The sequence below is a fragment of the Dendrobates tinctorius genome, unplaced genomic scaffold (assembly GCF_039654945.1).
Source record: "Dendrobates tinctorius isolate UK_male_01 unplaced genomic scaffold, ASM3965494v1 ptg000060l, whole genome shotgun sequence".
Lineage (NCBI taxonomy): Eukaryota > Metazoa > Chordata > Amphibia > Anura > Dendrobatidae > Dendrobates > Dendrobates tinctorius.
This window is the reverse complement of record NW_027361728.1, coordinates 10,607,616-10,679,704: the sequence shown is the minus strand read 5'-3', so window position 1 is coordinate 10,679,704 and position 72,089 is coordinate 10,607,616. Positions and strand designations below refer to the sequence as shown.

At 43.9% G+C, this 72,089-nt stretch overlaps 1 protein-coding gene across 2 annotated transcripts; it reads left to right on the top strand.

The window, feature by feature from the left end:
* The first annotated feature begins 38,242 nt into the window (after positions 1-38,242).
* LOC141092494 (uncharacterized) lies at positions 38,243-67,835 on the top strand. 2 transcript variants are annotated; one of them, XM_073578680.1, is made up of 5 exons: positions 38,243-38,379; positions 58,433-59,457; positions 66,667-66,691; positions 67,416-67,489; positions 67,709-67,835. In XM_073578680.1, exons 2-4 carry the CDS (start codon positions 58,440-58,442, stop codon positions 67,486-67,488), a joined length of 1,116 nt encoding a protein of 371 aa, XP_073434781.1. In that variant the 5' UTR covers positions 38,243-38,379; positions 58,433-58,439; the 3' UTR covers position 67,489; positions 67,709-67,835. The 2 variants fall into 2 exon arrangements, with proteins under 2 accessions (XP_073434781.1, XP_073434780.1); XM_073578679.1 differs by lacking the exons at positions 66,667-66,691; positions 67,416-67,489; positions 67,709-67,835 and having other exon boundaries at positions 58,433-62,551.
* The last annotated feature ends 4,254 nt before the right edge of the window (positions 67,836-72,089 follow it).

The following is a 72,089-nucleotide window of genomic DNA, read 5'->3' as shown; positions in this document are numbered from 1 at the left end:
GGGCTGCCTTCAAAGGCTTCCTGACAGCTGCATTGCTGTTTACCCACTGCTCTGCAAACTGCTTTTTTAAAAGCAATCCCAATTTTTTTTTTTGTCCTGCTGAGGTACTGAGCTGCAAACTGCTTTTTTAAAAGCAATCCCAATTTTTTTTTTTTGTCCTGCTGAGGTACTGAGCGTGCATTTTTTCACACCATACAGCGGTGTACGCTCCTCACACAGTACCGTGTAACGGCTGTTATCACAGCCACAGTGAAGCTATCTGTGTCACTCTGGGAGAATAAGTCGAGGACATGTTCCGTTCTTACAGACCTGCACTCTAGGGAGATTCCTACTCTGCCCAATTCAACATACACCTTGTAGTTTGTGATACACTAGCCAATTTCTGCCTGTGACATAGTGCTGTGATATTCAGTGGGCCTCACACAATCCAAAAGTGTCCAGTGTCCACAAGTGTCTGCAGAAATTCAAAATCTCCCTTATCCTCTAGTCACTTTGGTCACAGCTGTGCCATCGAGCCTGTGACATAGCGCTCAGATATTCAGTGGGCCTCACACAATCCAAAAGTGTCCAGTGTCTGCAGAAATTCAAAATCTCACTTATCCTCTAGTCACTTTGGTCACAGCTGTGCCATCGAGCCTGTGACATAGCGCTCAGATATTCAGTGGGCCTCACACAATCCAAAAGTGTCCAGTGTCTGCAGAAATTCAAAATCTCCCTTATCCTCTAGTCACTTTGGTCACAGCTGTGCCATCGAGCCTGTGACATAGCGCTCAGATATTCAGTGGGCCTCACACAATCCAAAAGTGTCCAGTGTCTGCAGAAATTCAAAATCTCCCTTATCCTCTAGTCACTTTGGTCACAGCTGTGCCATCGAGCCTGTGACATAGCGCTCAGATATTCAGTGGGCCTCACACAATCCAAAAGTGTCCAGTGTCCACTAGTGTGAGCAGAAATTCAAAATCTCCCCTGTCCTATAGACACCTTGTACCTTGTTTTACATTACTAAATAGTTTGTTGGATTTTATCTACATTTCTACCAAAAATGAGGAAGGCTGGTGGAAGAGGCCGGAATTGGGCGGGGGTTGGCAGCTGGTAATGATGGTGTTGGTGGTGGATCTGATGGTAGTGGCAAGAGCAAAATAGGACCGAATGCAGGAGGTGTTGAGCCTGCGTGATCGTCTGGCTCCATAAGGCTTCGAAGGCTTAGTTTTCTAGGAGTTGGCAAACCGCTTTTAAAGCCAGAGCATCAGGAAAAAGTTTTGTCTTACATTGCTGACTCAGCCTCCAGCTCTATCGCCTCCTCTTCTTCAGTTGTAAAAAGTAAAAGCACTGAGTCGTCACTGGAGGCTCATGTTCATGAACCACACCTTTCCTTGTGTCCTTCACCCCAACCAAGATTGAAGGATGACGCAGGCCATACTACTGATTACTCCATGGAGCTGTTTTCACATACCATGCCTGGATTATCAAGTGAAATGGTGAATTACCCAGGCCAAGATGAATCTGACATGGAGTGCACTGATGCATAGCCGCTGATGGATGATTCTGCTGGTACATTCACTCAGAGCACTACATTGTCCTCGCAGTGTACAGAGCCAGATTCTGACCCTGATGAGACTCAGGTGCCCCTTCCCGCACACTATACCACCATACACGGTGACACAGAGGAAGGTGCACATGACATTGAAGAGGAGGTGATGGATGACCCAGTTGTTGACCCAGATTGGCATCCATTGGGGGAAGAGGGTGCTGCTTACAATAGCTCAGATGAGGAGCATCCACAGCAGACATCGACATCGCAACAGCTGTTATCTGGCAGGCCCGGAGCACTCCAAAGACAGGTTCCAAAAATCAAAAGAGTTGCTGGACAGCTTGTCCAGAGGGTCAAAACATCACAGCGTGCTAGGCCGCAAAATGTCTGCCAAAGTAGGAAGAGTGCAGTGTGGCACTTTTTTGAACAAAATCCTCATGATCAGGCCAAGGTTATCTGTAAGAAGTGCGCAAAGACCTTTAGCCGAGGGAAAAATCTGAAAAATTTGAATACCAGTTGCATGCTTAGACATTTAAACACCATGCACTTGCAAGCGTGGACACAACACCAAACCTCAAGTGCCACATGTGCAACTGATCACAACGAAGGTAGTCAGCAACGCTACATTGTTTCCCCCACTGTAAGCCCACCGGTTAGCACAACAGCAAATGTTGAGGTGTCGTTGCAAGGCCACAGCAGTCAGGGAATCCCACTGTTATATCAACGAAAGACTGATTCTAGGCCATCAGAAAGAACACCAACTCCATCACCATCATCAACCCTCTCTCAGTCCACCCTGTCCACCGCTACTTCCACCATATGCAGCTCTCAAGTCCAGCTCACCCTCCCAGACACTATGAGTAGGTCAAGAAAGTACTCAGTCTCTCATCCGCGTACACTGGGTTTGAACGCCCACATTGCCAAACTAATCTCGTTTGAGATGATGCCCTTTCGGTTGGTGGAAAGCGCAGTTTTCCGCGAACTCATGGCCTATGCAGTACCACGCTATGACCTACCCAGCTGCCACTTCTTCTCTCGCAAAGCCATCCCAGCCCTCCACCATCATGTGAAAGACCGCATTGTCCATGCACTCAAGCAGTCAGTGAGCGGAAAGGTGCACCTCACAACTGATGCATGGTCCAGTCGGCATGGCCAGGGCCGTTACGTGTCCATCACTGCGCACTGGGTTAATGTGGTGGATGCAGGGTCCACAGGGGACAGCGGTGGTGGGACAGTGCTGCCTAGCCCACGGTATAGGAAACAGTTGGCTGTAGGCGTTCGACTCTCCTCCTCCTCCTCCTCCTCCTCCTCCAGAAGCGAAAGCTCGTCCACAGAGCGCAGTCGTACGAGCACTCCATCTGCAGCTGCCACTGTTGCACACGAGGTGTCCCCCTATCGAGCAGCTAGTGGAAAGCGTCTGCAGGCTGTGTTGCAGATGATGTGTTTGGGCGACAGACACACCGCCGAGGTGCTGGCCGAGTACTTGAAGCGACAAACTGAGTCATGGCTGGGCAGTGTACATCTTGAGGCAGGCAAGGTAGTTAGTGATAACGGCCGTAATTTTGTGGCAGCCATAGCCCTTTCAAAACTCAGCCACATACCTTGCTTGGCTCACACCTTGAACCTGGTGGTGCAGTGCTTCCTCAAAAATTATCCGGAGTTAACAGCCCTGCTCCAGAAGGTGCGAAGACTGTGCGCGCACATCCGCCGGTCGCCTGTACACTCCGTTCGTATGCAGAAGCTGCAGCGATTGCTCCACCTTCCCAACCACCGCCTCATTATCGACATTGCAACAAGGTGGAACTCCACCCTGCACATGGTGGAGCGGCTGTGCGAGCAGAGGCAGGCCATAATGCATTTGTGGGAGGATACACGGCCAGGCACTTTGAGAGCAGACATGGAGTTGACAGGTGTGCAGTGGTCGAAGCTGAAAGACCTCTGTAAAGTCCTTCAGTGTTTTGAGGAATGCACACGGCTGGTAAGCGCAGACGACGCCATCCTAAGCATGAGCATCCCACTTATGCGTCTGCTCATGCAAACTTTGACGCACCTTAAGGAGCAGGCTTCTGCAGCCAATGTTGATGAGGAGGAAGAGGAGGAGGGAATCCTTGATGACATTCAGCCATTGTCTGCTCAGGGACCTCTCCTGGACGAGGTGGAGGAAGAAGAGGAGGAGGAGGAGGAGGAGGATGATGGGGATGATTACTTAGGGGAGGAGGATGCATCTCGTGGGGCAAGTGAAAATGTTGGCGTGGCAAGGTCTGGTACAGGGTTTGTGCGTGACTGGAGGGATGTGGATTTGCCAGAAAGTGCTCCTCCAACCAGCACTCGCAGTGCATCATTGACACCGGGAACATTGGCCCACATGTCAGATTATGCCTTGCTGATCCTAAAAAGGGACCTCCGCATTGCCAAAATGATGAACGATGACGACTACTGGTTGGCCAGCATCCTGGATCCACGCTATAAAGGCAAATTACAAAACATCATGCCACAGGAGAACCTTGACCTAATATTGGCTAATAAACAAGCAACTCTGGTAAATCGGTTGCTTGAGGCATTCCCAGCACACAGCAGCGGTGATGGTTCTCACACGAGCCGTACGGGCCGGGGGCAGCTTGCCAGAGGTGTTCGTGGTGCACACAGGTGAAGTGGCATTGGAGACAGGGGTTTCATGACCATGTTGTGGACTGATTTTTCAAGTACCGCTCACACAACTGGTAATACTGCATCGATGGAAAGTGACAGGAGACAGCAGTTGTCAACTATGGTTACAAACTACTTTTCCTCCCATATCGATGTTCTCCCACACAGGTCATTCCCCTTTGACTATTGGGCCGCTAAACTGGACACCTGGCCTGAATTGGCCCAATATGCCTTACAGGAGCTCGCTTGCCCAGCTGCAAGTGTGCTATCGGAAAGAGTCTTCAGTGCAGCTGGATCAATCCTGACAGAAAAAAGGACCCGTCTGTCAACCCAAAATGTGGATGATCTAACCTTCATTAAAATGAACCACGCATGGGTTTCCAAGGATTTTGTCCCACCTTCCCCTGATGACACATAGGGTGACAGAAAAATGGCTTGCTTTGGTCCACCTCTTCCTGGGACTTGACCTATTTCACCTTTTGCATCAGCTGAATGTCCAACATCAACATATGCCACTTTCTAAAACTCCCTAACTGTGCTGCCTCCCCCCCCATGGCCGGGGTCACCACATAGCGCACGACACCGTGCGAGTGCCGTTGCCCTGGACAGGTGGGTAGGCCGATTCTTGGGCGCGGGCACTGGCACAGGGTCCCTCATAGTGCAATCAAGTGTCTCTGACGGTGGTGGTGCACACCCGCCGTCAGACACACCGCCGTACTATGAGGGGCCCAGTGCCAGTACCGACGCCCACAAGTGGGCCCCCCTTGGATTTAACGGCCCAGACTACACAGCGGAGGAGCAGGGAGAGGTAAAGATTGCAAATGCTGGGGCCCTGCCCGGGCCGTTAAATCCATACTGTGCCTGACACCGTTTGAGCCTGCCTCCTGATGTATAGACATATATTTTGAATGTGTACGCTATCCATACATGTTATCCGGGTATACGGTACCCTTTCTAACCTTTGTGCAATCACGTGCAATCCATACTGGGCCTAACACCGTCTGAGCCTGCCTCCTGATGTATAGACATACCGTATATTTTGAATGTAAAAAAAAATAAAAAACAAATCTGAACTGAGAAAAGTAAGTTAATGTGTATGCACAATGTAAGTGCATATTAACACATGACCATTAACCAGAGAAAACAAAAAGCAAAAAACACAAATATCCTGAACTAAAAAGTAAAAAATGTATACTGCAAATAATGCATAAAGGTAATAATAATAAGGGTATTTAGTAAACATAAGTTTGATCAAAATAATGTACAAGCCATCCCGCCACGTCACGGCAACCCTTGTGGGACAGTCCCTACTCTAGTATTTAAAACCTTTTCACTTGCCAAGTGGCGTGAATGTGAACAAGGGTCGAGCGGCTGAACCACTAGTAACAGTTTAGGCCAGACTGGATGGCTTTCCCAGCTCAGAAAGAGGGCGGTCACACCCATATATGCACTGAATGCACAATGAAATGAATAAAAAACAAATCTGAACTGAGAAAAGTAAGTTAATGTGTATGCACAATGTAAGTGCATATTAACACATGACCATTAACCAGAGAAAACAAAAAGCAAAAAACACAAATATCCTGAACTAAAAAGTAAAAAATGTATACTGCAAATAATGCATAAAGGTAATAATAATAAGGGTATTTAGTAAACATAAGTTTGATCAAAATAATGTACAAGCCATCCCGCCACGTCACGGCAACCCTTGTGGGACAGTCCCTACTCTAGTATTTAAAACCTTTTCACTTGCCAAGTGGCGTGAATGTGAACAAGGGTCGAGCGGCTGAACCACTAGTAACAGTTTAGGCCAGACTGGATGGCTTTCCCAGCTCAGAAAGAGGGCGGTCACACCCATATATGCACTGAATGCACAATGAAATGAATAAAAAACAAATCTGAACTGAGAAAAGTAAGTTAATGTGTATGCACAATGTAAGTGCATATTAACACATGACCATTAACCAGAGAAAACAAAAAGCAAAAAACACAAATATCCTGAACTAAAAAGTAAAAAATGGCCTAAACTGTTACTAGTGGTTCAGCCGCTCGACCCTTGTTCACATTCACGCCACTTGGCAAGTTTTAAATACTAGAGTAGGGACTGTCCCACAAGGGTTGCCGTGACGTGGCGGGATGGCTTGTACATTATTTTGATCAAACTTATGTTTACTAAATACCCTTATTATTATTACCTTTATGCATTATTTGCAGTATACATTTTTTACTTTTTAGTTCAGGATATTTGTGTTTTTTGCTTTTTGTTTTCATATATTTTGAATGTGTACGCTATCCATACATGTTATCCGGGGATACGGTACCCTTTCTAACCTTTGTGCAATCACGTGCAATCCATACTGGGCCTGACACCGTTTGAGCCTGCCTCCTGATGTATAGACATATATTTTGAATGTGTACGCTATCCATACATGTTATCTGGGGATACGGTACCCTTTCTCACCTTTGTGCAATCACGTGTAATCCATACTGGGTGTGAGAACGGCTGGCGAGCTGTTAAGCAAGCTACAGCACCTGTGGTTTGCACACGTAAGTTTTTCATTTTTTCAGGAATGACGGTTAGGCCTAATTCCGGAACTGCGGTTGACCTGCACTTACTGGGAAATCATTGTTCGCGGGTATTAATTGTAATCAGTGATCCCCATCACTAACGTTGTTCAGCTGGTTATCTGCACCTGTAAGCGACAAACGCTGGCCTTTTCAGTGTAGTGCACATGCAGCCACGGACATGTAAGGGCATGACACACCAGTTATTGGCCAATCTCATGTGCCAGAGCCTCACGTGTCCCTCTAGTAAGCCGGACTCGGATCGTGGGGCATGACGGAGTCTCGTTCGTTAACGGAATTAAGCTTGCAATGTGTGCATCTGTTCTGTAGCTGGCATGTTTGAGGTTTCCCAGGTGGAGTCGAATTTAACCGTAGGCTCCACTCCTGGTGGTGCCCTTTTGGACATTCCTTTAAGGTTCAGCTTTGCAACCATACTGCCCACGTAAAACAAACACTTTGCCTTCATGAACGCTGTTTGGAGGGTCATGACTCGTGGGAATAACGTCGCCCAATCAGTTAACCTGCTAGAGAGATTGTTCGTTGCTCCCAAGCATGACATCACACTCCCTAGGAGGAAGGTAATGCCACTGTGGCGACCGTACTCCTGGGGGCGACACAAGTGCACTGATGCCCAGCCACTGCTCGATGAATCTGCTGGTACATTGACCCAGACCACTACATTCCCCTCGCACGCTACACGGCCTGAATCTGACCCTGATGAAACTCAGGTTACCCTTCCCATATACAGTTCCATCTTACACGGTGACAAAGAGGAAGCTGCAGATGAAAGTGCAGGTTCAGCCCACCCGCCATCAGACACACCACCGTACTATCAGGGGCCCTGTGCCAGTGCCGTCGCCAATGAGTGGGCCCCCCCCTGCTTGCTCAGGATCACAGCACTTGCAAAGTTGAAATACTGTGCAGTGAGATGGAAGATGGGGACGACGAGGAGTCCAGACAAGTACAGGGATTCCCTAGCGAGGAGACTTATTTGATTGTTTTCAATGTTGGGACAGCAATTTTTGGGGAGCACTATACTCTGGAGAATGATAGATGGGGCCCACCATACACTGGAACATTCCAAAGGTGGACATCAGACACTGGAGCAGCATTTACAGGGCCCATTACACACTAGAGCATTAGAAATGGGGCCCATTATGTTTGGAGCATTATTTGGGCCCATAAGACAGTGGAGCTTCATCCATGGGGACCAACATATACTGTAGCATTATGTGGAGCTCATCATATACTGTTTCAAACATTATATGGGACCAATGATTCTGTATGGAGAAATAGATGGGCCTCGTCATGAGATGTAAAAAGTGAAGTATTTTTCATTGTACTATACCGCTATTTCTCTGCCGTATCGGAGCATGATGAGTTGTGGTATGTGTTAAAGGGGCGCTCTTTCGCCCAGGGCACATGAAAACCTGGAGCCAGCCCTCCCCCCCAACAACTGTAGCCAAATAACCCCCATTTTTCAGTTCGTAACTTGTATTATGAAGTTAATTAAGGTTGACAAGCTTAAGTAAGAAGAATTGATGCTTTTGGCATTCAAATGGGCACTGTAGGTGTGTTTCCTGTCCTCCTCTCACTGCCGACTTTTATTCCCCATTGACTTACATTGGGTTTCGTGTTTCGGGACGACCCTGACTTTTCCCTATAATCGGACGATCTTGCTCGACCCGACTTTTGGAAAAGTCGGGTTTCACGAAACGAAACGCGACCCTAAAAAACCAAAAGTCGCTCAACTCTACTGATCAGTATTGTAGTATTCAGTCACTGTGGTGGTAATATGTGGTCTGGTCATGGTGCGGTGCTGTTCCTTGTATGTGATATTACTCGGTCACTGTTGTGGTAATATGTGGTCTGGTCATGGTCTGGCGGTATTTGTTCCTTGTGTGTGGTATTATAGGTCACTATGTGGTCTGGACATGGTGCGGTGGTATTTTTCCCTTGTATGTGATATTATTGGTTATTTTAAAAATTGAAAAATTGAAAAAAAACTAAATTGTATCACATATTTTAACAAATATTTAATAGGTTACAGTAGAGTAGAGCTCGGCCAAAGAGTCTACCCTGTTATGGTGGCGGCTTAAAAAATCTTTTGGCCAAAACAAAAGCAGCCGGCTATATGTGTGATCTGGTGATGGGAACTGTTAATATGTGATTGGGGAGAAGTGGAGTTTTTCCAAGAGAGAGTGGTGCGACTTTGGACAGTTCGAGTGATGGAGGCGGGGCTGGGGTGGAGCCTGGGCGGAGTCTCAAGGTGGCCCCGAAAATTTTACCAGTATGGGGCCCCGAAATTCCTAGTGGCCGCCCTGCACTGGCATTACCCACGTGACTGAAAGAGTGAGACTACCAGATGGAATAAAATTAATTTCATCCCAGTCCCAGCATCAGAGCTCTCCAAGCAGGTGCCTCACGGTGTCAGATCACTATTAGGCTATGTGCCCACAATGCAGAAATGCAGCGGAGATGTCCGCAGCATTTCCACAACTCCCTGCTTTTTTAGCTTGCAGAATGCTTGCGCTTTCCAAGCGATTTGAAGTAACGCTTGGAAAAGTGATTGACAGGTTGGCCACACTTGTCAGGCATAGCTCTTGACAAGTGTGACCAACTTTGTACTATTGATGCTGCCTATGCAGCATCATTAGTAAAATATAGAATGTTAATAATAAAAAAAAAATAAATATGGTTATTATCACCTTCTGACGGCCCCCGGAGTCCTCAGCGGTGCTGCTGGCAAGTTCTGTTCCCAGGGATGCATTGCGCGAGGGACCTTTGTGACATCACGGTCGCGTGACCGCGATGTCATCTCAGGTTATTCTCGCAAAGCACGCCTGGGAACGGAACTTGCCAGCAGCGCCGCTGAGGACTCCGGGGGCCGTCAGGAGGAGAGTATATTTCTATTTTTTATTTTAATTATATTTTTTTTTTACAGGATTATGGTAACAAGGGCAAGGAGGAGAGTCTCCTCTCCACCAGACGCAGGCTACCATCTGCCCATGAAGCGCTCACTTTACGCATGGTGGGAATAGCCACATGCGTAAAGTGAGCATTTCAATGCAATCCTATGGTGGCGGAATCGCTGTGAGTCCGCAGATTTTACCGCTATGCGATTCCGCAGCGGGAAAATCCGCACCATTGTCACAGCAACTGTGGAATCTCATACAATTGCATGGGAATGCGTTCTTTAAACTTTTTTTAAGCATTTCCGCTGCCGCAGAAACGCTAAAAAAGTAACGTGGGCACATAGGCTTAGGCCGGAGATACACTAGCAAATTTGAAATAGGTCCGATTTTAATACAGGAAATTTGGACGAGTGTAATGAGAGTGTCATGCGTTTATGCAAGTACAATCCGATTTTTCACACCTAACATCCGCTTTACAGCCCAATGCAGTGTGATTGCTATCAGACTGCAATGCGATTTTAACATGAGCTTTTACATACAGCAATTCTGTAATTTACACATCGTTTTAAATCAAAATGTTCTTCAAAAAATATTCATATATATATATTATATATATTTAGAAGAAAATGATAGGATGACGGAAATACATACAGAATAGGTAGATATCTAGATGTGGGATGCAGCCACAGCCTTTCAGGGATTATCTACAGCATTCTATAATGCTGTAGATAAGCCCCTGATCCGACCTGAAAGGTAAGAAAAATTAGTCTCATCCGGTGGTTGGTCTGGTCCTATGGGTGTTGCAGGTTCGGGTCCTCCCATCATCTTAGGATCGCCACCCTCCTGTTTGCTTCATGGTCCTGGGAATCACACTCCTACGCAGGTGTACTAATCTGCCCTGTTGAGGGCAGAGCAAAGTACTGCAGTGCGCAGGCGCTGGGCCTCTCTGACTTTTACCGGCGCCTGCGCACTGCAGTACTTTGCCCTCAACAGGGCAGATAAGTAAACCTGCGTAGGAGCACACACTAACATTAAACACTAACAGAGCCTTTTTTCTATTGAAAAGCATTTATTGTTCCTCAACCATTTTTATGAAATGGGTTGTTGGGTGTACCTCTGTCGCACATGACCTATACTTAAGTGTTACTACAAGAGACCCAAGCCTTAAGATGGTCCGCGTCACAGTGGGCCACTACATTGTGCTTGCCCCCCAGGCTAAAATTTGCCAGCCAGCCCCTGGGGTTAGAGCAGAACCCTTCCCACGTTCACAGCGCAAGGCCGGGGTCCGGTCCCCGAGGTTGTATGGATACTAATGGTCCTGCGACAGACACCGGAGGAATAGAAGTTGTCACCACTTTATGCCCACACAAAACTTGGGGGCACAACAGCAACGTGAGAGAGCCGGGACTTAGTAGCAAGGAGTCCCCGAAGCAGGCTACAGCTGTAGAGTTCTAAGAACATCTGACAGGAGGAACTCCAGTGTTAATCAGTACTGAGAGTACTTCACTATAGGCGCAAAAGGGAGACATTCAGAAAAGGCACATATGTTGGCGGACTGTTGTAACGGAGTACTTCATCTTGCCTGGAGGTTGGCTGAGCCCCTGACCTGGAGGACACGGCACGGATGCGGGCACCTGTATGCTCAACAGACTGTGAGTAAAACTTTGGAACTACATGCCCTGGTGTCCTCCACTTATTCCTACGCCAACCCACTCTGCACTGCTACACCTCTGTGCTTAACACTGCACCATTACGCTCTCCTCACTAGCGCTTCATCTACACTGCCCTGGGACTACAGCCCTACCTGTGGAGGGCCACACCATCATTGCTGCACCACACCATCTGTCCCAGTGGATCTGTCTGCAGCGTCGGCTTAACATCTTCATTGCCGAACACCACAGGTGGCGTCACGAATCATTCACTAATAAACTTTAATCATTATCATCCACACGCTCAACATTCCCCTTTTACAATTGACCCCCAGGGCCACGGACCAGGTCACAGCTACCGTGACATCTCCCATTGAAACCAACGGGCCCGGTACCGAGTATCCCGCCGCCCTGGGTGCGAGGGCGTTCCACGTGCTGCTAGTGGACTACCTTCAAAAGGCTTCCACCATCAATGCAAGGTATTACATTGAACTTTTGGACCAATTGAAGGCATCTCTGAAGGCCAAATGGCGCGGCAAGCTGTCCAAAGGAATCTTGTTCCTGCAAGACAATGCCTCTGCTCACACTGCACAAGTGACCAAAGCAAAACTGGCAGAGCTGGGCTTCCAGCTGGTTGACCACACACACCTTCTTCACCAGATCTAGCTTCCTCCGACTATCATCTGTTTCCAAACCTGAATAAACACCTCAAGGGTACCAAATTTCACACCATTTCTGATGCCATGGCTGTTATGGATGCCTGGTTTGAGGCACAATCAAAAGCCTTATTTTTGCAAGGCTTACAGAACTTGGAATACCAATGTAAGAAGTATGTGGACATTAGTGGAGAATATGTGGAATAAATGTAAAGTTTCATCTTCCTATCTCGTTTCTTTCTGGGTAAAGCCAAAGACTTATCAGCAGCCCCTCGTATTACTTTTACAGTCTGCTTAGGCAACTTATTTTTAGCCTGTCCAATGATGCTTTGACACGTGGCGCCCCTGAGGGTTCAGTCGCCACAGAGGTACTGCACCTCCTCCTGAGGTGTGGTACCCCACTATCCAGTTAAGGTGGAGGCACCTGACCACACTCCAACACCTGCATCCCACACAACATAGTTGTGTAGCAAAGCACCCTTTGGTGGCTCCCTGCTTGGAACATGAAGCGTGCTTGGAGGCAGGTGGAGTTTAGTTTGCACTAAAAGAGCGGGAAGAGGATAGGATTTAGGCAGTTAGTCACAGGAGTCTGACAAGGTCCGTCTGTGAAAGGAGATCCCCTGAGTGGGATGGATGAAGGAAGTGCTGCAGCCGACCTCAGTGATCTGGGTCTGCTGGCACAGGAAAGGAACATTAAGAGAAAGCCTGACTCTCCATAAGAAGGAAAGAATTAGTACGGAACGTGAGGAGAAGAAGGGAACCAAGGATCAGGGTTAGAGAAGAACCCTTGCCATGTTCTAAGTGCAAGGCCGGGGTCTGGTCCCCGAGGTTGTATGGATACTAATGGTCCTGCAGCAGACACCGGAGGAATAGAAGTTGTCACCGCTTTATTCCCACACAAGACTTGGGGGCACAACAGCAACGTGTGTGAGCCGGGACTAGGTAGTTAGGAGTCCCCGAAGTAGGCTACAGCTGTCAAGTAGAGTTCATAGGAACATCTGACAGGAGGAACTCCAGTGTAACTCAGTACTGGGAGTACTTCACTAAAGGCGCTAAGAGGGAGACGTTCAGAAAAGGCACATATGTTGGCGGAATGTTGGAAAGGAGCACTTCATCTTGCCTGGAAGTTGGCTGAGCTCCTGACCCGGAGGACACAGCACGGATGCGGGAATCTGTACCTGCAACAGACAGTAAAGCTTTGGAACTACATGCCCTGGTGTCCTCCACTTATTCCTGCGTCAAACTGCCCAGCACTGCTACATCCCTTGCGCCCGACACTACACCATCTAAGTGTCACTTCACCTACTCTGCCCTGGGACTATAGCCCTGCCTGTGGAGGGCTATAACATCATTGCTGCACCACACCATCTGTCCCAGAGGATCTGTCTGCAGAGTCAGCTCAACATCTTCATTGCTGAACACCATAGGTGGCCTCACGAATCACTTATAAACTTTAACCACCATAAGCACACTGAAACATTCCCCTTTTACACAGGGCACCCAGGGCCACGGGCCGGGTCCCAGCTGCCGTGACATCTCCCATTGAAGCTCACTGGGCCCGGTACCGAGTACCCCACAGCCCTGGGAGGGCGACCCAGATAAGCAGTAAATCTATCCTAAATGCAGGAAATGACTGGTCAGAATTATAATAATTGGCCTAGTCATGAAGATAAAAACAGGCTTGGGGGTTAGGGTTTAAACATTATATTTGTGCCAAAAATGTATGGTTACCCCAAACATGGCATGGGTAACAGTCATTATATGGCAATAGGAAAACAAAATCACAGATAAGAATATGTTGCTAGCAGCAGCAGCAACACCACCAGCACTACTGGCAGCAACAGTATTGGCAGTAGTAGTATCAAATACAGTCACATTCAGCCTCCTTTGCTTCTCTTAAGCATGTTAGTAGGGAGGAAGTGCAGACGTATTGGAGCATATGTCCCATCATTCATCTTAAACACAACAGAATGATGTAGCATCTGGCAGTAACACCATAAACTAGAGTCAGTGTTCTTCTCAGTCCACCTAAACTTGGTAGTAGCTACATTGAGGTAATCATTACTGGAGATTCTGTCTTAATTAAGCCATATTTTTTCAAACCCTGGATAGCCCCTTCAGCTGCTCTTGGGTCCCATGGAGAACTTATTTGTAACTATTTATCCTCATTGACAGCAAAGAATGGTTTACCTGCTCCCTGTAAAATTTAAAGACCTGCAACCAAATGAAAAATTGTGTGGTGCAAAAGTCTGGGTTGCACTGCAGGCTATTCTTCTATTAGTTGTAGTTTCCTTCGGAATAAGAGGTGTAGCTATGTACATATTCAATGGAGAAGACTAATTTTCTTATAAGTGACTTTGGTTGCCATTGATTACTTCCATGCCCCTATACATCATGCTACTGTACCCCTGAGTGTGCATGTGTTTTGTGGGGACTTTATTGAATGCTTACCCCTTTTTGGGCCACAAGTGGAACGATTCAATAGAGACCTTAAATTCATGCCACGAATCAGTGAGGATAACAACTGTTTTAAAAAGTTAAAAACACCTTTACTTGAATTTTTCAATATGGTTCTCAACACTTGGTAACAGACATGCATTCTCTTGAACTTTCCTTCCACACAAGGTAGAGGCACAAATCTTGTTTTCATGGTAAACAACATAACAAGATGTTTAGTTGACAGTCTTTCTTCTTCCACTATTAATATTCTCCATTATGGTGCAGTACCCTGTGCTCCTGCCTAATCAGATTAAGATTCTATGTAGTCCTCCAGGTCCAGTTTGACACGTTGATTCCCAGTTGCTGCACATTTCCCCACTTATGGCCAACTGACTAACAGCAGTTATTATCTCCTTTAAGAGCTATCCATTACTAACAGTAACCAGAAACTAGCTTCATGAAAAATGCCCATATAATTCTTCCCCATCTGGGCTGGTACTAATTGTTAACCCTGCCTTCCATCATTATCTTGCAGTGTGATACTGTAAGAGGGACGACAAGATCGGGCATGTCTCTCCCGCACTGGTTCCGGAACTACTGGGACTGTCACCAATGTTGCAGGGGGCAAGACTTTCAGACAATGACCATTCCTTCCATGTGGCTGCTGTAGGCGGAGCCGGGCTAAAAAGCACTTTGTGCGGGAAAAGGGTCAGAGTCCAGGTGGGAGCATCCATTGGGCACAGGACGACTTGACAGACCCCCGTTGTACCGGACTACTGTGGGTGGATGACGTACTGCCAGCTTCTCGCTTACCTCTGTGTCTGGAAGTGACTCCTATCCTCATCCAGAGACTGTAATGTGCGTGCGGCGCAGTGAGAAACGGATGACTAGGCAGAGCCCTTTAGCCAGAAACCTTCATACACCGCGGAGCGAGGTCTCGTACCAGGGGTCCCACGTACTGGACTGGGAGCATCTTGTGGTGTTCGTGAGCGTGGGATCCTCCCGCAGTCTTCAAGGATCCTTCACCAAGCCCATGGACTGTAACCTCATCTTCTACAGACATCGCTGAGACAACATGTGCCGCTTTTGTCGGTGCCACTGTTGGAGTACCGGGATGCTGCAATCAGGAAGACAACAGACTGATAGGTTTGACCTTCTCCCCTCTATCAAACTCTCATTCGTTCCTGTCCTTTCCCTTCTAAACTCCCTGTCCCGTCATTCGTCCTAACGTACCCCTTTTTCCTCATCCTCCCTGCGTGGAGTATCCTTGTTGTTAATAAAACCCTATTAATCCTTGATGTGTCTCCTGTCCATGATGACATCTCATGTTCCTGTGATTTCTACAATACATGCATGGAGTTGTACAGGGCCTAAACAGAAGAGGCAGCAATGATGCTGACAGGTTTAAAGAGATTAGCAGGACTGGCATCCTCTCAAGCCGGGTCCTGCAGAAACAGAATGTGTGAACAGATTTATGAACAGACAAACACCAACAGAGTAAAGGAATCCGTACCGCCAAGACACTTAAAATGACGACACAATCTCCCCATGCTAAAGCAACAGACAGACTCTACACCCAAGTCCTTCAGGTACTTATCCAGGAAAAGACAATTTTGAAGCCAACAGACATAGAAAGATGAATGGCACTCACCAGTCAGACTTTTGAACCTTATTGAGAAATCTTCAATGGGAGAATGGGAACAAGGGTGCAGGAGTGACCAGAACAGATATATGAACAGAACCTAGCCAATCACCTCTCTATCAGCGTTAAAGGAGTTATCCTGGACTTAGTTTTATTTTTTTGGGGGGGGGGCTAAGAAGCTATGGCATGCTGACTGACAGTCGGTTCCCCCACAGCTTAACTGCAAGAATCATAGAATCGTAGAGTTGGAAGGGACCTGCTGGGCCATCCGGTCCAACCCCCTGCTCAAAGCAGCATTCGCTAAATCATCCCAATCAGATGTCTGTCCAGCCTCTGTTTGAAGACTTCCATTGAAGGAGAACTCACCACTTCTCGTGGCAGCCTGTTCCACTCATTGATCACTCTAACTGTCAAAAAGTTTTTTCTAATATCTAATCTGTGTCTCCTCCCATTCAGTTTCATCCCATTGCTTCTAGTCTTTCCTTGTGCAAATGAGAATGAAGATGATCCTTCTACAATGTGACAGCCCTTTAGATATTTGTAGACAGCTATTAAGTCTCCTCTCAGTCTTCTCTTTTGCAAACTAAACATTCCCAAATCCTGCAACCTTTCCTTATAAGACAGGGTTTGCAGACCGGTCACCATTCTGGTCGCTCTTTTCTGAACTTGCTCCAGTTTGTTGATGTCTTTTTTAAAATGTGGTGCCCAAAACTGGACACAGTAGTCCAGATGAGGTCTGACCAAAGAGGAATAGAGGGCAATAATGACTTCATGTGATCTAGACTGTATGCTTCTGTTAATACATCCTAGAATTGCATTTGCCTTTTTTGCTGCTGCATCACACTGTTGACTCATATTCAGTCTGTGATCTATTAGTATACCCAAGTCTTTTTCACATGTGCTGTTGCTTAGCCCTATTCCTCCCATTCTGTATATGCTTTTTTCATTTTTATTGCCCAGATGTAGTACTTTGCATTTTTCCCTGTTAAAAACCATTTTATTAGTTGCTGCCCACTGCTCCAGTTTATTTATATCTTTTTGAATCCTCTCTCTTCTCTAGTATTAGCTATCCCTCCTAGCTTTGTGTCATCAGCAAATTTAATCAGTTTACCCTCAATTCCTTCATGTAAATCGTTGATAAAGAAGCAGGCTATCATTCAGCATGACATCGGGAATAACACCCCATCGATGAAAGAGACGGGGGAAAAAAATTTAGCCGTGGCTGAGTCATGGACCCAGTGACCCATCACGCATGACTCAGTTATGTAGGGCAAGACAGAGGTTAAAACAGTCAAGTATAGGTGGGAGTTAATTTAGGTAAAAAGTTCAAGGGGAGAAGGTGGATAGGCATTGGTAGAAGAGCTATAAAGAGTTGTGAAAGTATGGTGGCCTCCAAACATGCACATAGGCATCACTGACTTCTACGTTTCTTACAGAATGGACAATCCATACTTTTAATTTAGTATGGAATGAATCCCGGGGAAGGCAGAGTAGACAGTTGTATAGGAAGTCATTTGGAAGCATGACTTTGTGTGTGTTTGATTTAAAATGTATTCAAAAAATTGAGTGTCAATTTTAATTAGATGCTTTGTAAATTTGTAATAGTTACTAACCATAACTTACTTCCATCAAGGCACCTCATGATTATTTGTCTTTTCCATACTATGATTTGGGCTATCAGATCTAACGTGACAAAAATGTTATCTCACTCCTCCAATGAATTAAAATCTTAACATGCTTGTTTTCCTCTTATCTGTATACTTAGCTATTTAAGTTAGAACATCTAGAACCTGATATAAAAGATCTATCGCAGAAGAATGTGTTTAACGTGTGTTGTATTTCTCAGACATGATAGAATAAAAATAAGCAGAGCAATTTGCTTATAAATTGCTGATAGGATTATAGCTCCACCTAGAGGATAACATAAAAAAGTATATATATAGGAGTTAGAACTTGTCATGATGACAAACACTAGCTTGATAGTAAATCAAAACATGTATATACTGTACATACAGTACTGTACATGCAATGGTTAAAGGGTCTTTTAAGATGTTCTGAAGGATCATAGAGGAGAAGTAGGCAAAATTTAATTCAGTTCATTATTAGTTATTTCTTCATGGGAAAACCTGGGTGACAATAAGGGCCAGTGTTATTGGTTATCATCATCTTCATGGTGTGGTGTCGGCTCACTCAGCTGCTCCCTGAGGTAGACACAGGAACACTTGGGTGGCCTCTGGGTGGTTTACTGCTTCATAAACCGCAAAGCAAAATAGTAACACAGAACAGCATTTCTGCAGCCTTCTGGGACACAACACACTTCAGCTCCCATCGCAACTTGAGCCTGGAGACTTCCTGGAGATGGCCTTCCTTCAAACTCACAGCAGAGAAAAAAACCCAGTAGCTGAACATTTAACTTTCCCAACCACACCCTTGAGGTGGAGATATGGTGAGTAGGTGTCCCGCCCATCTCTTACACCTACTCACAAAAAACTCAAACCCTTGTACTTGCTGATTAACCCCTCAGCACATAGCATGCTGGAGAGAAACTTATGGGTTTCACATCACACAGGATAGCAACCATCGCGACACATATCTTTTGCAGTTTACTGCTTATTAAAATTTGCAACTGTTCTTGAGATAGTAACACTTTTATTTACAGCCTGTTGCTTAGGAAACCGACCACCTAATAATAATAATACGTTTTATTTTTATAGCGCCAACATATTCTGCATCACTTTACAATTTTAGAGGGAACTTGTAGAGACAATAAAGACATTACAGAATAAACATAACTGAGATACCAAAAGAAGTGAGGTTCCTGCTCGCACGCTTACAATCTAAGAGTAAATAGGGGAGACACAAAAGGTAAATGATGAACTTAGTTTGTAAGCAGTGCACAAATACTGTCTGGTTTTAGGAGGTAACAGCACACCTAGGTCAACTTCAAAACAGTGTTTACAAGCTCAATAAAAAAAGAGCTTGTAAGCGCTACACATGTTCTGCTAACTAGCAGCAATGCTCAGTCTCCAAGGCAACATACTTTAAATAAAAGAAAAGTGCTAACACCTCAAGCAAATTTTAATTAGCAAAAAATTGCAAAACAGGTTTGTATTTACAAGCACTATCCCCAAATACGTATCAATAGAGATTTGAGTAACCCTTTAAAGGTGCTGTCCAGTCTAAAATGCCAGGTCTGCAGTCAATCTATATGGCTGCAGACTTGTGTATCATCACATGCGAGGATTCTCTGCTTTCAGTGCCAGGAACGGCGATCAGGTGATCAAAAGTATGTAATATGAATTCTTCGGGCCAGAATTTGACTAGACTGTTTTCGGTGCACTCAGTGAAAGTCTACTGCAAACAGTCTAATCAGATTTTGGCATACACATGGCCCCGGGACTGCCATTCCTGGCACTGACTTCGGAGAATCCTCACGGAGCTCAGTGCTCGCAAAGTCAGGGGATTCACAAGTCTGCAGTAACATACAGTGACTGCAGAATTCTCATTTTAGACTGGACAACTTCTTTAAGTGTGTTGGAGTCTGGAGTATAACTTTCTTCTGATGCCACCACTCTTATGGTATATCACACAGTGCCTAAATCTAATCATACAGTGTACAAATAAAACTATTAGGCTATGTGCACACGTTGTGGAGTATCCCGTGGATTTTTCTGCACAAAAAATGCAGTTCTTGGCAGAAAACACATGTGTGGTTTTGCCGTGGTTTTGATGCGTTTTTTCCTGCGGATTTGATGCGGTTTTGTAAGCTGCATAAATAAAGATATGTTATTTAACCAAAAAAAAAGATTTGTGATATCATTTCTGTCCAACCTCCTCATTTACATTGATCCAACCCACACTCCATTACATAGATAGATAGATAGATGGATAGATAGATGGAAGGATAATAATAATAATAAATTTTATTTCTATAGCGCCGACATATTCCGCAGTACTTTACATTTCAGAGGGGACTTGTACAGACAATATACATTACAGCATAACAATAATCACATAGATCATAACAGATACCGAGAGGAATGAGGGCCCTGCTCGCAAGCTTACAATCTATGAGGAAAAAAGGGGAGACACGAAAGGTGGGTAGTAACAGTTGCCCTGATTGTATGGACCAGCCATAATGTTAAGTGTGTAACAGTACAGATGCAGAGGGCTAATGGATGCATAAAGCATGTGGGAACATAATGCGGGGAACCTGGTTATGGTAAAAAACTTTTGGCTGTGCCACATAGGGATAGATTAGGTTAATGTGTTGAGGCGGTAGGCCAGTCTGAATAAATGAGTTTTCAGGGCACGCTTAAAATTGTGGGGATTGGGGACTAATCGTATTGACCTGGGAAGTGCATTCCAAAGAATTGGCGCAGCACGTGTATAGTCTTGAAGACGGGAGTGGGAGGTTCTGATTATTGAGGATGCTAACCTCAGGTCATCAGCAGAACGGAGGGCGTGGGTAGGATGGTATACTGAAACAAGGGAGGAGATGTAGGGTGGTGCTGAGCCATGAAGAGCTTTGTGGGTGAGGGTAATAAGTTTGTACTGGATTCTGGAGTGGATGGGTAGCCAGTGTAATGACTGGCACAAGGTAGAGGCATCGGTGTAACGATTGGCGAGGAATATGATCCTGGCAGCAGCATTCAAGACAGATTGGAGGGGGGAGAGTTTGGTAAGAGGTAGACCGATTAGAAGGGAGTTACAATAGTCGAGACGAGAATGAATAAGAGAAACAGTAAGGCTAAGTTCACATGTACCGGAACTCTCGCGGAAATTACCGCGAGAATTCCGGAATTCCATTCCGCGGGAAAATCGCATTTTAAATTCCTGAGATTTTCCCGCGGAAAAGCTAGCATTTTGCAAGTGTAATTAGCTTGCAAAATGCTAGCGTTTTCCAAGCGATCTGTAGCATCGCTTGGAGAACTGATTGACCGGTTGGTCACACTCGTCAAACACAGTGTTTGACAAGTGTGACCAACTTTTTACTATTGAGGCCGCCTATGCAGCATCAGTAGTAAAAGATAAAATGTAAAAAAAAAAAAAAAAAAATTGTAGTATTCTTACCTTCCGACGTCCCGAGCAGCCTTCCCACCTCTCTCCACGCTCTCGTTCCCAGTAATCCTTTGCGAAAATGCCCGCGATGACGTACGTTCTCGCGGGATCGCGACGTCTCACGGTAATTCACAATGACATCGCACGAATGACCACGAGACTTCGCGATCCCGCGAGAACGGACGCCATCGCGGGCATTTTCGCAAAGGATTACTGGGAACGAGAGCGTGGAGAGAGGTGGGAAGGCTGCTCGGGACGTCGGAAGGTAAGAATAACAATATTTTTTATTTTAAATTCTATTTTTTACAGGGATATGGTACCCAAAGCCCGGAGGACAGTCTCCTCTCCTCCGGACCGTGGGTACCATCCGCAATTGTTCTGCTTACTTTTCGCATGGTGTGCACAGCCACATGCGGAAAGTAAGCGGAACATTGCATTCCTATGGGTGCGGGATCGCCGCGATTCCGCAAAATTAATGAGCATGCTGCGGTTTTTACCGCGAAGCGATTGCGCCGCGGTGAAAACCGCAGCATTAGCACAGCATTGCGGAATCCCATAGGAATGCATGGAATGCTTATTTTTCGCGGCAAAATCGCGTGGTTAAACCCGCCGCGGAAACGCGAAAAAAATGCAACGTGTGAACTCAGCCTAAGAGTTTTTGCGAAGTCAAAAGTAAGAAAAGGTCGAATTCTAGAAATGTTTTTGAGGTGCAGATAACAAGAGCGAGCCAGTGATCGTATGTGGGGGACAAAGGAAAGCTCAGAGTCAAGTATGACCCCAAGACAGCGGGCATGTTGCTGGGGAGTAATAGTAGAACCACACACGGAAATGGGAATGTCGGGTATAGGTACATTAGTAGCGGGAGGAAACACAAGGAGTTCAGTCTTTGACAGGTTCAGTTTCAGATATAGTGAGGACATGAAGTTAGACAAAGCATTTAGACAATTGCTGGTGTTTTCTAGAAAGGCTGGCATGATGTCAGGAGAAGTGTATAATTGGGTGTCGTCAGCATAGAGATGGTACTGGAAACCAAATCTACTGATTGTTTGACCAATATGGGCAGTATACAAAGAGAAGAGGAGGGGGCCTAGGACTGATCCTTGAGGAACCCCAACAGTAAGGGGAAGATGAGAGGAGGAGGAGCCAGCAAAAGATACAGTAAAGGAGCGGTCAGAGAGATAGGAGGAGAACCAGGAGAGAATGGTGTCCTTGAGGCCAATGGAACATAGTGAGAAGGAGCTGATGATCCACAGTGTCAAATGCTGCAGAGAGATCCAAGAGAATTAGCATGGAGTAATGACCATTTGATTTAGCTGTTAGTAGATCATTAGAGACTTTAGTGAGGGCAGTTTCAGTAGAGTGTAAAGAGCGGAAACCGGATTGGAGAGGGTCGAGAAGAGAGTTTTCTGAGAGATAGCGGATAAGACGGGAGTGGACCAGGCATTCCAGGAGTTTAGAGATGAAGGGAAGATTAGAGACAGGTCTATAGTTAGCGGCACAGTTTTGGTCGAGGGATGGTTTTTTTAAGTAGTGGATGTATGATGGCATGCTTAAATGAGGAGGGAAAGATACCAGAAGAGAGAGAGGTTAAATATTTTAGTTAGGTGAGGGGTGACAGCAGGGGAAAGGGACTGGTGGAGATGTGACGGAAATGGGTCACTGGTGCAAGTGGTTGGGCGAGAAGATGCAAGGATGCAAGGAGCCTGTTTACTTCTTCTTCTGTGACTGGCTCAAAATCAGAGAGTGAGCTAGATGCAGTGGGGGAGGGAGGACAGTGCATGGTATGAGGTGATTGGGAGATAGTTTCCTGTCGGATCTGGTCAATTTTTTCTTTGAAGTAATTGGCCAGATCGTCAGCTCGAAGCTCCGTGGTTAGGGCCTGTACTCTTGGGTTGAGTAGAGAATGAAAAGTGTCAAAGAGACGTTTAGGGTTATTGGACAGTGAAGTGCTGACGGTGTTGAAATAGGTTTGTTTTGAGAGGTGAAGGGCAGTGTTGTATGCTCAAAGCATAAACTTATAATGGATGAAATCTTCAGGTAGGTTGGATTTTCTCCACAGACGTTCGGCACACCTGGAGCACCGCTGCAGGAAACGTGTTTGCAGGGTGTGCCAGGGTTGTCGCCGTCTGTGTTGTGGTGTTCTATGTATAGGAGGAGCAAATTCATCCAGGGCACTTTGAAGTTTTTCATTGTAATGCTTCAATGCAGAATCAGGACATGAAAGGGAGGAGATAGGGGCCAATGAAGACTGCAAGTTCTTCATAAGTTTCTGGGTGTTAATGGCCTGTATGTTTCTATAAATATGGACAGTGGGGGTGACCTGAGCAGTCTGGCAGTTCTTGATAGAGAATGAAAGAAGATTGTGGTCAGAAAGCGGGAGAGGGGAGTTTGCGAAATCATCCACTGCACAAAGCCGAGAGAAGACCAAGTCGAGGGAGTTTCCGTCTTCATGCATTGGAGAATTAGTAAGCTGCATAAGGCCAAATGAGGAGGTTAGAGATAAAAGGTGAGTAGCTGATGGGGAGAGGGGAAGAGCAATGGGGATGTAGAAATCGCCCATGATGAGGGTAGGGATGTCACAGGAGAGAAAATGTGGAAGCCAAGTGGCAAAATGATCCAGGAACTGATGGGAGGGGCCGGGAGGACGATATACCACCGCCACTCGCATGGAGAAGGGGGTGTAGAGTCAGACGGCATGGACCTCAAAAGAAGAGAAGACAAGTGAGGGTACTTGAGGGATAACCTGAAAGGTACATTTTGATGATAGGAGCACACCAACGCCTCCACCTGCTCTATTGTCTGATCTTGGGGTATAAGAGAAGTGTAGTCCCCCCGTATGAAAGAGCAGCAGCAGCGGTAGTGTCTGACTGCTTGATCCAGGTTTCAGTAAGAGCCAGGAGGTTAATTAGAAAGGAAAAAGTCATGAATGAAGGAGAGTTTGCTACACACTGAGCGAGAATTCCAAAGTGCACAATTAAGAGAGACAGATGGCATGCAGGGAATATTAATAAGATTAGAGGGGTTTCTGAGTGTAGCAGTTGGGTGGTTTGACTTTCTATAACATGGGGGACCAGGGTTGGGAGCAATGTCTCCTGCGACTAGGAGAAGGAGGATAGAAAGAGTGAGCAGATGGTTAAGTGATTTGTGAGAGCGTCTCTGATGTTGAATGGTAGGACTGAATGGATCTGTGCTGTGTAGCAATGTGAAATGAGCGTGAGTGCTATACATAGGAGAGGAAAGGAGTGAGGGGACAATATGGACGGAGTGTAGAGAGTTAATACCAGGGCGGTGGATGTGTGTAAATGCTGCGGCCAGGATATAAATTAGACAAATGCATATGGTAAATATTTTGGGCTGCCCAAATGTACAGGGAATAAATTTATTTATTTGTCTTACCTATCTAACTGCCATGTTATAACTGCCAGCGTACTTTGATACATGTACATAAATGCCATCCCTGCATAAATGCCTTCCCCAGGCTAGCTCTGAATTTATAGAAGGCCACTTCTAAGATCTTCCTTTTTTTTTTTTCTCTCTCTCTCCTTACTCATTAGCAATCAAACTAAGTTAGGACTAGAGTTGAGCGATACCGTCCGATACTTCAAAATATCGGAATGGATCGGCCGATCTTTAAAAAAAGTATCGGTATCGCCGATGCTGATACCGGAAGTCCCATTCAAGTCTATGAGACTTCCGGTATCGGAATTGGAAAAACCCTTTCCTGCCCTTGTACAGCCTCTCGGGGGTCTGTACGGGCCTTCCGGGGGTCTCTGCCGGCCTGCCGGGGGTCTGTGCCGGCCTGGCGGTGGGCTGTGCGGACTGCCCGGGGTCTGTGCACCCTGTGGGGGGTCTGTACCGGCCTGCCGGGGGGCTGTGCTGATGTCCGGGGGTCTGTGCAGGCATCGTCCGATGGGACTACAAGTCCCATCGGGCGATGCCTGCTACCATGACAGTGATTGACACATTAGCCAATGATGGGACAGTAGTAGTCCCATCATCCGGCTAATGTGTTAAATGTAAAAAAAAATAAAAATAAATAAAAAAAATAAAATACTACATACATACATACTACATGCATGCTACATACATACTACATGCTACATACATAGTACATATATACTACATATATACTACATGCATGCTACATACATGCTACATGCTACATACATACTACATACATACTACATATATACTACATGCATGCTACATACATGCTACATACATACTACATACATACTACATGCTACATACATACTACATACATACTACATATATGCATCATACATACTACATGCTACATACATACTACATACATACTACATATATACTACATGCATGCTACATACATACTACATGCATGCTACATACATACTACATGCTACATACATACCACATATATACTACATACATACTACATACATGCTACATACATACTACATGCATGCTACATACATACATGCTACATACATACCACATATATACTACATACATACTACACGCATGCTACATACATACGACATGCTACATACATACCACATATATACTACATACATACTACATGCATGCTACATACATACTACATGCTACATACATACTACATACATACTACATGCATGCTACATACTACATGCATGCTACATACTACATACATGCTACATACATACCACATATATACTACATACATACTACATACATACTACATGCATGCTACATACATACTACATGCTACATACATACCACATATATACTACATATATACTACATGCATGCTACATACATACTACATGCTACATACATACCACATATATACTACATACATACTACATGCATGCTACATACATACTACATGCTACATACATACTACATATATACTACATGCATGCTACATACATACTACATGCTACATGCATGCTACATACATACTACATGCTACATACATACTACATACATACTACATGCTACATACATACCACATATATACTACATGCATGCTACATACATACTACATGCTACATACATACTACATACTGTGGCAGGGCTAAGGGTCGTGTAATCGATGGGAGATATGTGTCTCATAAATGGCTTGTCTCTATAATGTAAGGCAGAAGTAAAGCATAACAGATATTGTTATTGTTTTTGTTTGAAGGACCTGTGGTGAGGTCACAGTCAGGTGACCAGTCAGCTGCTGGGAACGTGGGTGTGGCTACAGCCTTATAATGTGGCCTGCTCCTGAACCAAGGAGTTGTGTGTGGGGAGGACTAAGCCTCCCATGTGTGCTGAGACTCCTGCTCTGAGTCTACAACTACGGACATTGTGTTATTTTGCCTGAGCTAAAAGGCTATTTGTTTGCTGTTACGTTGCCTTGTGCGTTTATGCTGTGAATAAACTACAAGCACTGTGGAAGAACCTGTCTCATTTGTCTCCCGCTGCACCTAAGCGAGCCACATCCCCACAATTGGTGGTACACGTGCGGGCAGCGGTCCCAGCTGAGACTTGAGACAGTTGCTGCATGTCCTGGGTGAAGTTTGCAGCGGGGCAACAAGCATTGCCTGGAATCATGGAGGACCTCATGAAACACCTGGTCCAGTCCCAGGCACTGCAGCAGGAAACCAACAAGCTGTTGTTACAGCAGATCCAGCAAAGCCAGCAGGAGCAGCGGCAGCAGTTCCAGCAAAGCCAGCAGGAACAACGGCAGCAGATGCAGCTTCTGGCAACCGCCATCCAGGAGGGCAGGACGAGCGCCCCAACCCCAGGTCGGGCTGATGCCACCGACGTCGAGAAGGCGGTAAGACGCGCATTACAAAAAATGACCCCTGAGGATGATGTGGAGGCCTTCCTGACGGTGTTTGAGAGGGTGGCTGAGAGGGAAAAACTTCAGCCAGAGCGGTGGGCGGAGGTACTGGCCCCTTACCTAACGGGGGAGCCCCAGAAGGCGTACTTTGACCTGACGGTACAAGATGCCAGAGAGTATCCCAAATTAAAAGCGGAAATTCTCGCCCGCTTGGGGGTAACAATGACTACCAGGGCACAGAGAGTGCATCGTTGGGCCTATCACCGGGACAAACCCCCGCGCTCCCAAATGTTTGACCTGTTGCACCTGGTCCAGAAATGGCTGCAGCCAGAGTCGGCTTCCCCTGCACAGATGGTAGAGCGAGTTGTGATGGATCGGTTTGTGCATTCTCTGCCGAGACCTCTACAGACTTGGGTTGCCCAGGGTGATCCCCAAAATGCTGATGAACTGGTTGGGCTGGTCGAGAGATACCAGGGGATGGAAGGTTCCTTGGGGAAGCAGCCCATTCCATATTGGGGGTCCCAGCAGGGGGCGGAGTCACAAAAAGGGGTGGTGCGTCCAAGGTCAAAAGGGGCGGGGGAGGCGGTGCCCAAGGTCCCCTCGGGTGTTATTTGCTGGAAGTGTCATGGGCCAGGACATATAGCGGCCCGTTGTCCCCAGACCACCGAGCAGATGGACTGCAGCATGGGACGCCGTAGTTCATACTACGCATATCCAGCTTGCAGTGTGAACTCGCTACCTAACAAGGGGCCACAAGCGTGTCCCGTGAAGGTGAACGGTCGAGCAGTAATGGCGCTTCTGGACTCCGGGAGCTTGGTGACCCTTGTGAGGGCCAGTTTTCCTCTAAACATACTCCCGGGTAAAAAGATTGGTGTTCGGTGCATACATGGCGATGCAAAGGACTACCCTATGGCTAGGGTGAAGATTGAAACGGTGCATGGCACCGAGTCGCATGAAGTTGGCGTTGTTCGAGACTTGTTGCATCCCATAATTATTGGCCGGGATTTCTGTCTGTTTTGGGATCTGTGGGGGATGGGTTCTGAGTGTGCTAGCAAGAGCAGGGAACCAATCCACCCCACTGAGGTATCGCCACCACCAGAGGCAGACGAGTTCCCTTTATGTGTCCTTGTTGGGGATGAAGAGGAAGGGTCCCCTGTACCTGACATCCCGGAGTTAGGGGTGGCCGGGGAGAATTTTGGGACTGCCCAACATAGGGACCCCACACTAAGGGAAGCCTTTAACAATGTCACCGTCATTAATGGGGTTGCACAAGAGCCGGGAGCAGACACAAGGTTTCCCCATTTTATGTTGAGTGGGGAATTGTTGTACCGGGTCACGAAAATAAGGGAGGAGGTGGCAGAGCAGTTAATAGTACCAGGCCCCTATAGACGAAAAGTGTTGGACATGGCCCATTCACACATCTTGGGGGGACACCTGGGGGTGGAAAAAACCCAGGAACGGATTGTACAGAGGTTCTATTGGCCTGGGTGTCACCGGGAAATAGTAAACTATTGCAGGTCCTGCCCGACATGTCAGTTAACTGCCCCCACATCTCATTTTCGGAACCCTCTTGTGCCACTGCCCATTATTGAGGTGCCATTTGAGAGAATTGCCATGGACTTGGTCGGTCCCTTAGTTAAATCAGCTCGGGGCCATCAGTATATATTAGTCATCCTGGACTATGCCACACGCTATCCTGAGGCCATTCCCCTGAGAAACTCCTCTGCGAAGAGTATAGCCCGTGAGCTGGTCCATGTGTTTTCCCGGACGGGTTTGCCGAAGGAGATCCTGACCGACCAGGGGACACCTTTTATGAGCAAGGTGATGAGAGAATTGTGCAGAGTCTTGCAAATTTCCCAGCTGAGGACTTCAGTGTACCATCCACAGTCAGATGGCCTTGTTGAGAGGTTTAACAAGACCCTGAAGAGCATGCTGAGAAAAGTCATAGAGGAAGATGGTAGAGACTGGGATTGTCTCTTACCGTATTTACTGTTTTCTATCCGTGAAGTTCCCCAGGCCTCCACGGGGTTCTCCCCCTTCGAGCTTCTGTACGGCCGGCATCCGCGAGGTCTCCTAGATATAGCCAAGGAAACCTGGGAAGCCGAAGTCACGCCCCACAGAAGCGTCATTGAGCATGTGGCACTGATGCAGCAGAGGGTTGCAAAGGTGATGCCCATTGTTAAAGAACATCTCCGCCAGGCACAAGAGGCTCAGGCCAGGGTCTACAACCGGTCAGCCAGAGTGAGGCAGTTCAATCCGGGAGACCGAGTTCTCGTGCTAATCCCGACAGTGGAAAGTAAGTTCTTGGCCAAGTGGCAAGGGCCATATGAGGTGGTGGAGAAACTGGGAGACGTAAACTACAAGATCCACCAACCCGGAAGACGGAAGCCATACCAGGTTTACCATGTTAACCTTATCAAGCCGTGGCAAGATAGAGAGCCAGCGGTAACTCCGTGCTTGCTGGGCAACCTAGAAGGGGAGGTTGGAGCCGTTACCATAGCGGAGACTCTATCGAAGGCCCAGAAGCAGCAGTGCCAGGAGTTACTCCAGAAAAACCGGGACCTGTTCTCAGAGTTGCCGGGGTGCACGAAGGTGGTGGAGCACGAAATTCTGACCGAGCCACATGTGCGGGTGAACGTGAAACCATATCGTATTCCTGAGGCCCGGCGAGAGGTAATCTCCAAGGAGGTGCAGCGTATGTTGAAGCTCGGGGTCATTGAGGAATCCAAGAGCGGCTGGTCGAGCCCGATTGTCCTGGTCCCAAAACCTGATGGTGAATGGAGGTTCTGCAACGATTACCGGAAGCTGAATGAGGTCTCCAAGTTCGACGCTTATCCCATGCCACGCGTTGATGAGCTCATCGAGAGACTTGGACCTGCCAGGTACATAACCACTTTGGATCTGACCAAGGGATATTGGCAGATCCCCATGGCACAGGAAGCCAAGGAGAAGATGGCATTCTCCACACCAGACGGGTGCTTCCAGTATGTCCGGATGCCGTTTGGCCTACAGGGAGCTCCAGCAACCTTCCAGAGGGCGATGGATAGAATCCTTGCACCTCATAAGCTATATGCTGCTGCATACCTGGATGATATCGTCATCTTTTCCCCGGACTTGGAGACTCACCTGAAAAAGGTCCAAGCAGTGTATGACGTTCTAAGAGAGGCAGGGTTTACAATAAACCCGAAGAAGTGTGCCTTGGGGAGAGAAGAAGCCAAGTACCTCGGATATGTAGTGGGGCGTGGCGAGATCAAACCCCAAATCAATAAAGTGGAGGCAATTCAAACATGGCCGAGACCTCTGTCAAAGAAGCAAGTTAAAGCCTTCCTGGGGATTGTGGGATATTACAGGAGGTTTATCCCAAACTTCGCCACAATGGCTGCACCTCTAACTGATCTGCTTAAAGGGACAAAGTCAGTGATGGTCAGCTGGTCCGAAGAAGCAGAGTCAGCCTTCCAAGAAATGAAGGGAGCGCTTTGTAAGCAACCCGTTTTGGTGGCCCCAGACTTTAAACGTGAATTTGTCCTCCAGACAGATGCCTCAGATGTCGGGGTAGGAGCTGTCCTTTCCCAAGAGATACGTGGGGAAGAGCATCCTGTTCTCTACTTGAGTAGGAAGTTGACTTCTTGTGAGAGAAATTACTCAGTTGTAGAGAAGGAGTGTTTGGCCATAAAATGGGCAGTGGACACATTACGGTACTACCTGGTGGGACGGAAGTTTAGGTTAATATCCGACCATGCCCCACTCAGGTGGATGAGGGAAACCAAGGGCAAGAATGCTAGGGTCACCCGCTGGTTCTTAGCCCTACAAGACTTCAGCTTCCATGTAGAACATAGGGCCGGGAAGCTACATGGGAATGCCGATGCCCTCTCCAGAATCCCTTGCCTGGTAGGTGAAAGTGCCAAGCCCCACGGCTTTAGGCAGAGGGGGGAGGTATGTGGCAGGGCTAAGGGTCGTGTAATCGATGGGAGATATGTGTCTCATAAATGGCTTGTCTCTATAATGTAAGGCAGAAGTAAAGCATAACAGATATTGTTATTGTTTTTGTTTGAAGGACCTGTGGTGAGGTCACAGTCAGGTGACCAGTCAGCTGCTGGGAACGTGGGTGTGGCTACAGCCTTATAATGTGGCCTGCTCCTGAACCAAGGAGTTGTGTGTGGGGAGGACTAAGCCTCCCATGTGTGCTGAGACTCCTGCTCTGAGTCTACAACTACGGACATTGTGTTATTTTGCCTGAGCTAAAAGGCTATTTGTTTGCTGTTACGTTGCCTTGTGCGTTTATGCTGTGAATAAACTACAAGCACTGTGGAAGAACCTGTCTCACATTTGTCTCCCGCTGCACCTAAGCGAGCCACATCCCCACAATACATACTACATACATACTACATACTACATGCATGCTACATACATACTACATGCTACATACATACCACATACATACTACATACATACTACATGCATGCTACATACAATACATTCATACAATACATACATAGACATACAGTACATATAACATAGAGTAACATACTTACCAATACTTGTCACATTATTCCCTGAAGCCATTGTCGTCTACGGAATAAATATTAACATAACAAAGTGAGACTAGGGATTTTTTTTTTTTAAGTGGCGGAGGAATACAGTGCGGAAGGATACCTACCTTCCGTCATTGGATTCCATTTCCCACACAGCTTTTACCATAAAGTGAGACTAGGGATTTTTTTTTTTTAAGTGGCGGAGGAATACAGTGCGGAAGGATACCTACCTTCCGTCATTGGATTCCTGCAGCCCGTAGAGAGCGGCAGCATCAGCTGATGCTGCAGTTTTCTACCCAAGATCGTCGTGGGACACACTCGTGGACTGCTTCGGATCATGGGTGAGTATTTTTGTGGTTTGTTATGTTAATATTTATTCCGTAGACGACAATGGCTTCGGGGAACAATGTGACAAGTATTGGTAAGTATGTTACTCTATGTTATATGTACTGTATGTCTATGTATGTATTGTATGAATGTATTGTATGTAGCATGCATGTAGTATGTATGTAGCATGTATGTAGTATGTATGTAGTATATATGTGGTATGTATGTAGCATGTAGTATGTATGTAGCATGCATGTAGTATGTATGTAGTATGTATGTAGCATGTAGCATGTATGTAGCATGCATGTAGTATATATGTGGTATGCATGTAGTATGTACGTAGTATGTATGTAGTATGTATGTAGCATGTAGTATGTATGTAGCATGCATGTAGCATGCATGTAGTATATATGTAGTATGTATGTAGCATGTAGTATGTATGTAGCATGCATGTAGTATGTATGTAGTATATATGTGGTATGTATGTAGCATGTAGTATGTATGTAGTATATATGTGGTATGTATGTAGCATGTAGTATGTATGTAGTATGTATTTAGTATGTATGTAGTATGTATGTAGCATGCATGTAGCATGTAGTATGTATGTAGCATGCATGTAGTATATATGTGGTATGTATGTAGCATGTAGTATGTATGTAGCATGTAGTATGTATGTAGCATGCATGTAGCATGTAGCATGCATGTAGCATGCATGTAGTATGTATGTAGTATGTATGTAGTATGTATGTAGCATGTAGTATGTATGTAGCATGCATGTAGTATATATGTAGTATGTATGTAGCATGTAGTATGTATGTAGCATGCATGTAGTATATATGTAGTATGTATGTAGCATGTAGTATGTATGTAGCATGCATGTAGTATGTATGTAGTATGTATGTATGTAGCATGCATGTAGCATGTAGTATGTATGTAGCATGCATGTAGTATGTATGTAGTATGTATGTAGCATATAGTATGTATGTAGCATGCATGTAGTATATATGTGGTATGTATGTAGCATGTAGTATGTATGTAGCATGCATGTAGTATGTACGTAGTATGTATGTAGCATGTAGTATGTATGTAGCATGCATGTAGTATGTATGTAGCATGCATGTAGTATGTAGTATGTATGTAGCATGCATGTAGTATGTATGTAGTATATATGTGGTATGTATGTAGCATGTAGTATGTATGTAGTATATATGTGGAATGTATGTAACATGTAGTATGCATGTAGCATGCATGTAGTATGTATGTAGTATGTATGTAGTATGTATGTAGCATGCATGTAGTATGTATGTAGTATGTATGTAGTATGTATGTAGCATGTAGTATGTATGTAGCATGCATGTAGCATGTAGTATGTATGTAGCATGCATGTAGTATATATGTGGTATGTATGTAGCATGTAGTATGTATGTAGCATGTAGTATGTAGTATGTATGTAGCATGCATGTAGCATGTAGTATGTATGTAGCATGCATGTAGTATGTATGTAGTATGTATGTAGTATGTATGTAGTATGTATGTAGCATGTAGTATGTATGTAGCATACATGTAGTATATATGTAGTATGTATGTAGCATGTAGTATGTATGTAGCATGCATGTAGTATATATGTAGTATGTATGTAGCATGTAGTATGTATGTAGTATATATGTAGTATGTAGCATGCATGTAGTATGTATGTAGTATGTATGTAGCATGCATGTAGCATGTAGTATGTATGTAGCATGCATGTAGTATGTATGTAGTATGTATGTAGTATGTATGTAGCATATAGTATGTATGTAGCATGCATGTAGTATATATGTAGTATGTATGTAGCATGCATGTAGTATATATGTGGTATGTATGTAGCATGTAGTATGTATGTAGTATGTATGTAGCATGCATGTAGCATGTAGTATGTATGTAGCATGCATGTAGTATGTATGTAGTATGTATGTAGTATGTATGTAGCATGTAGTATGTATGTAGCATGCATGTAGCATATATGTAGTATGTATGTAGCATGTAGTATGTATGTAGCATGCATGTAGTATATATGTAGTATGTATGTAGCATGTTGTATGTATGTAGCATGCATGTAGTATATATGTAGTATGTATGTAGCATGTAGTATGTATGTAGCATGCATGTAGTATATATGTGGTATGTATGTAGCATGTAGTATGTATGTAGCATGCATGTAGTATGTATGTAGCATGTATGTAGCATGTAGTATGTATGTAGCATGCATGTAGTATGTATGTAGTATGTATGTAGCATGTAGTATGTATGTAGCATGCATGTAGTATATATGTGGTATGTATGTAGCATGTAGTATGTATGTAGCATGCATGTAGTATGTATGTAGTATGTATGTAGTATTTTTTTTTTTTTTTAAACATTTAACACATTAGCCGGATGATGGGACTACTACTGTCCCATCATTGGCTAATGTGTCAATCACTGTCATGGTAGCAGGCATCGCCCGATGGGACTTGTAGTCCCATCGGACGTTGCCTGCACAGACCCCCGGACATCAGCACAGCCCCCCGGCAGGCCGGTACAGACCCCCACAGGGTGCACAGACCACCGGCAGGCCGGCACAGCCCCCCGGCAGGCCGGTACAAACCCCGGGCAGTCCACACAGCCCCCCGGCAGGCCGGCACAGCCCCCCGGCAGGCCGGCAGAGACCCCCGGAAGGCCCGAAATGACGGCGCATCATGATGCGCACACACCGCGCATCATGATGACGTCATTTCGGCTGTCAATCAACTTTGAACTTCCGATTCCGATGCCCGATATTGAAAAAATATCGGATGTCAGTATCGGAATTCCGATACAGCAAGTATCGGCCGATACCCGATACTTGCGGTATCGGAATGCTCAACACTAGTTAGGACAGCAGGACACAATAAGTGTATTTAGCAAATAAACAAGTGTCCAGGCCTACATGGATCATAAAGCACTTTGAAAAGTTACTTGACCTCAATAGCATAAGGGCACAAGCAGGGTGAGTTGAAATAGCTATATACCATTATATATGCTGCAAAGATGAATGATAGAGGGTGGACACATGCAGGATTCAGTGAAGTTGCTGGAAATAGTTAAATACCATTATATATGCTGCAAAGATGAATGATAGAGGGTGGACACATGCAGGATTCAGTGAAGTTGCTGGAAATAACAATAAATACCTAATATCAGTTAGTGCCAGGTTCCCCGTACACGTCCGACCCCCTGATGAAGGCAGACGCCGAAATGCGCGTCGGGGTCGGACGTGTACTGGGAACCTGGCACTAACTGATATTAGGTATTTATTGTTATTTTTCTAAACATGTGTCCCTTATAATTGTATACAATATGGCACGGCCATTTAGTTTGCAGCACATTGGTGCATATAGAGTGGCACTAGTTTACAGTATATAAATGTGTATTGTGGAATTGTATACTTATTCCTATTATATTGGCACCAGTCTGCAGTGAAATATGTATGCTTATACTATTTAGTATCGGTATCTACTGCCCATTATTTGTTACTATACTATTTAGGCTAATCATGTTATGTTGTATACATTTTGGTAAAACCTCAGTATACATTTTGGTAAAAATTTCATCATGACATATGTTATTTTATAACAATTTTTTTACATTAGCACTTTATTGAGGACACTTAATTACAATTATACTTATTATTTTTTGTGCAAATTTATTGATGCCTTATTGGTTTCCAGTATTCCCTTTTTGGTATTGGGATCTCATCCTTCTTTGTATATGTATATGTATATATATATATATATATATATATATATATATATATATATATATATATATATATATATTTTTTTTTTTTTTGTATATGTTTTAATCATTAAAAATTTTGGATACTAGGTCGGTTTTTCGTAGTTTTATTTGGTCAGTTTTCCGAATTGTCCTTTTATTTGTCCATTTGTGCGCAGAAATTGGTTTATTACAACTAATATATTGAGTTAGGATAAGCACTTTTGTCTTGGAATTTCTATTGTACCCTTAAGGAACTTATCTAGATGTGTGGTGAGCACTTTGAACCCCCATGTGCTTCACAGAAGTTTATAACATAGAGCCATGAAAATAAAAAATCATTTTTTTCCACAAAAACGATCTTTTAGCCCCCAATTTTTTATTTTCACAAGGGTAACAGGAGAAATTGGACCCCAAAAGTCGTTTTCCAATTTGTCCTGAGTATGCTGGTACCCCACATGTGGGAGAAAAGTACTGTTTGGGCACACGGTGGGGCTCGGAAGGGAAGTAGCGATGTTCTGGAATGGAGACTTTGAAGGAATGGTCTTCGAGCGTCATGTTGCATTTGCAGAGCCCCTGATGTGCCTAAACAGTAGAACCCCCCCCACAAGTGACCCCATTTTGGAAACTAGACCCCCCAAGGAACTTATTTAGATGTGTGTTGAGCACTTTGAACCCCCAAGTGTTTCACAAAAGTTTATAATGCAGAGCTGTGAAAATAAAAATTCATTTTTTTTCCACAAAAATGATCTTTCAGCCCCCAATTTTTATTTTAACAAGGGTAACAGGAGAAATTTGACCCTTAGAGTTGTTGTCCAATTTGCCCTGAGTACGCAGGTACCCCACATGTGGGAGAAAACTACTGTTTGGGCACACGGTGGGGCTTGGAATGGAAGTAGTGATGTTCTGGAATGCAGACTTTGATGGAATGGTCTGCGGGCGTCATGTTGCATTTGTAGAGCCCCTAATTTGCCTAAACAGTGGAAACCCCCAATTCTAATTCCAACCCTAACCCCAACACACCGCTAACCTTAATCCCAACCCTAATCATAACCCTAACCACAAACCTAACACCAACACACCAATAACCCTAATCCCAACCATAACCCTAACATCAACCCTAACCTCAACACACCCCTAACCCTAATCCCAACCATAACCCTAGCCCTAACCCTAGCCCTAACCGTAACCATAGCCCTAGCCCTAACCTGCGTACCTGCTTTTTTTTCTTTACTTTTTTTTGTGACAAGACTGCTGCCCTGCGATCTGACTCATAGTAACACCACTTCTCCTCTGATCTCGCACTGACAGGAGATCAGAGGAGAAGCAGCGTTAGTATGTGACAAGATTGCTGCCTGGCACATAGTAACGCCACTTCTCCTCTGATGTCGCACTGACAGATGATCAGAGGAGAAGCAGCATTACTGTGTGACAAGATCGCTGCCTGGCACAGCTGTACCAGGCAGCGATCAGCTGTGCCAGGCAGCAATCTTGTCACACAGTAACGCTGCTTCTCCTCTGATCATCTGTCAGTGCGAGATCAGAGGAGAAGTCGCGTTACAATGAGTCAGATCACTGGGAAACAAGCAGCTTTCCCAGCGAGCTCTCTCATTGACTGCTGTGACGCTGACACCATCAGGACCTGAACCAATCAGGTCTCGATGAGATCGGGGGTCGCAGCAAGCATTGTGCATCGGGATCCCAGCATTATAAGGTATGTGGGGGTCCCGGGGGGCACAAAACCACCGACAGTAGATAAACGTTGGCGCTGCACAAAGCCCAGCAAGCACCAACGTTTATCTACCGTTGGCGGTCGGGAAGCAGTTAATGACAGCTCAGAAAACAATTCTTAGCAGTTTAATAACAGCTCCTACAGGTAGATTTTTTCATTTTCAAGGTTAATTGTTGCCAAAATTTATAGTTACACAGAGATTTTGGAATTAAAGGCTTAAAATGTCATATATTACGTAACAGATGCTATACTGGGTCCACATGATTTTTTTTTTATTGTATGGTAACATAAAGGCTTCGTGATGATCTGGCCCTGCAGCCAATCATTGGTCTCAGTGGTCATGTGCGTGAACGGCAGGTTATCACTTCTCGTCCTAGTGAGGATTGGAGTGGTGAGTAATACTATTTCTCTATTTTATTACAATCCTTTCATTTGAACAGTTTTAAAACATATTGCAGGAAGCCTCTTCAGATAGAAAATATTTGTACAATTCTGTTGATCCGGCACACAAGACAATTGTAATGCTGAATTAGTGGAATTTAAATCGGATTGGCATTAGAAAACTTAGGTCAATCATAACTGAGGGGATGAGGGCTTTTAAGAGACCCTTGCAAATTTTCTCACATATGGCATTTTTTTGGGATTGTTGGGCGAATCTGGATTAAAAATGTATTTTGGTGTCACTGAAGCAGCTAATCTGTAATGTCTGTCCATTTGGTGTCCGAGTAAAGGAAATTCCTCGATTTTTGTTATGCAGTCAGATGTTTATAAATTCAGCTAGAGCAAGCATGTAAGATGGGCATCCAAAAGCCACATAGTTATCACACTGCATGTGCAGAATAACACCAAAAATACAGAAGGTTCTCTCTGTAAAGTGTGGACTAGACATAATGGGATTGGCTATCTGAACGTCCAAGTTACGCGCAAAAAGATTATCGGACAAGACGATGTCTTATCTCTTCCCCACAGATGTTTTGCTAGCAGAAGGTGCGTATACAGAAGAGTGAGGCTGTCAGCAGATCCGGAGTGTCAACTGCACCAGGCTGTCAGTCCTATCACAGGATAATGTGTTATTCTCTACCAGGAGCAGAATAGACCCTACAGGGCTTTCCCATAAAGGTAAGTTCATCCTATAAATCTCAATAGTAAAAGAACTAATAAAACTGATTGCTCACCAGAAATATGTTATAGAAAGCGGCTCTCCTCGTGTATATTCCCTGTCTTTTTCACCTACTTCTCCTTCATTTATTATCTCAGTGCTCCTTATGGAATTAAACTGAATGCTAAATTTTTGGTCATACATCTCAACAAAATAAGATTATAGGTGTGATGACCATCAACAGACCAGGGGAGATGGAATAGGATTATTTGGCATTTAAGGGGTATCATCCATGCTTAAAAGGCAAATTTTCATCTTAAAGAGTGAGAAACTATTTTTTTTTATTATATTTTTTTCCCATATTTAGCAGGCACTTTAATAATGTGAAGATCAGTGAGGTCCGGGTCCTGAGACACCCACTAATCGCTCAACAGACCTTAGAACAGTGCGCAGCTCAGAAGACAGGAGAGCATAGCTCTTGTCTGAGTGCACACACAGAGCGGGATATGGCTTTAGTAGAAACCGCTTCCTTTATAACCTATGCTTTCTATGGATTCCATATTTCACTCTGGACTTCTACCAATCTGCTGACAATGAAAGTCACTGCTAAATATATTAAATATGCTTTACTTATTGCACAACCTCATGATACAGAATAAATCATACCTCACACATCCAGGTCCTACTGTGCCAACCGTATTCTAATTCCCAGCCTGGGCTCTCTCTGTACAGATCAGATAAGAAAATAGTCATACCTGGACAGCATTTCCCTGAGCTCCACCAGATTGTAATGTAGAGCCAAGGCCTAAGTGGAAACAAGGACAGCGCTCAACAGAACTGTATAGATAAGGCGGTGGTTGGAAATCAGAGAATGGGGGACAAGGACATGCTTTAAATGCTTAATGTTAGACTACACTTGTTACCTTACCAATCTGTTTGGCCACCATTTGCCTAATTCCACACGTTATAATGTCCGATATTGTATATATTGTGAGAGCCAGTATTGCTTCTGATTTCGATATCTATTGTAAGCCTGTTTGTTTGTGACAACTCACCGCTCAACTCCAACATCATAGTAGTCTATTTACATGGACAGTCTGTAAAAAGAGACAAGTCTTGATCAGCGTTCCTAAAAATAATGAAACCTGTGATTATTTTATACCTGATCAAACTTGTGCAAATTATTGTGGCTCGAATCAGAATTTTAAGCTATAAAAATAAATGCATTTTTTGCTAATTTCTTGAAAGCACGTATGATTACCCCCCTTCCTCCACAACCCATTTTCATTTTTTTTTATTTTTTTCCTACCCTTAATCTAATAAGCCATAACTTTTTCACTCTTCCATTGATATAGGCATATGATAGACATAGGAGGACTTGTTTTTGTGGGACAAGTTGTACTTTTGATTGAAACCATTCAATTTACCATACAATGCACTGCAAAACAAGAAAAATAATTCCACGTGCTGTGAGATCGTGAAAAAAAATACAATAGGTTTTGTGGCAAAAATTGCTACCAATCATGATTGTCAACGTCAGTATGATTATGGCTATACCAAACTTGCATTCCTTTTTTGTTTTGTACTGCCATTTTCCGATACGTTTTTATTTTTCCTGTTGATTGAGTTGTGTGAGGGCTGACAGTTTTGATACTAATTTGGGATTAATAAGATGCTTTAATTAATTTTTATTGCAATTTTTGAGACTAGTGGTGACCAAAACAATTCTGCCATTGTAATTTCTTTTCTCGTTACGGCGTATACCAATCATGTAAATTTTATATGTTATATTTTGATAGATCGGACTTTTACAAATGTGGTGGTAGAAAATATGTTTATTTTTTTTACTGGGGAGAAAAGGGGTGAGATGAACTTTATTTATATATACATTTTTCAATTTTTTTTTACTTTATTTTTAGTACTTTTCAGTACCCCTTCAGCCTCCAAGCCTGTTTTCACTTTAATGACCAGGCCAAATTTTACAATTCTGACCACCGTCACATTATGAGGTAATAACTTGGGAATGCATCAAAGGATCCCACTGATTTTGAGATTGGTTTCTTGTGACATATTGTGCTGGCAAAATTTCTTCAATATGACTTACATTTATTTGTGAAAAAAATGAGAATTTGGCAAAAATGTGGAAAATTTTACAATTTTCAAATTTTTATTTTTATGTCTTTAAGTCAAAGAGTTATGTCACACAAAATAGTTAATAAATAACATTTCCCACATGTGAACTTTACATCTGCACCATTTTTGAGAACGTTATACTGGTTAAAAGTTGACCAGTAATTTCTCATTTTTTCAACAAAATTTACAAAAGCATTTGAAGTGACTTTGAGGGTCTATATGACAGAAAATACCCCAAAAGTGACACCATTCTAAAAACTGCACCCCTCAAGGTGCTCAAAACTACATCCATGAAGTTTATTAAGCTTTCAGGTGCTGCACTGGAATTTTAAGAATATGGAAAGAAAAAATGAATATTTTTGCAAAAATTTTACTTTAGACCCAAAGTTTTTTTTACTTTCACAAGGCTAACTGGAAAAATGGACCACAAAATTTGTTGTCCAATTTCTCCTGAGCATGCCAATATGCTTTATGTGGGGAAAACCACTGTTTGGCTGCATGGCAGGGCTCGGAAGTGACAATTTGAATGCAAAATTTTAGGATTGGAGTGTTGGAGACATGGGGGCAGGATTGGAGACATGGGAGCAGGATGAAAGACATGGGGGCAGGACTGGAGACACGGGGGCAGGATGAAAGACTTGGGGACATAATTGGGGACACGGGGGCAGGATTAGAGACACAGGGCAGGTTTGGAGACATGGGGCAGAATTAAAAACACGGGGGCAGAATTGAAAATACTGGGGCAGAATTGGAGACACAAGGGGCAGGATTGGAGACACAAGGGGCAGGTTTGGAGACACAGGGGGCAGGATTGGAGACACAGGGGGCAGGATTGGAGACACAGAGGGCAGGATGGAGACATGTTGTGGGATGGAGACCTATGGGGCAGGGTGGAGACAGTTGGGCAGGATGGATACAGATGTGCAGGATCATGGGGCAGGATGGAGACAGATGAGGCAGGATCATGGGGCAGGATGGAGACAGATGGTGCAGAATCATGGGGCAGGATGGAGACAGATGGTGCAGAATCATGGGGCAGGATGGAGACAGATGGTGCAGGATCATGGGGCAGGATGGAGACAGATGGTGCAGGATCATGGGGCACGATGGAGACAGATCGTGCAGGATCATGGGGCAGGATGGAGACGATGGAGACAGATGGGGCAAGATGGGGAGATCATATGGGGCAGAATGGATACTCATGAGGGTAAGATGGGAGAACATATGGGGCCAGGATGGGAGAACATATAGCTGGAGCCAGGAATGAGACACGACTGCCAGGATGGGGGATCATATTATCATAGGGGCTAATTAAGGGATATTATTACTGCAGTGATGTATTTATTTTATTTTTTGAGGATACTGTTTTCAATGGTGGTTCTGTTACTGTGCAGAGTGACACTATGTTGCCTTTTTTTCTTCATGTGGTGTAGTGTAGAAGTTGGGAAACAAATAAGTAATGTGTTCTGCAAGGAGTGCTCTAGATAACTGTGTTATTTCCTGCAGAGATGAGCCCTGGCTGAAAAAAGTGACTGTGGTCTGTGCTGGATGAAGATGAAAGACTTCACCTAGAGACATCACTAGTTAGTCAGTGTGTTACCTATACACTGACATTATACACTGTATACTTTATACAGCGGCCCTGTGTACAATGTCACCAGTGATCACTGTATTACCTTTACACAGACACTGCATACTAAGTACAGATCTCCTGTGTACAATGGCTTATGGTGATATTAGTGTATTTTTATTACTGATCAGTATTGTAGAATTCAGTCACTATGTGGTGGTAATATGTGGTCTGGTCATGGTGTGGTGGTATTTGTCCCTTGTATGTGATATTATTTGGTCACTGTGGTGGTAATATGTGGTCTGGACAAGGTGTGGCGGTATTTGTTCCTTGTATGTGGTATTATAGGTCACTATGTGGTGGTAATATAGTGTCTGGTCATGGTGCAGTGGCATTTGTCCCCTGTACGTGATATTATTGGTCATTTTAAAAATTGAAAAATAAATAAAAATATACCAAATTGTATTGGATATTTTAACAAATGTTTAATAGGTAGAGTAGAGCTTGGCCAAAAGAGTCTACCTTGTCGTGTGGCAGCTTAAAAAATCTTTTGGCCAAATCAAAAGCTGCTGGTTATATGTGTGATATGGTGAAGGGAACTGTTAATGTGTGATTGGTGAGACATGGAGTTTTTCCAAGAGAGAGTGGTTGGACTGTGGACAGTTCAAGGGGTGGAGCCTGGGCAGAGTCTCAAGGGGGACCCGAAAATTTTGCCAGTATGGGCCCCCCAAATTCCTAGTGGCAGCTCTGAGTGAAGGCAGTGGATCCTGAGTGTTGGACGGAAACATTTGAGGGCTGCCAGAACCAGCAAACGTAGAGATAGTCTAGGAAGAACATATAGTAATGTTGAAAATGCATTGCATTAAGGAAGCAAGAAACAACAAATGTTGTGCCCGATACTGCGTGTTGCAATCTTATGAACTTGAACTATCCAGTAAACTGTGTATTGAAATGAACTAGGTTTCTTCTGAGTTATGTGAGGCGGTTCCAGAAGGTGGAGGCCTTGAGACTGTGAAGCCCTACAAGTAAATGTCATACACCCCACACCTTATGGCAAATTGTGACTGGGACATAATATTCCTATAAAGTGCCAGGGCGTTAAGGAGCAGCAGCTTATCCACGACTACCAACCACTGGCACTTTACACTGGCAATATAGTTCCCTTGAGGTGAAAGAAGGTGGGTTGAGAATAGGTCTCTTGCTAACTGGACTGTAGTACTGAGCTGGGCTGTGGAGAATCAGAAAGGAACGTTGAAGGTAAAGGCCAAACAAGAGAAAGGAACTGAAACTATGTGTGGAAAATGCTTTGTATTGTAAAGGAAACGTTCATCAAGTCATGTGTCGGCTATCTCCTGTATATAATCTACCCCCAAGTTATCGTAGAGTAAAACATTTTATTTTTGACTTGTGGTCTCCCTCATTGAACTGTCAAACACTTGGTCATGGCCAACCCAAGTCATTGTTTATATGCGGCCTGGAGGACATACCGCCCCCACAGCACAAGTCTACACACCCAGCCTCATGTAACGTGCCAGGGCATAAGAGATGAGTACCTTGCCCTCAGCTACTGCCCTGCACCTCATTATACCTGTTGGCCTCAAAAAGTGAATCTTTTTCATAAGAATGTTCTTTTCATAATGTGTCATAAGTCAAACATCTATCTGATAGCTAGAGCTTTACAATAACCTTTCTTGTCGCATGTGCAAATAGGATGATCCCGAGTTATGTATCAAGAGTCCCTGTTGACCCATACAGTGACATGTAAATGTTTGAGCACCCCTGGTCAAAATTACTGTTATTGTGAACAGTTAAGCACGTTGAATATGAAATGATCTCTAAAGGTCTAAAGTGAAAGATGACATATTTTGTTTGTATTTTAGGAAAAAAAATATTTTCATCTTTTACATTTTAAAAAGGAAATGGGCTGATGCAAAGTTTGGGCACCCTTGGAGATTTCATATAACTTTGAACAAGGTTTCAGACCTTAATTAGCCTGATAGGGTAATGGCTTGTTCATTATCCTTGTTAGGAAATGCCAGGTGATGCAAATTTCCCAGCTTTATAAAAAACAAGCTTCCTCTAACTTTGTGCCAGGAGAAGGCTATAAGAAGATAGGAAACCATTTTCAAGTTGCAATTTCCTCAGTTTGACATGTAATTAAGAAATGGCAGTTAACAGGAACAGTGGCGGTCAAGCTAAGGTCTGGAAGACCAAGCAAAATTTCAGTGAGAGCTGCTCGTAAGATTGCTAGAGGGGCAAATCAGAAACCCTACTTGACTGCAAAAGACCTTCAGAAAGATTTAGCAGACTCTGGAGTTGTGGTATATTGTTCTACTGAGTCAGAAGTATGCATGCAAAAGAACATCTAAACAAGCCTGATGCATTTTGGAAACAAGTCCTGTGGACTAATGAGGTTAAAAAAGAACTCTTTGACCACAATGATCAAAGGTATGTGTGGAGAAAAAAGGTCACAGAATTCAGAAAAAAACATATCACCATCCATTAATCATGGGGGTGGATTAATCATGCTTTGCGGTTGTCAATGGCACGAGGATGATTTCACGGATAGAGGGAAGAATGGATTCAATGGAATTTTAACAAATTCTTGATGCAAACATAACACTATCTATAAAAAAGCTGATTTTTTTAAGAGAATGGCCTCTACAAATGGATAATGATCCTAAGCACATGTCAAAATGCACAATAGACTGCCTAAAGAGGTGAAAGCTGAAGGTTAAACAATGGCCCTCACAGTCGCCTGATCTGAACATCATTGAAAATCTGTGGCTAGACCTCAAAAGAGCATTGCATGGAAGACCACCCAGGAATCTCAAAGAACTGGAAAAATTTTCCATGGAAGAATGGAGGAAAATCCCTCAAATAAGAATTGAAAGGCTCTTATCTCGCTATGAAAAGCATTTACAAGATGTGATACTTTGAAAAGGGGGTGATACTAGGTACTGATCATGCAGAGTGCCCAAACTTTTGCATCGGCCATTTTTCTTTTTATAATTTTAAAAATGTAAAGTATGAAAATATATATATTTTTGCCTAAAACACAAAGGAAATGTGTCATCTTTAACTTTAGGCCTTTTAGAGATCATTTAATCTTTAACTTGCTTAACTGTTCACAATAACAGCAATTTTGACCATGGGTGCCTAAATGTTTGCATGCCACTGTATATAAATAAGCATTTCTTCACATCTTTTTCTACTTCAGTGTCACATACTACATTAGACTTTTCTATAACACTTTGCCAATGGGTTCCTTATTTGGACATTTGCATGTTAGATTAATTAATAAACCTGCATTATTAAAAACTCTTAGGCAAATGGGCGATGAAACAATTTGCACAGCATCACTAGTGGAAAACAATGCTCTAAATATTTAAAGACATATTTTACAAGTATTAAGATTTACCTTAAAGGGGGTTTTGCCATGAAAAAAGTACATTTTAATCAATAGATCTTGGAATAAAAATAAGTTCCACAATTGGATATGCTTAAATAAAATGTTCCTGTGTTGAGATAATCTTATAAATGTTCCCTTGCTGTATACTGTGTAATGGCTGTGTCTGTACTGCTGCAACATGGTCCGATCAAACCACATCTCCTGGGCAGGGGAGGAAGCAAAAGAGGATACAGACATTACTGCATGGGATCACAGCTGCTTCTTTATGTGAGGCAAAATATTTCCCTGTCTGTTTTTAAGCAATGTTTTACCTCAAATACAGAATTAGCTGTGATCCCATGCTGTATTGTCTGTATACTCTTTTTCTTACTCCCCTGCCCAGGAGATGTGGTATGCTTACACCAGATCCCTGTACGGTCAGACACGGCCATTACACAGTACACAGCAGGGGCACATTTATAAGATTATCTCAGCACAGGAACATTTTATTTAAACACATTCAATAGTGGAACTTATTATTATTTAGAGATCTATTGATTAAATCATTGATAAAATGAACTTTGCTCATGGTAAAACCCCTTTATGTTAGAAAACCCCACTTTCTTCTCTATGGACTTCAGATGCGGAGTATGTGTCCAGTAGCTGAGTACCGTATTTTGCGGTTTATAAGACGCACAGGATTATAAGACGCACCACCAAATTTTGTGGAGAAAAATAGGAAAAAAAAACTTTTTTTTTATAAAATAGTGGTGCTTCTTACAATCCAGGTATCTTATTGCTTACCGGGGTGGTGGCTATGGTTTCAGGGTCGCTGTTGATGGAGGCAGGAGTGGGGCAATGCTGTGTACCCCAGACTGGGAGAAAGAGGTGTTCGGCGGTGCAGACCGCAGTGGATCAGGGTCTCAGCTGGAGGAGGCAAGAGTGGTGCTGCGGGTGTTCGGTGGTGCAGGCCGCAGTGGAGCAGGGTCCCATGGTCGCAGCTGGAGGGGTCAAGAGTGGCGCTGCGGATGTTCGGTGGTGTGGGAGCTCCACCTACATTTTGTGAAAGCCCAGAGCCCCCGCACTGTTTACTATGCAGTGGACTCTCGAAAAATGGCTTCCTGGATGGCGCATGCGCAGATGGAGATCTTGGCGCTGAGATCTCATCTCCCAAGTTCTCCATCTGCGCCTGCTCCTCATCCTCTGCCATTTTCCTGGAGACAACGCGTATAGGCAGGCGCGGATGGAGATCTCGGCTTTCCTCCATCTGCGCCTGCGCTGAGTGAGAAGCCGGAGCCCGGAAGAAGAATGGCGGCCACCATATGCCGCAGCAGGGCTACCGCTCGCCGCTGTACCACCACCGCTTGCCGCCGTACCACCACCACCACCGCAATACCCCGAGCTCCGGGCCCGCAGAATTGACCCCTTGGTAAGAACCGTGTTTGGTTTATAAGACGCACCCCCATTTTCCCCCTAATTTTGGGGATCATAAAGTGCGTCTTATAATCTGAAAAATACGGTATATATAGTTTTTACTTTAGTATCACTCATTTTCACAAAATAGTTTTTAAGTAGTGCCCATTCCTTTTAAATTTTGCAACCTTCTAGTAGTTTCAGATTTTTCATAAGTAGACGTGTATATGTGAGTAATACATGCTATATATGAGTTTTGTGTAATGGGGATGATGCTGTCTTTTTTCTAGATGTTATGCATCAGCATAGCTTTATTCTTGGACTGCTTTCTCCTTCTACAGCCCACAATGGGTCTTATGTGAGAATAGACCTTTCTTTCAACATCTTTTTTTATTTTTGTCCTTTGCTTAGTCTTCAATTCTCAAAATGGCTGCAGAAATACATGTGGAGTGGATGGGCTGTTATCTACATCTGGTGAGAATTTCATATCAGTAGGAACTTTAGAAATATATTTACTCGTTCACATGACAGCATTTTCAGTCTGGGTGCTATCTGTGAAAAAAACGGACCACACCAGTGTTGTTAAATGAGGCAGTATAGTTGACTGCATCTGTGTGTTAAAAAAATTGCAGCATGCACTAGTGTCTTCCGTAAATCAGATGAGATGCGCCCATTCAAGTGTATGGATGCGCAAAAAAAATCAGATTTCATATGGAGCCACAGTATAACGTGATTTTTAGAGTTGAGCGAAACGGGTCGGTCAATTTCAAAAGTCGCCGACTTTCGCAAAAGTCTGGTTTCATGAAATGAAACCCCACCATAGCGTGAGGTCGGCCATAAGGTCGGCGACCAGAGCGCCAAAGTCGCGTTTCAAAAGATGCTTCCAGCGCCCTTTTTCAGCCAATGATGGAGGACGCACACTGTGGGCAATGCGATGACATAGGCAGCGGTCACCACAATCTTTGAGAAGGGCATGCAAGTGATTGGCTTGCTTTGTGTGGCATCACAGGGGCTATAAAAGGGCGTGCACGCCGACCGCCATCTTACCTCTGCTGATCTCAGAATAGGGAGAGCTGCTGCTGCTGCTGATTCTGTAGGGAGAGCGTTAGGCAGGGAAGAAGATACATAAAACTGCTTCTGCTGCTAACGATTTTGCCTGTACAACACCAGTTAGTGTGCAGTGCAAGGGGAGGCTATATTTTGGTGCATCAGCTCTGTTGGATATTAGACTGCCTTATAAGGCTCCCTGATAGCTGCATTGCTGTTTTCACACTGCTGTGCAAACTGCTTTTTTAAAAGCAAAAATACTTTTCATCCTCTTTTTTGCCCAGTTACCAAGCGTTCATTTTCCCACACTTTTGTGTGCAGCAGTCCTGCTTATTAGGCTGCCTGCTGCCATACTTGGGACTGAGAGCATCATTGTCAGCTTGCTAAAATCTCTACGGAGATTCAAATTCTCCCCAGTCCTATATAGACATTTTTTTACACCATCCAATTTCAGCCTGTTATATTGAGGTGTAATCTACACTGGGCCTGAGATAATAGTTCCGTGTCCTCAAGTCTGTAGGGAGATTCAAATTCTCCCCACTCCTATATAGTCATTTTATACACCATCCAATTTCAGCCTGTTATATTGAGGTGTAATCTACACTGGGCCTGAGATATTAGTTCTGTGTCCTCAAGTCTGTAGGGAGATTCAAATTCTCCCCAGTCCTATATAGACATTTTATACACCATCCAATTTCAGCCTGTTTTATTGAGGTGTAATCTACACTGGGCCTGAGATATTAGTTCAGTGTCCTCAAGTCTGTAGGGAGATTCAAATTCTCCCCAATACTACAGTTGTGGCCAAAAGTATTGACACCCCTGCAATTTTGTCAGATAATACTCAGTTTCTTCCTGAAAATTATTGCAAACACAAATTATTTGTTATTATTATCTTCATTTAATTTGTCTTAAATGAAAAAACACAAAAATAATTGTCCTAAAGCCAAATTGGATATAATTCCACACTAAACATAAAAAAGAGGGTGGACAAAAGTATTGGCACTGTTCGAAAAATCATGTGATGCTTCTCTAATTTGTGTAATTAACAGCACCTGTAACTTACCTGTGGCACCTAACAGGTGTTGGCAATAACTAAATCACACTTGCAGCCAGTTGACATGGATTAAAGTTGACTCAACCTCTGTCCTGTGTCCTTGTGTTTACCACATTGAGCATGGAGAAAAGAAAGAAGACCAAAGAACTGTCTGAGGACTTGAGAAACCAAATTGTGAGGAAGCATGAGCAATCTCAAGGCTACAATTCCATCTCCAAAGACCTGAATGTTCCTGTGTCTACCATGCGCAGTGTCATCAAGAAGTTTAAAGCCCATGGCACTGTGGCTAACCTCCCTAGATTTGGATGGAAAAGAAAAATTGACAAGAGATTTCAACGCAAGATTGTGCGGATGTTGGATAAAGAACCTCGACTAACATCCAAACAAGTTCAAGCTGCCCTGCAGTCTGAGGGTACAACAGTGTCAACCCGTACTATCCGTCGGCATCTGAATGAAAAGGGACTGTATGGTAGGAGACCCAGGAAGACCCCACTTCTTACCCCGAGACATAAAAAAGCCAGGCTGGAGTTTGCCAAAACTTACCTGAAAAAGCCTAAAAGGTTTTGGAAGAATGTTCTCTGGTCAGATGAGACAAAAGTAGAGCTTTTTGGGCAAAGGCATCAACATAGACTTTACAGGAGAAATAAAGAGGCATTCAAAGAAAAAAACACGGTCCCTACAGTTAAACATGGCGGAGGTTCCCTGATGTTTTGGGGTTGCTTTGCTGCCTCAGGCACTGGACTGCTTGACCGTGTGCATGGCATTATGAAGTCTGAAGACTATCAAATTTTGCAGCATAATGTAGGGCCCAGTGTGAGAAAGCTGGGTCTCCCTCAGAGGTCATGGGTCTTCCAGCAGGACAATGACCCAAAACACACTTCAAAAAGCACTAGAAAATGGTTTGAGAGAAAGCACTGGAGACTTCTAAGGTGGCCAGCAATGAGTCCAGACCTGAATCCCATAGAACACCTGTGGAGAGATCTAAAAATGGCAGTTTGGAGAAGGCACCCTTCTAATATCAGGGACCTGGAGCAGTTTGCCAAAGAAGAATGGTCTAAAATTCCAGCAGAGCATTGTAAGAAACTCATTGATGGTTACCAGAAGCGGTTGGTCGCAGTTATTTTGGCTAAAGGTTGTGCAACCAAGTATTAGGCTGAGGGTGCCAATACTTTTGTCTGGCCCATTTTTGGAGTTTTGTGTGAAATGATCAATGTTTTGCTTTTTGCTTCATTCTTTTTTGTGTTTTTTCATTTAAGACAAATTAAATGAAGATAATACCAAAGAAATTGTGATTGCAATCATTTTCAGGAAGAAACTGAGTATTATCTGACAAAATTGCAGGGGTGTCAATACTTTTGGCCACAACTGTATATACACCTTGTACCTTGTTTTACAGTACCATATTGCTGGTGGTATTTTGGGTACATTTTCCAAAAAAATGAGGAAGTGTGTTGGAAGAGGTCGTGGAAGTGGGCGGGGGTTACCAGCTGGTAATGATGGTGTTGGTGGTGGTGGTGGATCTGCTGGTAGTGGCAAAGCACAATAGCACCTAATGCAGGAGGTGTTGAGCATGCGTCATCGTCTGGCTCCACAAGGCCTCGAAGGCTCCTTTTTCTGGGAGTAGGTAATCCACTTTTAAAGCCGGAGCTTCAGGAACAAGTTTTGGCTTACATTGCTGACAGCCTCCAGCTCTATCGCCTCCTCTTCTGAACTTTCAAAAAATAAAAGCACTGAGTCGTCATTAGAGGCTCATGGTCAGGAACCACACCTTTCCTTGTGTCCTTCACCCCTACCAAAAGTAAAGGATGCGGCAGGCCACACTACAGAATACTCCATGGAGCTCTTTTCACATACCATGCCTGGGTTATCAAGTCAAATCGTGAATTACCCAGTCCAAGAAGAATCTGACATGGAGTGCACTGATGCACAGCCACTGCTAGATTTATCTGCTGGTACATTCACTCAGAGCACTACATTGTCCTCGCAGTGTACTGAGCCAGAATCTGGTGCACATGACATTGAAGAGGAGGTGATGAATGACCCAGTTGTTGACCCAGATTGGCATCCATTGGGGGAAGAGGGTGCTGCTGCCAATAGCTCAGAAGAGGAGGAGGAGCATCCGCAGCAGGCATCGACATCGCAACAGCTGTTATCTGGCAGGCCTGGAGCAGTCCAAAAACGGGTTACAAAAACCAAAAGAGTTGCAGGACAGCTAGGCCAGACGGTCAAATTAGCACAGCATGCAAGGTCTCAAAATGTCTTCCATAGTAGGAAGAGTGCAGTGTGGCACTTTTTTGAACAAAATGCTAATGGTCAGGCAAAGGTTATCTGTAAGAAGTGCGCAAAGACCTTTAGCTGAAAAAATCTGAGAAATTTGAATACCAGTTGCATGCTTAGACATTTAACCACCATGCACTTGCAAGCATGGACGGACTACCAAACCTCATGTACCACATGTGCAACTGCTCCCAATGAAGGTAGTCAGCAACGCTACATCGTTTCCCCCACTGTAAGCCCACCGGTTAGCACACCACCAGCAGCAAATGTTGAGGTGTCGTCGCAAGGCCAAAGCAGTCAGGGAATTACAATGTTATTCCTACGAAAGACTGAATCTAGGCCATCAGAAAGAACACCAACTTCATCACCATCATCAACCCTCTCTCAGTCCGTCATGTCCACCGCTAGTTCCACCATATGCAGCTCTCAAGTCCAGCTCACCCTACCAGAGACTATGAGTAGGACAAGAAAGCACTCATCCTCTCATCCGCGTACACTGGGTTTGAATGCCCACATTGCCAAACTAATCTCGTTAGAGATGATGCCCTACCGGTTGGTTGAAAGCGAAACTTTCCGCGAACTCATGGCCTACGCAGTACGACACTATGACCTACCCAGTCGGCCCTTCTTTTCTCGCAAAGCCATCCCAGACCTCCACCTTCATGTGAAAGACCACATTGTCCATGCACTCAAGCAATCTGAGTGGAAAGGTGCACCTCACAACAGATGCATGGTCCAGTAGGCATGGCCAGGGCCGTTACGTGTCCATCACTGCGCACTGGGTCAATGTGGTGGATGCAGGGTCCACAGGGGACAGCGGCTGTGGGACAGTGCTGCCTAGGCCATGTTATAGGAAACAGTTGGATGTAGGCGTTCGACCCTCCTCCTCCTCCAGAAGCGAAAGCTCGTCCACAGAGCGCAGTCGCACGAGCACTCCATCCGCAACTGCCAGTGTTGCACACTCGGTGTCCCACTATCGAACAGCTAGTGGTAAGCGTCAGCAGGCTGTTTTGAAGATGATGTGTTTGGGCGACAGACACACCGCGGAGGTACTGGCCGACTACTTGCAGCGACAAACATGGCTAGGCAGTCTACATCTTGAGGCAGGCAAGTTAGTTAGTGATAATGGCAGGAATTTTGTGGCAGCCATAGCCCTTTCAAAACTCCGACACATACCTTGTCTGGCTCACACCTTGAACCTGGTGGTGCAGTGTTTCCTCAATAATTATGCGGAGTTAACAGGCCTGCTCCAGAAGGTCCAAAGACTGTGCTCACACTCCAGTAGTATGCAGAAGCTGCAGCGATTGCTTCAACTTCCCAAGCACTGCCTAATTTTCGACATTGCAACAAGGTGGAACTCCACCCTGCACATGGTAGAGAGGCTGTGCGAACAGAGGCAGGCTGTAATGCATTTGTGGGAGGATACACGGCCAGGCACTTTGAGGGCAGACATGGAGTTGTTGGGTGTGCAGTGGTTGAAGCTGAAAGACCTCTGTAAAGTCCTGCAGTGTTTTGAGGACTGGTAAGCGCAGCAGATGCCATCATAAGCATGAGCATCCCACTTATGTGTCTGCTCATGCATACTTTGATGCACATTGAGGAGCAGGCGTCTGCACCCGAGGAGGATGAGGACGAGGAGGAGGGAAGCCTTGATGACAGTCAGCCATTTTCTGCTCCGGGACCTCTCCTAGACGAGGTGGAGGAAGAAGAGGAGGAGGAGGATGGGGATGATTATTTAGGGGAGTAGGATGCTTCTCGTGGGGCAAGAGAAAATGCTGGCGTGGCAAGGTCTGGTACAGGGTTTGTGCATGACTGGAGGGATGTGGATTTGCCAGAAAGTGCTCCTCCACCCAGCACTCACAGTGCATCACTGACACCTGGAAAATTGGCCCACATGTCAGATTATGCCTTGCGGATCCTAAAAAGGGACCCCCACATTGCCAAAATGATGAACGATGATGACTACTGGTTGGCCAGCATCCTGGATCCACGCTATAAAGGCAAATTCCAAAACATCATGCCACAGGAGAATCTTGACCTAATATTGGCTAACAAACAAGCAACTCTGGTAAACCGTTTATTTGAGGCATTCCCAGCACACAGCAGCAGTGATGGTTCTCCAACAAGCTGTAGGGGGCAACATGGAAGAGGTGTTCGTGGTGCACACATCAGAAGTGGCATTGGAGACAGGGGTTTCATGACCATGTTGTGGACTGATTTTTCAAGTCCCGCTTACACGACTGGTAATACTGCATTGATTGAAAGTGACAGGAGACAGCAGTTGTCAACTATGGTTACAAACTACTTCTCGTCCCATATCGATGTTCTCCCTCACAGGTCATTCTCCTTTGACTATTGGGCCTCTAAACCTGACGCCTGGCCTGAATTGGCACAATATGCCTTACAGAAGCTTGCTTGCCCTGCTGCTAGTGTGCTATCGGAAAGTCTTCAGTGCTGCTGGATCAATCCTGACAGAAAAAAGGACCCATCTGTCGACCCAAAATGTTGATGATCTAACCTTCATTAAAATGAACCATGCATGGGTTTCAAAGGATTTTGTCCCACCTTCCCCTGATGACACATAGGTTGCCAGAAAAATGGCTCGCTTTTGTCCTCCTCTTCCTCGGACTTCTCCAATTCCTCCATTTGCAGCTGCTGAATGTCCAACATCAACATATGCCATTTTTTAAACCTCCTTAACTGGGCTGCCCCCCCCATGGCCGGGGTCACCACCTAGCGCACGTAACCGTGCAAGTGCCATTGCCCTGGACAGGTGGGTGGGCCGACTGACTGTGGGGGTGCACACCCGCCGTCAGACACACTGGCGTACTATGAGGGGCCCAGTGCCAGTACCGACGCCCACGAGTGGACCCCCTTGCTTGGACAGGGCCCCAGCATTTGCAATATTTACCTCTCCCTTCTCCTCTGCTGTGTAGTCTGGGCTGTCAAATCTTTCCCTGGGACTGCCACTACAAATTTGGTGAACTGATAGATGATGGTTAAGACGTAGCTATGCCCTGTCCTGCTGGCCGGACTCTAGCTCCAGATGATCAGTGGCTTCCATTTATTATGGACGTCGACTCACAATGAGATGCAGTGGTGGTTTATCATCAGATTTCACAGTTTTCCTACTCACAGATGTGTGACATTCCTGCCCACATTTTTAAATGTGCCCTCTCATGCCAATCCAATAAAATCGCTTACAGCCTGTGGCTTCTGTCTTTTGCACTCCAAAGTTACCTGACAGATAATGATAGGCAGTGAGGACCATGTCTACATCTCTCCCTGTGATCAAAATTTGATGGAGATGAGTAACGGTGATGGGATCAACGGTACTGCGATACAGCAACCCTTTCTTCACAAAGAACTGTTTTCGCTGTCTCCACACACAAAGTAATTGAGGGTCAGCATCGCCTCTGAGAATTCTCCCGTGAGTTTTTCCCCTGATTAGTAATTCCTAAATTTCTGCAATCACTCGACTTTGTGTCTGTACTTTTATCCATCTCGTTTCCTCTTGCGGAGAGTCTGGACTGTCTTACTGAGACAGAAATATATATGAAGATTTAAAAATACCCCAACAGTGTATACTGGTGTACGCTTCAAAAGCATTTCCTTTTTTCTACTTTTTAGATTGTTGTCTAATCCATACTGAGGCTGTGAGTGTCTTTGTCGGACTCCGGAAATAAACACGGAGATTTTAAATGTTTAAACTATGCTATATATACCTGTTATCCGGTGATGCTGTACCCTTTCACAACTTTCTGAAATCTTGTCGAATCCATACTGTGCCTGAGACCGTCTGAGTCTGCCTCCTGATTACAGATGAGTGGTGTTTGAGTGGAACTGTTGGCCAAGTTCAAATTCTAGCTGTTTTCGGCGGTGTTAGATCCGTTCGTCGAACTACAATACTTTGATTAAAATTCAGCTGTTCGAGTTTCCGTTCGAGAACGTTTCGTTAAACAAAAGCATATCTTTTTTTTCACATTAATAATGGTTTTCAATGATAATAGACAGTTTTAGGGCATAGTAGAGGTGTCTGGTAGCCAGCGGTGTAGTACACCTGTGAAGGAGCTAAACCGTGTGTGTTTCTAATAATTTTTTACCACATATTGTCCTGAAAATCCTTTTGGGCTTAGCAACTGTGTCTACTACTCAGAAGAGGAGCCCACCCGTGAACCGAGCTATGCCACCTGTTTGACAGAACCAGTTTTTGACTGCATTTACACCACTTAATACTTTGGGCCTAGTAACTGTGTATGCTACTCAGCAGAGTTGGCCACCCATGAACCAAGCTATGCCACCTGTTTAAGTAAGAACTGTGTGCTACTCAGCAGAGGAGTCCAGCTGTTAAGCAAGCTACAACACCTGTGGTTTGGACACTTAATTTTTTCACATTCTTTCTGGGAATGCCGTTTAGGCCTAATTCCGGAATTATGGTTGACCTGCACTTACTGGGAAATGCTTGTTCGCGGGGAAGAATTGTAATCCCAGATCCCCATCACTAACGGGGTTCAGCATGTTATCTGCATCTGTAAGCGATAAACGCTGGTCCTTTCATTGTTGCACGCGTGCAGCCCCGGACATGTACTGTAAGGGCATGACAGACCTGTTATTGGCCGATCTCGCGTGCCAGAGCCTCGCGTGTCCCTCTAGTAAGCTGGACGCGGACTGCGGGGGCATGCCTGATTCTCGTTCGTTAATGGAATTAAGCTTGCAATCTGTGCAACTTTTTTGTGGATGGCATGGTTGAGGTTGCCCATGTTGAGTCCAATTAAGCCGCAGGCTTCACTCCTGGTGGTGCCCTTCTGGACATTCCTTTAAGGTTCAGCTTTGCAACCATACTGCCCCCGGAAACCAAACACTTTTCCTCACAGTGATATTCTGGTCAAAGAGCACGATGACATCACGTCTGTACGCCCTCTGCCTAAACAGTCCAAGTGCAGAGAGATGGAAGATGGGGACGACGAGGAGTCCAGAGTACAGGGATTCCCTAGCGAGGAGACTTATTTAATTGTTTTAAAGGTTGGGAGCAATTTTTGGGGAGCACGATACTCTGGAGAATGATATCTGGGGCCCACCATACACTGGAGCATTCCAAAGGTGGGCATCACTCACTGGAGCAGCATTTACAGGCCCATTATACACTGGAGCATTAGAAATGGGGCCCATTATATATGGAGCATTATTTGGGCCCATAAGACACTGGAGCTTCATCTATGGTGAGCAACATATACTGTAGCATTATGTGGAGCTCATCATATACTGTATCGAACATTATATGGGACCAGTGATTCTGTATGGAGAAATATATGGGCCTCATTACTCTGTATGGTGCACTATGCGGTGGCCATAATACTGTATGGAGGAATATACTATCTGTTTTCGGAGCTATTGGAGAATTTAAAATGGATATCAGTCATGTGATGTAAGAATTGAAGTATTTTTCATTGTACTGTACCGCTATTTCTCTGCCGTATCAAAGGATCTTGAATTGTGCCATGTTTTAAAGGAGCCCAGTGACACTCTTTGGCCCTGGGCCCACGAAAATCTGGAGCCAGCACTACCCCCCCACAACTTTAGCCAAATAACCCCCAGTTTTCAATGCCTAACTATTATTATAAAGTAAATTAAGGTTGACAAGCTTAAGGAATAAGAATTTATGTTTTTGGCATTAAAATGGGCACTCTAGGTGTGTTTCCTGTCCTCTACTCACTGCTGACTTTTCTTCCCCATTGACTTACATTGGGTTTCGTGTTTCAGTCGGCCTTCGACTTTTCACGATAATCGGCCAATTTCGTTCGACCCGACTTTTGCGAAAGTCGGGTTTCGTGAAACCTGACTCGACCTGAAAAAAGGCAAAGTCGCTCATCTCTAGTGATTTTTACAGATTCATTGCATTTCTGTAACATAGGAAGGAAACTGTAAATGATTCATAGCTGCTGCTGATGACAAGTGAGAAAAAACTCATCCAAGTTTTCTGGATTAAACTCTGAATGATTTTTTATACACTCACGTGAACCTAATGGTTTTTGATGGCAGAGCTGGAAAGCAATTTTTCATTAATGTTGTTAACAAAACCAATTCACATAGTGCATAGATAGAAATCCACGGTATGCCCCGTCTACTCAGAAATGTCATTAGTGACATCCACCCCCCAAAACGGAGCAAAATGTGGATTTTCCTTAGATTTGGTGCAGATTTATGATTCAACAGTGTAAAATGTATGTGTTGTTCAAAAGGGTTGCCAACCTAAATTTTTGTGTATTCTGGAAAAAATCATGGAGCATTATTTATGAATACTATGGAAAACAAAAATAAACCATTAAGAATAAAATTAGTATTCCTCTGTAGCTCAAAATACTGATATAAGGACTTTTGCAGTAATTAAAGAAATCTGTAAAATGATGATAATTTATTTCAACTTTTAAAAAAAATCATTAAAGGGAATCTGTCACCCTTTTTTTTGACTATCAGCTGCCGGCATTGACATCAGGGGCTTATCTACAGCATTCTGTAATGTTGTAGATAAGCCCCCGATGAAACCTGAAAGATAAGAAAAAAAGAGTTATATTACACTCACCGGAGGGGGCGGTCCGGTCCGATGGGTGTCGCGGTCCGGTCCGACGCCTCCCATCTTCATACGATGCCGTCCTCTTCTTCCCTTTCTGTAGTGGCTCCGGTGCAGGCGCACTGCTCTGCCCTGTCGAGGGCAGAGCATAGTCCTGCAGTGCGCAGGTGTCGGGAGCGGTCTGGCGCCTGCGCACTGCAGTATTCTGCTCTGCCCTCAACAGGACTGAGCAGTGCGCCTGCGCCAGAGCTACTAGAGGAAGGGAAGAAGAGGACAGCATCGTATGAAGATGGGAGGCGCTGGACCGGACCGCGACATCCATTGGACCGGATCGCCCCCTCTGGTAAGTATATTCTAACATGTTTTTCTTATCTTTCAGGTTACATCGGGGGCTTATCTACAGCATTACAGAATGCTGTAGATAAGCCCCTGATGTCAATGCCGGCAGCTGATAGTCCAATAAAAGGGTGACAGATTCCCTTTAACATTGCAATTTTTTTTAATGAAGAAAATGTACAAGTTTTACAGACCATCCAGAAATTTATGGACGGTTGTCAACTCTACAGTATGTTTAAAGCAAACCTAAGACTAACACCCAATTTTTTTTTTTTTTTTTACAGACATAAAATGCATTTGATTTTACACCTTCTGGCATTACTTGGAGCAATTAATGTGACATTTTCTTCAACTACAAACTGTCAAGTTGTGTATGATTGCCCCAAAGATTACCAGGAAGTCTTCATGAAGGAAACCATCACTGACGTACCTAAATCTATTAGCTCAAAAACAACGGAAATCTTCTTAGTGCAAACAGGAATTTCGACTATCAGAAAAGATGCATTCAAATACATGGCTCACTTGGAAAAAATATACTTCATGAATAATAAAATTAGCGAAATAGAAGTCGGTGCCTTTGATAACTTACAAAACCTTACTGAATTGGAGATATCTGCAAATGCAGATTTGCATGCAATAAAGACTGGAGTCTTCAGCAATCTTAGTAATCTCAGGAAGCTGGTTCTTAAATACAACAACATTAGTTCTTTGGGCCAAGGAGTTTTTGATGACCTGCAAAATTTGGAAGAACTCTACTTAAATCTCAATAAATTATCTTCTTTTCCTCCAGGCATTTTTGATGCACTTGGTAAACTCAGAATATTGCATCTAGCAAAAAATAAACTGACTCAGTTACCTGTGGACATATTCAATAAATTACCTAACCTAAAAGTCCTTCGTCTCTATGAAAATGAGCTCACAGAACTTCCTCAAGGATTGCTGGACAATAATAAAAATCTGACTGAATTCAATATGAATAACAACAGAATAAAATTGTGGCCCTCAAATTTTTTAGCTAATTTAGCAAATCTTGAAAAATTGCTTTTGGATGGAAATCTATTAGAGGAGCTTCCAAATAAAATGTTATTTGGGTTAAATAAAATAAAGCAACTCAAAATGAATGCAAATAAACTGAAGACGCTTCCAGATGAGATAACTGATGGTATAAATATTATAGAACTTGATCTGAGCCAGAATGAATTAACTGATATTCCAGCTACTGCATTCAATAACTTTAAATCTTTGAAAAAGTTAGTGCTTTCCTCAAACCAAATCACTATGCTAAACAAGGAAATGTTCTCGGATCTTGGTAAGATAACAGAACTCAATGTGGAACATAATTATCTCAGCAGCTTACAAGATGATGTGTTCTCATCCCTACCAGTGTTAAAGACTTTAAGATTGAATAACAACAAGTTCACCATCATGCCTAAACCAATTGATTCAGTGCTTAAACTTGCTATTATATATCTAAGGAATAATTCTTGGAATTGTGACTGTAACCTTAAAGATTTTCACAACTGGATTAATGATAACAAACAAAAAGTGAAAGACATTAAGGACATATTGTGTGAATCGCCAGATAACTTCAAAGGAAGAGTAATCATCTCTCTAAAGTTTCATGAACTCATTTGTTTAACAACTCCTAGGACATCACTAGCCACCACTAAAGCAGCCATTATCACAACTCATCCAACAACTATTCACACAACTCCGCAGGTCACTACTGTAAGGCCTCAAACAACTGTATTGCCTACAACACTTAAAACAACAATTCTTTACACTACTCTTCTGCCAACTACTACTCGAAAAACTACTCTTAAACCAACCACCACCATTACAACAACAGAGCTTACACCAGGTTTTACAACTTTGAGAATTTCAACACCTCAAGAAACAACTTTTATCAAAACAACAACCATCAAAGTCACAACATCACAGATGACAACAACTAGGGCAACCACAGAACAGACAACCTCACAACCTACAACAACTTTAAAATCTACAACACCTCAAAAAACAACCCTAATGCAAACTACTATAAGAGAACTAACAACTCCACAAGCTACAACACTCATGGCAACCTCAAAACTTGCATCCACCCAACCTACAACAGTAAAATTAACAACAATTCAAGGGACAACATCTCAGCCAACTACAATCATGGACACAACAAGCAATCATCAAACTACATCAACCGTCTATACTACACACCCTGAAGCAGCCACACCGTCTACACCATCTACATTTGCAAGCACTTCATGGGAACTAACTAGTTTATTTACTACACAGAAGACAACTACAAGTGTCTCTTCTACATGTATTCCAACAACACAGACTTCAACACAAAGTGCCACATTACCCACAACAGCAATCTTCTTGATCAATGCCATTTCTACAGAAAGCAACTTAAGTTCATCAAGTGCTATGGCAACCACCGAGATGATTAATGATGGTGAAAAATACGTACTACCTTCATCAGAAATGTTACAGTTAAAAGACAATCTTCTCTTTGGATCTAGAATTCATCACTGTCAGTTCCTTTTTGTCTCCTACCTAACTTTATTGTGCATTGAAATCTGTACTACAATTTTTTTAATAACATTTACTTACACTCTTCATAAATCTATACGTAGTGTAAAGATACCAGTGCTCCCTGTAAGGCTAGTGCATATGTATAGTAAAAAAGAGAAGTCTTAGGCACATTTACTAAGCAATGTGATTATAGAGACCATGAAAGGAACCATAAAGCTCTCTATGAAAATAATTTATAGTGACATTAATGTAGGTGTGTAGCCTAAAGCTGGTGAATGCTAGTTGGAATATATATAACTACAGTATATGGAAAATATGTATTGGGACACCTACAGGAGCTTTCATGACATGCCATTCCAAATGCATAGGCATTAATATGGAGGTGGTCTCCCCTCTAGAACTATAAAACACCTTCCATTCTTTTGGGAAGGCTTTTTACAAAAGTGTGACTGAAAATTTTTGCCTATTCATACTAAGTGTAGTTGGCCAGAGGGGCCTGGCTCACAATTGCTATCTAATTCATCCCAAAGGCGTGATAGGGTTCAGGTAAGGGCTCTGTGCAGGTCAGTAAAGTTTTTCCACATCAATCTCACAAAACTATGCTTTTATGGACCTTGCTTTGTGCACTGGGGCACAATCGTGCTAGAAAAAAATGTCCTTCCTCAGAATGTTCTCATGAAGTCGGAAGCAAATAATGGCACAAAATATCTTGGTGTGCTGAAGCGTTAAGATTTTGTTTCACAGGAGCTATGTCCAATGCTGAAAAAAATATAATATATACCTCCTTCAGGAAACTGTACAGTTGGCACAATATAGTCGATGGTCAACTTTATCCTGGCATTTACGAAACTCAGACTTGTTTATCATAGTGTCAAATAGAGAAGAGTGATGCATCACTACAAAGCACACAGTTTCACTGCCCCAGAATCCGGTGGCGGTGTTCTTTATATCACCCATCCAATGCTTGTCACTGTACTTGGTGAAATAAGACTTGAATGCAGCTACTCAGCCATTTAAATCCATGCCGTTAAAGCTTCTAGCATACAGATTTTGTGAGTCAGCAACAAAGTGATCACTTTCATGCCCTATGTGCCTCAGCAATCCTGCTCTGTAACTTTACATGGTCACCACGTCGTGGCTGAGTTGTTGTGGTTCCCCAACTTTTCTACTTTTCACTAATAGCATTTTTATTTGATCGTGTAATATTTAGAAAGGAAAATTTTTCATGATCTGACTTGTTGCAATGGTGGCATGCTATTCTACTGACATGGCTGAAGTCCGTGAGCTCTTTAGAAAATCCCATTCTTTCACAAATGATTGTAAAGGCAGACTGATGGATGTTACACATCTTTGACAGTAGGACTATAAACCTTATTAAGACTTAGTGTCCAACAATTTTGTCATAAAGTGTATGAGCTGCTTCAGTGCTATACAGTAAAAACTCAAAGTGCACAATAAGTCACAAAGGAAAAAAAAGAATCACTGACAATTGCACGGCTTTAACCTCTATCCCTAAAGCTGTCCATACACATATTATATCTGTTAGCAAGGTATTGGTTTGATTGCTATTTCCTCGCCTTCAATATATGCCAAAAGTGAAAGGGAGACAAGCCTCTGCTTCATATTTCTTACAGCACGCAATCTATCAGTGGAAGCTTTGCACAATGGGATTGGCGTTGAACATGTGCCATCCTCATCGTAACACAATTCAGGAAGCAACTTTGGCCATTCTATTGATCGCAGATCCTTTCAACATCTCCAAGATCTGCCTTACTTAATCTAATGTACATAGCTTAAAAAGAGTAATAAATGCCTGGTTTGTGGGATTTCTGATTTAAAAAGGTCATAATACACACTAGTAGAGATGAGTGAGTTTGCCTTTTTTAGGGTCGAGTCTGGTTTCAAGAAACCCAACTTTCTCAAAAGTCGAGTCGAACGAAATCGGCCGACTATCGGGAAAAGTCGGAGGTCCAACTGAAACTCGAAACCCAATGCAAGTCAATGGGGAAGCAAAGTCGTCAGGGAGTGGAGGACAATAAACACACCTACAGTGCCCATTTCAATGCCAACGACATCAATTCTTATTACTTAAGCTTGGCAACCTTAATTTACTTTACAATAATAGTTACGCATTGAAAACTGGGGGTTATTTGGCTAAAGTTGTGGGGGGGTAGGGCTGGCTCCAGGTTTTCATGTGTCCCGGTGAAAGAGTGTCAGTGGGCCCCTTTAACACATACCACAATTCATGATGCTCCGATACGGCAGAGAAATATTGATATAGTGCAATGACAAATACTTCACTTCTTACATTACATGACTGATATCTATTTTAAATTCTACAATAGCTCAAAAACCGGACAGTATATTCCTCCGTAAAGTAGTATGGCCACCACATAGTGCGCCATACAGAATAATGAGCCCCATATATTGCTCCATACAGAATAATTGGTCCCATATAATGTTCCATACAGTATATGATGAGCTGCACATAATGCTACAGTATGTGATGGTCCCCAAATAATGTGTCATACAGTATAGGACGGTCCCCATAGAGTAGAATGAGCCCCACATATTGCTCCATACAGTATAATGAGTCGCATATAAAGCTCCATACAATATATGATGGGCCCCATTTATTGCTCCATACAGAATGGGCTCCATATAATGCTCCTTACAGAATAGGCTCCATATGTGCTCCATATAATGCTCCATACCCTATATGATGCCCCATAAATAATTAACCCCATATGATGCTCCAGTATATGATGGGCACCATGGATGATGCTCCATTGTATGATGGGCCTATATAATGCTCCATATATAATGGGCCCCATATGATGCTCTAGTATATGATGGGCCCCATATGATGCTCCAGTATATGATGGGCCCCATGGATGATGCTCCATTGAATGATGGGCCTATATAATGCTCCATATATAATGGGCCCCATAGGATGCTGCAGTATATGATGGGCCCCATGGATGATGCTCCAGTGTATGATGGGCCTATACACTGTGTGCAGAATTATAAGGCAAATGAGTATTTTGATCACATCATCCTTTTCATACATGTTGTCTTACTCCAAGCTGTATAGGCTAGAAAGCCAACTGACAATTATGTAAATCAGGAGATTTGCATCTCTGTAATGAGGAGGGGTGTAGTCTAATGACATCAACACCCTATATAAGGTGTGCTTAATTATTTGGTAACTTCCTTTCCTTTGGCAAAATGGGTCAGAAGAGAGATTTGACTGACTCTGAAAAGTCAAAAATTGTGAGATGTCTTGAAGAGGGATGCGAAAATGAGAATGAGTGACCTCATGGAGATCAACATCCCACACTGCGGAGACACCATCACATGTTTCTCAACGCAGTGATGCTAGAGCAATGCCCCCATCCCTTATGGGAAATATGCAAAAACATGTAAATCAACAGCCACAGAGACACCATCACATGTTTCTCAACGCAAGCAATGACTAGCCAGGTCTTTCACCGGGAAGGAACAACCACGGGAAGGCCAGTCTCCAATGAAGGAAACCACCAATGCCAAAACATGGTATCCATCCACAGACAGCAGTTTCGGGGTATTGCCCCTCATCAGTGTGGAGTAGGAAACTGGCTAGTAGGAGCAATGCCTAGTAAAAGACTGTGAAAATGAGGATGAGTGACCTCATGGAGATCAACATCCAACACTGCGGAGACACCATCACATGTTTCTCAATGCAGTGATGCTAGAGCAATGCCCCCATCCCTTATGGGAAATATGCAAAAACATGTAAATCAACAGCCGCGGATACACCATCACCTGTTTCTCAACGCAAGCAATGACTAGCCAGGTCTTTCACCGGGAAGGAACAACCACCGGAAGGGCAGTCTCCACACTGATGAGGGGCAATACCCCGAAACAGCTGTCTGTGGATGGATACCATGTTTTGGCATAGGTGGTTTCCTTCATTGGAGACTGCCCTTCCCGTGGTTGTAGAGGGAAGATGGAATTAAGATATGAATGAAAATCATGTAAGGAGTTGGTCGTTCCTGTCCAAATAAAGAAGACCTCATCGATGTAACGATGATATCCTAGAGCAAATTGAGAAAATAGATCATTAGAAAATACATGGTTAATCTCAAAAAAGTTCATAAACGCATTTGCATAGGCTGCCGCTATGTTCGCACCCATTGCAGTGCCACACTTCTGAATATAGTAGGTGTCCTCATATAGAAAATAATTCTCGTGTAATACTAGTTTGAGAAGATCTAAACAAAATTGAATGGAATCAGCGGACAAGACATTATCCATCAAGGTTGCTTGGGGATGAAAAGAAACATTCCCTTGTTTAAATTGTGCAGCCTGTTCTAATGTGATTAGATTGAGTGTCATCATAAAGAAAGGTGGCTATGTTGGTCCCTTTTTTTTGGTTTTGAATGTCAGAAATGTTTATTTCTACATTTTGTGTTGGTTTACCTGTTGAAAATAAACAAGTGAGATGGGTATATATTTGGCTTTTATTAAGTTGCCTAATAATTCTGCACAATAATAATTACCTGCACAAACAGATATCCTTCTAAGATAGCCAAATCTAAAAAAAACCCACTCCAACTTCCAAAAATATTAAGCTTTGATCACATTACACTACAGCACGGAATCAGTTCCTTTTCTGGATACAAGAGTACTACAGGACAGTGAGGGTAATCTTTCTACAGACTCAGGGTATGTGCACACGTTGCAGAAAATTTCTGCACAAAAACCTGAATCCTTTCCCTGAAACTGCACCTATTTTTCCGTGGCGGTTTTTGCGCGGTTTTGATGCGTTCTTGATGCGTTTTTTTCCGCAGCGGTTTCTAAAAGCATGGGAGAAGCCTAAACCGCAGAAAAATCCTCAAAATTAATGTGCATGCTGCGTTTTTTACCGCGATGCGTTTTTTTCGCAGTAAAAAACGCATCAATGTGCACAAAAAGTGCAAAATGCATAGAAATGACTGTGCAGCTTATTTTTAGCGGTTTTATAGTGAAAACCGCGGTAAAAACCGCTAAAAAACGCTGTGTGTGAACACAGCCTCATACTGCAAACCAACAGATAGCAATAGCCTTTTGCATTACTCAAGTTGTCACCCTAGGGCTACCAGGAATAGTCTGCCACGTTCGCAATTCAACAGAGTGGCGCGTATGAGAGATTGGACACTAGGGCCAAGAAGTTTAGAGACATACATTATCCATCAAGGTTGCTTGAGGATGAAAAGAAACGGGTTTTAGCTCCTCCAACGCCTCCACCCCTAATGTACCCCAGAGAAAGGGTCCCATTTGTTCATACTTTTCATCCACTGATGCCCAAGGTCTATTCCATCATTAAGAAACACTGGCCGCTTCTTTCTAAGGCCTATCCTGATATCAATTCATTTGAAGCCCCAGTACTGATCTGTACCAAACGGCCCACCAACATTTGGGACAAATTAGTGAAGGCAGACATAGGTAGTAAGTTGCCCACCACTACTCAAAAATTATTTGCTACCTGTCGTCAAGGCACATTCCCTTGATTAAATTGTGCAGCCTGTTCTAATGTGATTAGATCGGATAACATTACCCATCCAAGGACAGGTAAATCCTTTCCAATACGGGGCTACCATACCTGTGACTCGAATTTTGTAGTATACCTGGTCAAATGCCCATGCGGTCTCCTCTATGTAGGGGAGACAACCCAACATGTAAAGGATCGTATTGCTAGTCACAAGTCTACCATTAGATGCAAAAAGAATTGGCTACAATTACCCGAACACTTCTCTAAATTCCGACATTCGGTTGCGCAGCTTAAGTTCCAGGTCATTGAGCGTGTTCCCCGTCCTAGGAGGGGTGGTGATCATGTCAAGCTCCTGAGACAAAGGGAGACCTTCTGGATACATAAGTTGGACACTTTAGCCCCCAGAGGGCTTAATAGAGAGATAGATTGGCTTATATGAATATTAATAACTTGTTTTCTGTTGTTTTGCAGACTCGCTAATTTGCTATCACCCTAGGTGAGTTTGCTCCGCCCTCTGGACTCTGTCATTGACTCAGCCTATTGATATATCCCCCTATTGATATATATCTCCATTAGCTTAACTTCAATCTCCTACACACCCACATAAGCTTCTCATTACATATGTGCCCCTCATTATTATTTCCATATGTTGTTTCACTATATATATGCCTGGCTTACATGAGGTTCTATATAAGCGTGTGCTGGGGCTGTTCTATCACCTAGACGCTGCTTCACTTCCTGATTAATTGTTACCCTGACAACCCTTACATCATTCAGTACAACGACGCAGGCTCTGAGCCTGCGCAGTACTAACATAACAGCGCAACGTCACTTCCGGTCCGGACTCCTCACTTCCGGCCTGATGCTGCCCCAGTGACTAACATATAAATATGCTCAACGCTTACAACATGTGCACGCCGCCATTGCAGCCAGGCGCGGGAGCGCCGCTTTATACCAGCATATCACCAGGTACTTTATTTACTATTGATAGCGCTTTTTATTTCCTGACTAAGTAGAGCTTTTTTTACTTAATGGCCGCACTTATTGTGACAACGGCAACCCACCATCTTTTATATGCATCATTTTTTACTGACTTTTAGCAGCGTTAGTGAACCACCCATTGCAAGGACAGCGCTGCAACATTAGGTACTTTATGGCTTATATGGTCAGGACTTATAGTAACTGCACATAGAAGCTAACTATCTGACTATTCTTTTCAGCTGCTTTCTTGGGCATCTTGGGGAGTTCTATTCTCCCTTCTGCACCCTATTCTATGATCCAGCTCTGGATTAAGGTAACCCCTTCTCTCATTATTAACTTAATATGGTACCAGTCCACTATGCTTGTGTGCATATTACTGTATACCACTGTGATCTTATGTATATATTTTTGTCATTTTGCTCAATGGGACAATTTTTTTATTTTTATTTTTTATTTTCTTATTCATTTATTTCTTTATGGTGTTGTACTTTATTGGATTCACATGTCTGATATATTTCTTTTATATTTACAGCGATAAAGTGATAAAGGCTCTGGCAGAGCCGAAAAGTCTGTTTATATCGCTTCTACTAGATATGCTATATATTCTTGTTTGGCTCCCACATATTTGTTTAATAAAATTGACACTTATTCGCATGAAATCTATTTGAGTGAGCGGTGAATTAGACTATTTGAGTAATGCCTCGGCAACAGCGACATCTTGTGACCGAATAAGAACATTACTTCAAAGAATCAAATCTCTTTACAACAGGTACAGTATTATACTGATGCGGACAAAGATATCCAGATTTATACAACCCTGGTGAGCTGAGACATATATCTCACACTTGTACACTGATCTTATAATAATCTACTGTCAAGTCTGACAAATTAAAGGAAAACTGTCAGTAGGTTACTTCTGCCTCATCTGAGTGTGATGTAAGCAAAGAGATCCTAAATCCAATGATGTATAACTCTGTTTCCTTTGTGCAGCAGTTCTTCTGACACAGAGTTTTTAGATTTAGCAATGATTAAGAACCGGTGTTGTTCGAAATGCGTCAACTATGCATAATTTATAGTTCCCCCTTTTTTCTCTATCCTTTTCCACTATTTTTTATTCTCTTTCATTATAGATTTTTTCATTCATGAGCTGCGCTAGACCCCATGAGAGATGAGAAGTATCCTTTTCCTTCTTTTTCAGAATTAAAGTGCCTAAAACATAAAAAAACTCCCCAAATTTTACTCACTCTTTAACTGCATTTACATCGGAACTGATTATTGGCCTTTCCAAACAGGCTTCCAGTCACCGATATGCAATCAACATATTAGTTTGTTGGGTTAAATCATTGTTGAAGGGAATCTGTCACCACATTTGACCTATCTAAACTATGAATATGGGCATACAGGTTACAGAATGCTGAAAAAAGTGATACCTGTACGTCTCATATCAGATGCCTAGATGCTGATAAATCATCTTTTATCAGTTTATGAAAATTACCTCATCCAGGCTATGGGGCAGGACGTTGTCCAGAAGATAACTCTGCCTTCGCACTTCACCTCCACACATATCGCCTCCCATCAGTGTCACTCTGTACCTGTGACGTCAGTTGCTCCAGAGGAAATTTTGCACATGCGCATTACTGTTCTTTTCTTTCTTCTGCAGTCTTCTGCCCTTCTTTGGGCACAGGCCTCAACCACCTTGTGCCCAGGTGATGTTCCTAGTGTTGTAAGATGGACATTCTGCCTACATTCCCCCTTGAAGACCCACGTATTGCTGTATTGTGCAATGTGTATTGTGGCATGTATTATTAGAGATAGATTGCATTTTGCCCAACAGTAGGGGGCAGTTCGGTTTAGTGTTTGGAACTAGTTTAGAGTTTGAGGGGCTAAGGTGCAGGGACAGAGACAGTTTCCTGTCATGAGATCAGATAGGGCCTAGCATGGAACAGAAGCAGACCTAAGGTCTGACTAGTCAGCAGAGCCACATGACGTCAGTGTCCCTAATGTGAGTGTAAACCGAGGCAGTAAATATCGAGAGCTGGAGCAAAGAAAAGAAAAGTGATGCACCAGCGACGGGTCCTGGGACAAGACGCTTAGCTGGAAGAGTTTGCAAGCCAGAGAGGTAACAGGCTAGGACAGAACAGGGAACGCAAGACGAAGAGACTGCTCCGGGCAGTAGTTCCAAGGCATCAGCAAGTAAAGAAGTTAAGTAACAGCCATACTGGCAAACTAGTTCACCTAAGGTAAAGGAGGACACAGAACTTCGGGTTGACTCTCATTTACTGGATGGAGGTACTATTAATTGGGGACCGTATGAGATTCAATGGCTAGCACACGATAGGTACGGGGGTATGGTGCTAGTGAAGGAGGCTCGTGAGTCCCACATAAATGTCTATTAGAATCACTGCACACATACACTTAAGGAGTATTTGCTTATTAGTGGAATTTATTGAAAACAAGTGCTCTTATAGTGATTGCGACAGAATGACGTTTCGGTCATTCAAGACCTTGATCACATAAGTCGCCTTGAACAATGTAGTGGTTCATGAAGGATGTGGTCCTTTTGATCAAAATAGGAACAGGGAGTATGCCCGTAGTAGTTCTGAACTAAGGGCTGTCCTGAATTAGGTAATGGTCACTTATGCCTTTAGGTTAGCCAGGGTCAGAGCGGTCGCTCTATGTGGTGTGGTGGTGAGACGGTGGAGTGTGTTAACACTCAGGTGTAGCAAGGAGGAGTAGCACTCCTCCTTGCTACACCTGAGTGTTAACACACTCCACCGTCTCGCCACCACACCACATAGAGCGACCGCTCTGACCCTGGCTAACCTAAAGGCATAAGTGACCATTACCTAATTCAGGACAGCCCTTAGTTCAGAACTACTACGGGCATACTCGCTGTTCCTATTTTGATCATAAGGACCACATCCTTCATGAACCACTACATTGTTCAAGGCGACTTATGTGATCAAGGTCTTGAATGACCGAAACGTCATTCTGTCGCAATCACTATAAGAGCACTTGTTTTCAATAAATTCCACTAATAAGCAAATACTCCTTAAGTGTATGTGTGCAGTGATTCTAATAGACATTAATTGGGGACCGGAGAGACACCCGAAGTACTGTGCTTGGTGGTGGTGAAGGTAGAGATGCTAGCTGAGTCAGAGGCAAGTGAGACTAGAGAAGGAAAGCAAAAAATGTGTGTGAAGATGATCCATGTTCTAAAAGAAAAGTTTGTGAAGTTATGCACCCGCTATCTCTAATTCTTGCTAAGTTACTGTTAAGTAAAAAACTGTTTATTGTTGACTGGTGGTCTCCCTCATTGAACCTCTCAACACCTGGTCCTGCTGTCATGCAAGTTGTAGTAAAGACTAAGTGCAACATGAAGGGATAAGGGGAAGGGAACCCAACACTAGGGAAGGGGGGAGTGCAGACCCCTAGGCAGATCTAACGTCACCCTATCTGTCCTAAGCATCCCTAACCCCTGCCTGACCCTGGCGATAAGCCCTGCATAGGGAAGGACAGGATATGCACTAGTCAATCCCCACTACTACTAAAAAGTCAGATGGGATACACAAACAAAGGGAACACGTAGCTTGATTAGACTCGGAGAGAAGCACAGACGTCCACCAAACACCAAAGAGGATGCTAGCCGAATGCTATAGCTTCAAGCCTCAATAGGGAAATGGAAATATCACCAGCAACTCTCAGCAGCAAGCTGGGAGTCATAAACACCCTGGTCCAGATGTGTCAAATAGAGCCGGAGGAGGTTGCCACTGGGTCTTAATGTCAGAAGGACTAGGAAGGAGTTTGCAAAGCCAACCACTGAGACCTTCTGCAGCTAGATGCAGTGCGACTGTCTGCAGCCTCTGAGACACCCGTGACAGTACCCCCCTTCTGTGAGTTGCCTCCAGACACTCAGAACTAGGCTTCTCAGGATGAGAGATGTGAAATTAACGAACCAGCCTGGGGGCATTCACCCCTGATGCCGAGACCCACATCTTTTCCTCTGGGCCGCATTCATCAGTATCATGTGATCCACAATGACATAGCACCCCTATGGACGAATCCCACATACCTGACCAGGATCTCCATCTTCATGTAGCATGCCAGGGCATGAAGATGAGTACTGCACCCACAGCTACCTCCCCACACCACATTACATAATCACGCTGGGGACACTAAGAACGGCACCTACACATAAGGCACTTGATACCTGACTGTATCCATAGAAGGGTAGAAGACTGCGGAGAATTTGAGCGACCAACGTCCCAGGGACAGAGTGACACTGATGGGAGGCGAGATGTATGCAGATGAACTGTGGAGGCAGCATTATCTTCCATGCAACATCCTGCCCACAGCTTAGAAGGAGTCATTTAGATAATTGGATAAAAGATGTTTTTTCAGCACCCCCATGTAACTTTCACATACAGTCTGCACCCCCATATGTAACCCCCATTGAGCCTGTACTCACACATATAGTCTGCACCTCATATGTACCCACATAGCCTTCACCCCCACATGCACAAACCATAGAGCCTGTACACCCACAAATAGTATACACACCAAATGTATTGCCCATAGTACCCCTACATACAGCATGCACCCCATATGTACCCACATAAAGCCTCCACCCCCATATGCACACTCCATAGACCTTGTACATCCATATATAGTCTGCACCCCATATATATTGCCCAGAGAGCCTGACCCCCACATATAGCATGCACCTAATATGTATTGCCCATATAGCCGGCACCCCTATATGTACCCTCACATATAGCCTGAACCCCCATATGTAACCCCTCATATAGCCTGCACCACCCATACATACTCTCACATACAACTATACCCCATGTACCCCCACATATAGCGTGCACCCCCATATGCACCCTCACATGTAGCCTGCACCACCATAT

Bases quoted from the DNA above. Each gene is read 5' to 3' on its own strand.
- LOC141092494 (XM_073578679.1), top strand. From the start codon at position 58,440: ATGCATTTGATTTTACACCTTCTGGCATTACTTGGAGCAATTAATGTG.